Source organism: Aquarana catesbeiana, linkage group LG07, assembly GCF_042186555.1.
Source record: "Aquarana catesbeiana isolate 2022-GZ linkage group LG07, ASM4218655v1, whole genome shotgun sequence".
Classification (NCBI taxonomy): Eukaryota; Metazoa; Chordata; class Amphibia; order Anura; family Ranidae; genus Aquarana; species Aquarana catesbeiana.
In genome coordinates this window covers 320467695-320539783 of record NC_133330.1, presented here as the reverse complement: position 1 = coordinate 320539783, position 72089 = coordinate 320467695, and the positions used below count along the sequence as shown (strand labels likewise).

At 46.2% G+C, this 72089-nt stretch overlaps 1 protein-coding gene and 1 long non-coding RNA gene across 3 annotated transcripts in view; one reads left to right on the top strand and one right to left on the bottom strand.

The window, feature by feature from the left end:
• The window catches only part of PTGER3 (prostaglandin E receptor 3), a 64113-nt gene extending 46981 nt beyond the window's left edge, over positions 1-17132 (bottom strand). The window contains exons 1-2 of one of the 2 annotated variants that reach the window (XM_073593750.1): positions 16180-17132; positions 3911-4212 (exon numbers count right to left, since the gene is read on the bottom strand). In XM_073593750.1, the coding sequence (XP_073449851.1) occupies positions 4063-4212; positions 16180-17001 (972 nt within the window). In that variant the 5' untranslated portion in view covers positions 17002-17132 and the 3' untranslated portion in view covers positions 3911-4062. Of the gene's footprint in view, positions 1-3910; positions 4213-16179 lie in introns of those variants that run through there. The other variant, XM_073593749.1, reaches the window with a different exon arrangement.
• Positions 17133-45119: 27987 nt separating this feature from the next.
• Positions 45120-62223, top strand: LOC141103769 (uncharacterized). The gene is made up of 2 exons (XR_012235363.1): positions 45120-45570; positions 61801-62223. It is a non-coding gene; the product is annotated as an uncharacterized lncRNA (long non-coding RNA).
• The last annotated feature ends 9866 nt before the right edge of the window (positions 62224-72089 follow it).

The window sequence follows — 72089 nt, the reverse complement described above, 5'->3', positions numbered from 1 at the left end:
GCCTGACGAAGGGGCTCTGCGCGGCCCTGAAACATTGCACTTATTTCTGTGATCTCTCTCAATAAAAAGAAACCTGTGGATGGAAGTGTTGATCCATGGTGTGCTGGTGAATATGTTCACTTGTTTGGGGGTTTTTGACATGGCAATCACTGTAATGTAATGCTAAGTATCCATATGTTTGCACGACTGTATTCTGGTATATGTATTTTGCCTCAGGACCAAAAAGCTCATTTTTTAATGTGTTACATGTGATTCAATATTGTCTTTCCTAATAAAAACTTTTTATACATTGATTGACTACGATAATTTGCTGCTAAAAAACCCCTGGGGGAATTTTCCCATGTAAATTCCCTTTATGACCACCAAATGTTTTTACAAATGTGGAAATTACCTTGTAAAGGTAGCAGTGACATCACCAATTGGATGTACATAGCCTGTGCAGAGAGCAGAGCTGTGGGAGGGACCCAGCAGGCTCCACCCACTACAGGATGCCTGCAGAAAACTACATGAGGGGGCGGAGACAAGACCAGTCATATATATATATATATATATATATATATATATATATATATATATATAAAGACAATATATACAGTGGGTAAAGTATTGAATACTCTCAGTTGGTTTCAAAGAAAGAAAATAAAGCTGCTAGAATAGGCCAGCCAATCCCCTGACTTGAATCCAATAGAAATTCTATGGAAAAAAACTAGAGTTCATAGAAGAGGCCCAGAGAGCCTTCAATATTTATATTTAAAGTGATTGCATAGTGTGTTTTGTTTTTTCATAAATTTACAAACATGTTATGCTTATCTCCTCTGTGTAGTTGGTTTTGCACAGAGCAGCCCAGATCCTCCTCTTCTCGGGTCCCTCTTTGCTGCTCCTGGCCCCTCCCTCCTATTGGGTGCCCCCTCAGCAAGCAGCTTTCCATGGGAGCACCCGAGTCAAGTCAGAGCTCCGTGTATCCATTCAGACACAGAGCTCCCACCTGGCCCTGCCCTCTTTCTCCCTTGATTGGCTGACTGACTTTTTGACTGATTGACAGCCACGGGAGCCAATGGTGCCGCTGCTGTGTCTCAGCCAATCAAGAGGAGTGTCCCGGGTGGCTAAGCTGGAGAGAGAAGGGGCTCGGGTAAGTAATTAGGGGGGTGTTGGGGAGGCTGCTACACACAGAAGGTTTTTTTTATCTCAATGGTTAGGATGCATTAAGATGAAAAACCTTCTGCCTTTACAACTCCTTTAACCACTTGAAGACCAGCCATATACTACGGCAGGTAGGCTCTCCTGCGCAAACCGAGGTACGCGAACATCGGTCCGTACATGTTAAACTGAGGGCGCATGCGCGCCTGCTGCACGCCACGAGAGCGTGCCCGTGGGTCCCACAGACTTGATGTCCGCTGGCCACCCGCGATCGCGGTACACAGAGGCAGAAGGGGGATCTGACTGTGTAAACAAGGCGGATCCCCGTTCTGTTAGGGGACAACTCTGAGATCTGCTGTTCTTAGTGATCAGGAACAGCGATCTATTTGTTGTCCCAGGCAGCCCAGCCCCCACACAAGTAAAAACACACCCAGGGAACACAGTTAACACCCTTGATCGCCCCCTAGTGTTAACCCCTTCCCTGCCAGTGTCATTTATCCATTGATCAGTGCATTTTGTGAGGAGGAGCACTGTTGAGTGCCCTGTCAGCAACGACCCCATCCTCTGCCCTGCTGACTCCATCCTATACCCTGCCAATCCCATGCTCTACCCTGTTGACCTCCATCCTCTGCTCTGCCAAACCTGTCCTTTACCCTGTTGACCCCCCTCTTCTGTCCTGCTAACCCCAACCTCCACCCTGCTGACCCCTGTTCTATGTTCTGCTGACCCCATCCTATGCCCTGTTGACTCCTTCTCTGTCATGCTGACCCCATCCTCTGTCCTGCTGACCTTGGTTCTATTCCCTGATGACCCCTGTTCCATGCCCTGCTGACCCGTTTTATGTTCTGCTGACCCCCATGCTATGCCTTGTTGACCTAACCCCCTTTCCTACTGACCCCATCTTCTACCCTGCTGACCCTTGTGTAATTGCTGACCCCTGTACAATGCCCTGCTGACCCCCTGTACAATGCCCTGCTGACCCCCTGTACAATGCCCTGCTGACCCCCTGTACAATGCCCTGCTGACCCCCTGTACAATGCCCTGCTGACCCCCTGTCCTCTGCCCTGCTGACCTCCCGTCCTCTGCCCTGCTGACCTCCCGTCCTCTGCCCCCTTACATTTTTTACTGCACCCCTTCATCAGATAGGCTAGATTCAGTCCTGGTGTTGAGGTGGTTGCCCCAAGCTGTGTGCTTACATTTTGAGCCAGTAATTACCAGCTATTGGGAATTAATCATTTAGAGGTGCAGGAATTGGGACTGATCTGAGGTATGAATGTGAAGGATTTGGGGTGATCTGAGGTGTGAATGTGAAGGATTTGGGGTGATCTGAGGTGGGAATGTGCAGGAATTGTGGTGATCTGAGGCGTGAAGGTACAGGAGTTGGGGTAATCTGAGGTCGATAGTGCAAGAACTGGGGCGATCGGTGTGAAGTTATGTATTAGAAGTGGACCTGCTCCATGGAGAAAGAACAAAAGCTGCTACTGCCTCCGCTCAACTACCACCTGTGGATAGAGTTAATATTGAATGAGATAAAAGTGAATTTGGCGCTGCTGTAATGGCTACAAGATACCTCCGAACTCCTACCAAGTTATGGTAACTCTGGAGGAGGTGTGCAAATCATATATGAATATATCCTTAGGGTGATTTTCGGCACACTATGCTTAAGAAGGTTGCCTACTCCTGCTCTAGAAGCGGCAGCTGTCAAAAAAAAAAAACTCACTATTTATCAACATTATTCAGACAGAGAGATACAAAGTAACACTGTTGCTTTTGCACCCTCTGTTTTATTCAACTGATAGATCAAAGGGATGTGTTTGGATCTCCAAATGATATTAGCCAAAGCAGCCTGAGAAATGAAGAAAATTAGATTTTTTTTTTTTTTAAATAAAATGTGTCCATTTAATCCCTAATAACTATTGGTTGTAAAGGCAAAAGGTTTTTTAACTTAATGCATTCTATGCATTAAAATGGTGTTCCGGCCTGCCCCTCCGAGAATTAAAAGTCAACAGCTACACATACTGCAGCTGCTGACTTAAATATTAGGACACTCACCTGCCCTGGAATCCAGCGATGTCGGCACCCCAGCTGATGTTTCTATCGGCTGTCGGGTGCTGCCGCTGCCATTAATGGTGGGGGAACCCGGCAAAGAAGCCTTCACAGCCGGGTCCCTGCTGCGCATGCACGAAGCGCGCTGCGCTCTTTTACTGACCCAACAGCAGGGGGAGGAGGAGAAGGGGGCTGGGATTCTGACGTACCTCGCCGCGACGAGGTCCGATGGTAGAGGGGACAGGGTACCTGTCAAAAACAGGTCTGTCTGTTTACATTGACAGATCTCCATTCTGTCTCAGTGTGGAGCGGTCGCGGGTGCCTGGTGGTCATCGCGACCGTCGGACATGTGCATCGGCACTGGCGTCGCAGGTCCGCGCACTCCCCTCCCAGTGGTCAAAAGGCAAGCCGAAGTATAGCGACGATGGTTCGCCCAGGGGAGCCAACCTGCTGCAGTAAAACTGCGGCGGCTGGTCGGGAAGGGGTTAAACTGACACACATGAATAGGTTTTTTTTCATTATAAGAAAAAAAAGCTGCGTTAAATATAAGTGATCAAATTAGTGACCTAAAGAGTATTCATCTAGCATGGACAACTCCCTGTGTCACACTAACAATTAAATACAATCACAAATGAAATGTGCTAAATTATAACAAAAAAATATACTGAATAAAACAAAAAGATTGTTATATACATATAAAGTATAAAAAAAATAGAGTCTCGTCCAATGGGCTATTGAATAAAGATCCCACTGTATATGCAGATCATAGTAATTTTCCAAGTGGTGATATCTTAGCCCTCCAAACGTTAGTGACATGCGTCCACAACAACCATGGGAGATGTAATAAAGTGCGACAGGAAAGTTCCTCCACCAATGATATCAATGCAGCTTACCAGCTTTTTTGATCTCTTGTTTAAGGAGATCGTGAATGCCTGTTGCTCTTATCCCCAGCCATGGGTCTTTAAAACTTGGAAAGCTGGATGTCACCGGTCTCTCTATATGGGATATCCTCTGTGCAGTAGATACATGCTCATTCCCCATGAAAGAATAGGAAGGTATCCATAGCGTAATTCGTTTTAAAATTACATTTATTAAAAGTTAAATGTTGCACTTACAATTTTGTCGTGTATAAGAAGCGTTTAAAAAAGACACGAGCCGGCCGGCTCTCGTTAGCTGCCCGTTCCTTCCGGGTTCAGCGCGGTATGTGGTGACACTCAGGCTGGGTTCGCACTAAAGCCTCGTACACACGGTACGATTGTTGGCCAACCGAGCGTCTGATTTTTGTCAAAAGGACGTGTGCCGGGAACTTGTCTTGCATACTAACGTTACACAAATTGTCGTGCCACAAACACGAACGTAGTCATGTACTACGAGGAATTTCAGCTCTTGAGCGCCACTCTTTGGGCCCCTTCTGCTAATTTCGTGTTTGGTGATCATTGATTCCGACCATGCGGGTTTGTACTTTGGACTTTTGTGTGACGGATTTGTGTACTGACCATCCGAAAATCTGATGTCAAATCGTTGTCCACCGAAAATTTACCAGCCTACCATCCAACATTTGTTGGCAAAAAGTTGGACAACAATTGTTAAAAGGAGCGTACTAGTGGTCAGATTTTAGGAAAACAGTCTGTCATCAACGAATCCCCTGCCAACAATCGGACTGTGTACACAAGGCTTAAAGCCCCGTACACACTATAATGCCGCGTACACACGGTCGGACTTTTCGTCTACAAAAGTCCAACGGACGCCGACGGACTAAAGCTGGCTGGTAATCCGATCGTGTGTGGGCTTCTCCGGACTTTCAGCAGACTTTTTCAGCCTCAAATCCGACGGACTTTAGATTTGAAACATGCTTCAAATCTTTACGTCGTAACTACGACGGACCCCGAAATCCGCTCGTCTGTGTGCTAGTCCGACGGACAAAAACCCACGCTAGGGCAGCTATTGGCTACTGGCTATCAACTTCCTTATTTTAGTCCGGTGTACGTCATCACGTACGAATCCGTCGGACTTTTGTGTGGTCGTGTGTAGGCAAGTCCGTTCGTTAGAAAGTCTGCTGCAAGTCCGCCGAAAGTCCGCCGGAAGTCCGCCAGAAGTCTGTCGGACAGGCTGTCGGACTTTTGTAGACGAAAAGTCTGACCGTGTGTACGCGGCATTAGATTTTCTGCAGATTTTTGTCTTCAGATTTACCAAACCCATGTAGTACAAGGGCCTGCCTGATTGCATACAAATAGAAACTCTTAAGGTTTGACCTCATATTATATGGTTTTGATAAACTTGAAGACAAAAATCTGCAGAAAATCTAATAGTGTGTATGGGGTCTTACGCAAATTGGATACAGGTTTCCCCACATCCAGTTCGCATGTCAGGAGTTTGTGACTGGCTCTCTATGGAGGCGGTTCACACATCTCCTGGAAGGCTGCGGAGCAAATTGCACAGGAGTCCTGTGCGTCTTCTGGTCCATTTCAGGTCCGAATTCAGCCCAAAATTTGTACCGAACTTGGACCTGAAAAGGTGAACAGGGACACACTGGACCCCCTGCAGTGAGCCACTCTGCACAGCGGTGTGAGCCCAGCCTAACAGATTCAGGCTGGGTTCACACTAGTGTGATGCCAGACATTGCATACGATTCGCACCGCATTGCTGTGCAGATCACATGCCATGTCTGTGCGATGCGATGCGATTTCAGCCATACAAACTGTACGGTTGAAATTGCATAGCATTCACACCAAAATGGTGCATGACCCTTTTTTTGGTCCACACTGGGATTGGATTGAATGGGTGTTCACACCTATGCGATCCGATTCCTGCACCATTTCACAGTTCGCACTGCAAACCAATCTGGGGCTGTCGTTAACTTTATATTGACACCCGCAGAGGTTCGCAGATCTCAGTGTTAACCACTGTGCGAATCAGGTGCGATGCGGGAACCTGCACTGGATTTGCAGGGTTCTCGCATCACACCAGTGTGAACCCAGCCTCATCCATCCATACAAGAGAGGTGGATGCATAAATCCCCTCCCCCCCACCCAAGACATATTCTGACAGTGGGAACTCTTGTCTGTCAGAATACACTAATCAGTGCTGCAGCTGATTGGATGCAAGCTGCTGATCGAACACGTTTTTCCAGCAGTTCCATTATACAGAAGCTGATCTGACAGGGCGGCTTCTATAGGCCCGTACACACGATGTGAAAATCAGAATTAACATTTCGTCCGACGAACGATTTGCCGATTTTCGGATCGTTAGTGCGGTGCTTTCAGCAGCCGATTCCGGTTTTTCATCAGACAAAAGCTGGATGTGCAGACTATAACATTTTTGTCGGATGTGAACTCAACGTCCGATTTTCGTTTAATTAGTACGGTGTTTGTATGAAAAAAATCGTAAGAGCAAGACTACACATGCTCAGAAATGAAAGAATACATACAAAACTATTCAATACATTACATCACTTCTGACGTTGTATTCTGTTGTATGAAAATTTTGGTACGTTGAGTAACCTCTTCACTTTCTACATGAGACTATAACAAAAAAATATAAGTGTAGCGCTATGAAAGAAAGTCCAATATAGAGTCTTTAAACTGACAGTTCAAAATGTGTGTGCCAAAAGGGGAGACATCCTTGGGAAAAAGATGAGGGATCCTCAGGAACTAGACACATCAAGCATATAAATCATCTGGAGTAGAAGCACGCACAACACCACCAAAAGTGAAGAGGCTTACCAGAAACGGTGGACCCAACGGGGCATACGCCAAGTGGGGTCAGACAAGCTTAGGTGGTGGTGGACTGCAGGTGGCCCGGGAGAGGAAAATGTTGATAGGGTGGCTTCCACGTGGCTGTATTCATATACATGAGACTAGCAAGCCACAAAAAAACGAACGAACGGTCGTCCGAAAATATGATCGTGTGTACGAGGCTTAACAGGCAAGGTTACACACAGATCAAAATTCAGCTGATCCCTGCTGAAACTAACACGTTTTGATCCGTGTGTGGCCAGCTTTACCTTATTCCTTGCTCCAGTGCTGTGACTGGTCCTCTGGAGCTCCTGGGTAAGACCCCTTTCACACTGGAGGCGTTTTCAGGCACTAAAAATAGCGCCTGTAAAGCGCCTGGAAAAATGCCTCACCTGCAATCCCAGTATGAAAGCCGGAGTGCTTTCACACTGGGGCGCTGCGGTGGCAGGACATCAATAAAAGTCCTACAAGCAGCATCTTTGAGGTGCTTTAGGAGTGTAAACACCGCTCCTGCCCACTGAAATCAATGGGCAGTGCCGCCGAAGTGCCTGCAAAGCGCAGCGGTAGCGACGCTTTTAACCCTTTATTTGGCCGCTAGCGGGGGTTAAAAGTGCCAAGCTAGCGGCCGAAAAGCACCTCTAAAACGTCGGTAAAGTGCCGCTAAACCTAGCGGCACTTCACCGCCGATGCCCACGCACTTTCAGTGTGAAAGGGCTCTAAATTGTGAGTGGCTCTAGTCACACTCCAGCCTCATCATACCATACAGGGTTGATGTTCCTGTATGGTATGTGATGATGCTGAGGCTTTGGGTGGAGGGAGGAGAGCACTGCAGCTGGCTGGAGCAAGTACAGGTTTTCCCCCAGCACTGGAAGGGTGGACGCAGGGCCAGCCCTACCATGGGTCCAGTGAGTCCAGAGGGGCAGCAAAGTGAACCAGGACCGCCTTTCTTTCTCTTCTATTTACCCAACAAATTGACGACCAGGATTTTTTTCCAGCAGTTTTCTCATGATGACAATTGCCCCCCCCCTCCACCTCGGGCCGTACCGCCTGCCCCTATACTACCCTAGCCTGCTCCCATACTGCCCTAGCCTATCTATATACTACCCTAGCCTGTCCCTATACTACCCTAGCCTGTCCCTATACTACCCTAGCCTGTCCCTATACTACCCTAGCCTGTCCCTATACTACCCTAGCCTGTCCATATACTACCCTAGCCTGTCCATATACTACCCTAGCCTGTCCATATACTACCCTAGCCTGTCCATATACTACCCTAGCCTGTCCATATACTACCCTAGCCTGTCCATATACTACCCTAGCCTCTCCATATACTACCCTAGCCTCTCCATATACTACCCTAGCCTCTCCATATACTACCCTAGCCTCTCCATATACTACCCTAGCCTGTCCATATACTACCCTAGCCTGCCCATATACTACCCTAGCCTGCCCCAATACTGCCCTAGCCCACCCCTTGGAATTGAACATAATGGTATGTCATATAATTTTGCATTTAGACAAGGTGCTGTTGCATATAAATCTGACCTGATAAATTTTATTTTAGTTTTAAGTATTATGATATAAAATAATGGATGTGGGGGCCTTTTGGTGGGCGTGATTTTTTTTTTTTGGGGGGGGGGGGCGGGATTTCATTCATGGACTCAGGCAGCACAATGTCTTGGGCCGGCCCTGGGTGGACGTTTACACTTTGCTGGAGTTGGGCTGCATCACATCCCTTGCTGTGTATGGTCAAATCTTTCCATAGGTTAGTAATATACTGGGGCTTTTCAGACCCTACAGAGATGTATTTCACACACACTATATTTTATAAAAAAAAGCCATGATTTTCATTAAGATATAGTGTGTGTGTAGATATAGACAGATATACAGATATCTATATCTATGTAGAGCCTGAAAAGTACCAGTATATTCCTAACCTATCCAAAACCATTTTACTTCCACTTTAGTAAACCTGCACTGCAGGGGTCAGTACAGGATTACAGCATTGCACAGCACAGTATAGCACAGTCTGGATAGCAGAACAGGTTGGGACTCACAGGAGGAGATAAAGCAGTCTGTTATCTGTCTTCTGTTATCTTCAGAGGCCCAAGGAGAGAGGAGAGAGGCAAGAGGAAAGAGGAGAGAGGAGAGAGGCAAGAGGAAAGAGGCGAGAGGAAAGAGGAGAGAGGAAAGAGGAGAGAGGAAAGAGGAGAGAGGAAAGAGGAGAGAGGAAAGAGGAGAGAGGAAAGAGGAGAGAGGAAAGAGGAGAGAGGAAAGAGGAGAGAGGAAAGAGGAAAGAGAAAAGAGGAGAGAGGAGAAAGGAGAGAGGAAAGAGGAGAGAGGAGAGAGAGGAGAGAGGAAAGAGGAGAGAGGAAAGAGGAAAGAGGAGAGAGGAAAGAGGAAAGAGGAGAGAGGAAAGAGGAAAGAGGAGAGAGGAAAGAGGAAAGAGGAGAGAGGAAAGAGGAAAGAGGAAAGAGGAAAGAGGAAAGAGGAAAGAGGAGAGAGAGGAGAGAGGAAAGAGGAGAGAGGAAACAGGAGAGAGGAAAGATGAGAGGAGAGGAGAGAGGAAAGAGGAGAGAGGAGAGAGGAAAAAGGAAAGAGGAGAGTTCCATGTCTTCTGGGCAGGAATCAGTGATCAGGGCTGTAATGTACTGCCGTCTGCCTGCTCTGCCCCCTGTAGAGGAGCTCTCACTGTCCGATCCAGCCGCCCAGCCTGTCAGTGATCTGTGCCCGGGAGAGTGTTTGTGTCTTTCCGGCAAAGAGCGGGGAAGCCTGCATATCCTCGCCTCTGCTTTTTGACAGAATTTAGCAAGACAAAGGGTGGTGCCCCAGTGTTTTAGCACCCCCTCCCACACTCCACCCAGGGCAGTGGCTGACTGTTATTAATTTTATTGTTCCTAGATTTCCCTGTGAACTACAGAAAGTTAGAAACATTTAAAAGTTTTTTTTTATCTGTGCTGACTGAGCACTTTAAAGTTCTTCCTGCAGTGTACCGGTGCTCAGCTTGCGATTGGGACTCCGTCTCCTACAGATACTACTACAGATACTACCTACCGTCACACCCCCTGTACTCTTCTCTTGTACATAATGCCCAATATCATACCCTTCTCACTTCTGTTCTGCAGATACTTTGTTCATTCTTGTTAGCTTCTCAATCTTATCTTGTGCATACTGCCTATATCATGTTGTTCACACTCCCTTCCTGTGCATACTGCCTGCTGTCATAGGCTACACACTTCTCTCCTGTGCCTGCTGCCTATTGTCAGACCCTACAAACTCTTCTCCTGCACATACTGCCCATTGTGATACTCCTGCACTCGTCTTCTGTCATTCTCTACACACTCCTCTCTTGCACAGATTGCCTGTTGTCCTATGCTTTTTGCACTCTTCTGCTACACATACTGCCCACTATAATGTCCTTTGCACTCTTCGCCTACACATATTGTCCACTGTTATACCTGCCACACTCCTCTACTGCACACACTGCTTGCAGTCATACCCTCTGCAACCCTCTGCTGAATGTACTCTCTACAATCTTCTGTGCATACTACGCATTGTCATACCCTCCACACTGCTCTACTGCACATACTGCCTGCTCTCCCAACCTCTGCACTCCTCTCCTGCACATAATGACTGCTCTTCCAGCCTCCACACTCCTCTCCTGCACATAATGCCTGCTCTTCCAGACTCCACACTCCTCTCCTGCACATAATGCCTGCTCTTCCAGCCTCCACACTCCTCTCCTGCACATAATGCCTGCTCTCCCAACCTCCTCACTCCTCTCCTGCACATAATGCCTGCTCTTCCAGCCTCCATACTCCTCTCCTGTACATAATGCCTGCTGTCTTACCCTCCATGCTCCTCTCCTGCACATAATGTCTGCTCTCTCAACCTCTGCACTGCTCTCCTGCACTTATGGCCCTCTGTCATATCCTCCACTTTCCTTCTCATGCACACACTGCCTGCTGCCATACCCTCCACAATCCTCTCCTGCACACACTGCCTGCTGCCATACCCTCCACAATCCTCTCCTGCACACACTGCCTGCTGCCATACCCTCCACAATCCTCTCCTGCACACACTGCCTGCTGCCATACCCTCCACATTCCTCTCCTGCACACACTGCCTGCTGCCATACCCTCCACACTCCTCTCCTGCACACACTGCCTGCTGTCATACCCTCCACGCTTCTCTCCTGCACACACTGCCTGCTGTCATACCCTCCACACTTCTCTCCTGCACACACTGCCTGCTGTCATACCCTCCACGCTTCTCTCCTGCACACACTGCCTGCTGTCATACCTTCTGCCCTCCTGTACTGCACATGCTGGTCACTATCACCTCTCTCCTGTGCAAACTCACTGCTGTCATACCTTTAGCACTCCGCTTTGTCACAGACTGCCCCTTGCCATACCCTTTGCTCTTCTCTCCTGCGCATACTACCCACTGTCATACCCTCCACACTCTTCTGCACATACTGCCCACTGTCATACCCTCCACACTCTTCTGCACATACTGCCCACTGTCACACACTCCCTTACTGCACAGAAGGCAATAGTTAAATTGAGTTCTGTTAAACAGACACACTGGAAAACTTTAATCGATCAGCTTCTGTAGCCGCTGATCAGTGTGTTCTGATAGTAGAGCGTCCCGCTGTCAGAATCCACCTAGCTTGTGTGGATGGGGGATTCCAGACATTTTTGTTTTTCATTCTCCCTAACTTTGTAAGTCTATAGCCAGCCTTATACCATCCACATTAATCCCCTGCACACACAGCCAGTAGCCATACCCTCTACACTCCTCTCCTGTACCTACTGCCCTGCCATTATCTCTGTACCTTTCCAAGCATACACTGCCCTGTTATACCCTCCGCGTTCCTCCCGTACACACAGCCAGCAGTCACACCCCACACTCCTCTCCTGTACATACTGCCTGCCCTCATACCCTCTGCACTCCTCTCCTGTACACACTGCCTGCTCTCATACCCTCTGCACTCCTCTCCTGTACATATTGCCTGCTCTCATACCCTCTGCACTCCTCTCCTGTACATACTGCCTGCTCTCATCTCATACCCTCTGCACTCCTCTCCTGTACATATTGCCTGCCATAACCTCTGCACTCCTCTCCAGTACACATGCCCACTAAAACTCTTCTCCAGCTTTGTTTCCGAAACCCCCAACTTTCCTGCCCTGGAACGGCACACTTTTTCTGCCTGACATAAAATACAACCCAGATACAGACAGAGAAGGTTTTCCTCTTATTCTCCTGGCTTGTAGAATGACAAGAAACAGCAAATCTTGGCTGGAACATTTGCCTAGAAATGTCCACACACTAAGATCTGTATTATAGGCAGTAGTAGAGTAGAACAAAGTTGATCTATATATACAAAATTGAATAGATGATCGTAACAGTCCATGCTGAGGGTTGTAGCCCTGCAAAGTCGTAACAATTGTGTAGGCACTGAGCTGCTCAGATGACAGGTACGTTTATGGTGTTGGAGGGGATCCACAAGTTTAGATAAACTCTTAATAGGAGCACAAGGTTGGTCTACACCAAAAAATGCCCCTAAAGTCTCAGGTGCTAGCCCAGCTCCTCACTGCAGAGTAGATAAAAAAGTTGAATGGATGGCTGCACTTGACTGCAACAAATTCTTTTACATGACCCACAATCATGCAGCAGGAGGAATGAGATTGCAGTTTGATTGTGGGTCATGTATAGGAATTTGTTGCAATAAGGAAGTTGGCTTTTATTAAAGAGCAGGCATCCATTCAACGTTGTATCTACTCTGCAGTGAGGAGCTGGGCTCGCACCTGAAACTTTAGGGCAATTTTTGGTGTGGACCAACCTGTAGCTCCTATTAAAAGTTGATCTACACTTGAGGATCCCCTCCAACATCATAAACTTATCTGACGTCTGAACAGTTCAGTGCCTACACACTTGGGAGGACTTTGCAGAGCTACAACCCTCAGTATGAACTGTCTATCCCTATAAATGTTGTAATTTTGTAATAGAAGGAAAGTAACACGTTATTAAAGGCAAGGAGCCCTATGATACACCTACAAGGAGCAGTGGTTTTCTAAAGATGATCTATTTTTTTGGATCCTAACCGACATCTTTAGCTTATCCTACATCTGAAAAGTTCAGTGCCTACACACTGGGGAGGACTTTAAGGAACTACAACCCTCAACATGGACTTTTTCAGCCCTATAGATGTTGCCATTTTTTAATAGGACGGAAGTAGCAAATTATGAAACTGCGAAGCCCTATGATGCATTTTTTGGGAGCGGTGGGATCCCAACCAACACCATAAATGTATCTGACATAGCTTGGAAGGACTTTGCAGAGCTACAACCCTCAGCATGGACTGCTCAACCCTATAAATGTTGCCATTTTGTAATAGAACTAAATTATCAGATTATGAAAGGTACGGAGCCCTATGATCCACCTACCAGGAGCAGTGGTTTGCTTCTATTCCAAGGTTTTCTATTCTTGAGGATACCAATCAACACCTTCAACTTATCTGACATCTGAACAGTTCAGTGCCTACACACTGGGGAGGACTTTGCAGAGCTACAATCCTCAACATGGACTATTCAGCCCTATAGATGTTGCAATTTTGTAATAGGAGGAAAATAGCAAATTACAAAAGTTGATCTAATTTTGAGGATCCCAACCAACGTATTATAAACTTATCTGGCATAACTTGGGAGGACTTTGAAGAACTACAACCTTTACCATGAACTGCTCAGCCCGTAATGTTGCCATTTTGTATTAGGAAGAATGTAACAATTTATGAAAGGTGCGGAGCCCCAGGATCCATCTACCAGGAGCAGTTTTGTTACTATTATAAGTTGATCTATTAAAGGATCCCAACCAACACCTTAAACTTATCTGACATTTAAACAGTTTGGTGCCTACACACTTTTGCAGAAATTTGCAGAACTACAGCCCTTAGCATGGACTGCTCAGCCCTATAAATGTTGCCACTTTGTAATAGGAGGAAAGTAACACATTATGAAAGTTGCAGAGCCCCAGGATCTACCTACCAGAAGTGGTGTTTTGCTACTATTAAAAGCTGATCTATTCTTGAGGATCCCAACCAACACCATACTTGGGAGGACTTTGCAGAGCTACAACTCTCAGCATGAGCCGCTCAGCCTTACTGCTGTTGCCATTTTATAACAAGAAGTAAAAAGTTTTGAAAGGAGCGTAGCCCCAAGTTCCACCTACCAGGAGCAGTGCTTTGCTACTATTGATCTATTAAAGCAGAGTTCCACCCAAAAATAGAACTTCCGCTTTAAGTGATGGTGACCCCCTGACATGCCACATTTGGCATTTCATTTTTTTTGGGGGGGGTACCCAGTTTTTATGGGCACCCTGCTCCCACTTCCTCCTCTGGCTCCGCGGCGCCGGAAGTTCACATCTCCCTCCTCCCTCTTCTGGGACACATCACAGGTCCCAGAAGATCGCCCGGCCATTCACATTGTGCAGCGCGGCTCATGCATGCGCAGTGCTCGCCCGGCTGTGAAACCATAGCTGGGCACCCACAGTTAGAATGCCGGCACCGTGGAGAGAAGCGGGGCTTCGTATGCCCGCATCGCTGGACCGTTGGGCAGGTGAGTGTCTGATTAATAAAAGTCAGCAGCTACACCTTTTGAAGCTGCTGACTTTTAAATGGGTGGAACTCCGCTTTAAGAATTCCAACCAACACCATAAACATGTCTAACTTCTGAACAGTTTTGTGCCTACATGCACTGGGGATGACTTTTGCAGAGCTACAACCCTCAGCATGGACTGCTCAGCCCTCTAGAAGTTGTAATTTTGTAGCAAGAAGAAAGTATAAAGATATGAAAGGTGCAGAGCCCTCCAAAGAGCCACCTATCAGAAGTGGTGTTTTGCTACTATTAAAAGTTGACCTATTCTTGAGGCTCTTAACCAACACCATAAACCTATCTGACATAACTTAGAAGGACTTTGCAGAGCTATAACCCTCAGCATGAACTGCTCAGCTCAGCCTTATAGATGCTGCTATTTTGTAATAGGAATAAAGTAAAAAGTTATGAAAGGCATAGAGCCCCATGATCCACCTACAAGGAGCACTGTTTTGCTAAAAGTTGATCTACTCTTGAGGATCCCAACCACCACACTTGGGAGGACTTTGCAGAGCTACAACCCTCAGCATAGACTTCTCAGCCCTATAGATGTTGCCATTTTATAACAAGAAGTAAAAAGTTATGAAAGGAGCATAGCCCCAAGTTCCACCTACCAGGAGCAGTGCTTTGCTACTATTGATCATGCACTGGGGAGGACTTTTGCAGAGCTACAACCCTCAGCATGGACTGCTCAGCTCTATAGAGGTTGTAATTTTGTAACAAGAAGAAAGTATAAAGTTATGAAAGGGCAGAGCCCTCCAAAGATCCACCTATCTGAAAATGGTGTTTTGCTACTATTAAAAGTTGACCAATTCTTGAGGATCTCAACCAACACCATAAACATATCTGACATAACTTGGAAGGACTTTGCAGAGATACAACCCTCAGCATGGACTACTCAGCTCAGCCCTATAGATGTTGCTATTTTGTAATAGGAAGAAAGTAAAAATTTATGAAAGGCGCGGAGCCCCATGATCCACCTACAAGGAGCACAGTTTTGCTAAATGTTTATCTTCTCTTGAGGATCCCAACCACCACCATACTTGGGAGGACTTTGCAGAGCTACAACCCTCAGCATGAACTGCTCAGCCCTATAGACGTTGTCATATTGTAACAGGAAGAAAGTATAAAGTTATAAAACGTGCAGAGCCCTCCAAAGATCCACCTATCAGAAGTGGTGTTTTTCTACTAAAAGTTGACCTATTCTTGAGGATCTCAACCAACACCATAAACATATCTGACATAACTTGGAAGGACTTTGCAGAGATACAACCCTCGGCATGGACTGCTCAGCTCAATAGCTGTTGCTATTTTGTAATAGAAAGAAAGTAAAATGTTATGAAAGGCGCAGAGCCCCATGATCCACCTACAAGGAGCACTGTTTTGCTAAAAATTGATCTACTCTTGAGGATCCCAACCACCTACAAGGACCGCTGTTTTGCTAAAAGTTGATCTATTCTTGAGGATCCCAACCAACACCATACTTGGGAGGACTTTGCAGAGCTACAACCCTCAGCATGGACTGCTCAGCCCTATACACATTGTCATAATGTAACAAGAAGAAAGTATAAAGTTATGAAAGGCGCGGAGCCCCCCAAAGATCCACCTACCAGGAGCGGCGACCAGCAGGCGAAGAGCACACACATGATCCCCATCAGCTGGAACATGGTTTCCATCGTGATCCTCTCCCACTGCTTGCTTGTCTTGGACGCGGAGTTCCGGCTCTTGCAGCGCCTCACCAGGGCTTTGATGGTCGCCAGGTTGCAGGTGAAGGTGGTCGCCAGCGACAGGAGCCCCAAGGAGGCGAAGGTGGCGGCGAAGACCACACTGCCGGGGTTCCGCCGGTCCGTACTGATAAAGCACCAGGTGCCCGGCCACTGCACCGTGTAGTGCCCCAGCCCGATCAGCGGCAGTAGGGCGAAGCCCAGCCCGGCGCCCCAGATGGAGATGAGCACGGTGACGGTGGCCCGGCTCCGCATGTGGCTGGAGTACCAGTGCGGGGAGCGGATGGCCAGGGTCCTCTCTATGGCCATGGCGCTGGCGATGAAGAGCGGGCACAGCCCGAACATGGCCATGCACAGCCCGAAGAAGTGACACAGGTGACCCGACGGGTCCACCCGGCTCCACTGGCGGCCGGCCAGGTAGACGGAGATGACGATCGGGCTGGTGAGGAGCTGTCCGGTGAAGTCGGTGAGCGCCAGGCTGCCGATACACAGCAGGAACGAATGCTTCCTCTTACTCTCCTTCTGCCGGTACGATCGGTAGATGAGGGACATGGCCAACGCATTGCCCACCAGACCGGTGATCATCATAGACAGCGGGAACGCCACCGACACCGAACCCCCGCACTCCTGGCTCCGCTCCCGCACCACGCTGGACGTGTTCGCCTCCCACATGGTGGAGTTCTCACAACCCGCGGAGCTGCTGCCCATCCTGCCCGGCTCTGCTACCCTGCTCCGCACCCCTCCGCCGGATCATGTCTGATGGCGGGACACCCGCTCTACTGCCGGCGGAGCCGGAGAACGGGGCTATAAGAGGCGGAGGGGGCGGGGACAGACACGTGCTGGGAGAGTGACAACCGACACTCCGATCCGATCCCTGAGGACAGGCATGACTACCGATAGATCCTTCCAAGAGGAGGGCAGGCATGACTACCGATAGATACATCCAAGAGGAGGACAGGCATGACTACAGATAGATCCTTCCAAGAGGAGGACAGGCATGACTACCGATAGATCCTTCCAAGAGGAGGACAGGCATGACTACCGATAGATACATCCAAGAGGAGGACAGGCATGACTACAGATAGATCCTTCCAAGAGGAGGACAGGCATGAATACCGATAGATCCATCCAAGAGGAGGACAGGCATGACTACAGATAGATCCTTCCAAGAGGAGGACAGGCATGACTACCGATAGATCCTTCTAAGAGGAGGACAGGCATGAATACCGATAGATCCATCCAAGAGGAGGACAGGCATGACTACCGATAGATCCTTCCAAGAGGAGGACAGGCATGACTACCGATAGATCCTTCTAAGAGGAGGACAGGCATGACTACCGATAGATCCTTCCAAGAGGAGGACAGGCTTGACTACCGATAGATCCTTCCAAGAGGAGGACAGGCATGACTACCGATAGATCCTTCCAAGAGGGGGACAGGCATGACTAGTACCGATAGATCCATCCAAGAGGGGGACAGGCATGACTACCGATAGATCCATCCAAGAGGGGGACAGGCATGACTACCGATAGATACATCCAAGAGGGGGACAGGCATGACTACCGATAGATCCATCCAAGAGGAGGACAGGCATGACTACCGATAGACTACAAGCAAGTAAAGGCGCAAAAACTGGAAGCCTTATATTACCATCATGTTAGTGGCAAACTAGAATTAAAGCTGATATAGTCCATAAAAGTCTATATAGAAAAAAGCGAACTGATATTAGAGGATCCACACAGAGGGCTGCCTTCCAGGAAGAGCTGAAACCAAGCTCCAAAATCTGCAGGAAAAAACACAAGGGGGGGAGGCGCCTCTAAGTGTAGTATGTAAGCCAATTTATTAAAAACACTGTACAAGCAACTCACATTTAGAAGAATAAAATACAGCATGTAGTGCGGTTATGATCCAAAGAGGGAGTCCATCAGATCGATCACAGGTATCACTGCTGCCTGCCGTGCGTGGGGCTTTGCTGAACACCGCTCGAGCCGGCCGCAGTGGTGATGTACTTCAAAGCGAGGCCTGGAACGCTGGTGGAAGGCAGGCGCGGAGCTGTGACGTCACTGGAATGCGACGCGTTTCCTGAGCTTACGGGCTACGATGTCACGGTAGCTGCGCTCCTTCATCAAGCTTTGAAGTACATCACCACCGCGGCCGGCTCGAGCGGTGTTCAGCAAAGCCCCACGCACGGCAGGCAGCAGTGATACCTGTGATCGATCTGATGGACTCCCTCTTTGGATCAAAACCGCACTACATGCTGTATTTTATTCTTCTAAATGTGAGTTGCTTGTACAGTGTTTTTAATAAATTGGCTTACATATTATGACTACCGATAGATCCTTCCAAGAGGAGGACAGGCATGACTAGTACCGATAGATCCATCCAAGAGGAGGACAGGCATGACTTCCAATAGATCCTTCCAAGAGGAGGACAGACATGAATACCGATAGATACTGTACATCCAAGAGGGGGACAGGCATGACTACCGATAGATCCTTCCAAGAGGAGGACAGGCATGACTACCGATAGATCCTTCCAAGAGGAGGACAGGCATGACTACAGATAGATCCATCCAAGAGGGGGACAGGCATGACTACCGATAGATCCATCCAAGAGGGGGACAGGCATGACTACAGATAGATCCTTCCAAGAGGAGGGCAGGCATGACTACCGATAGATCCATCCAAGAGGGGGACAGGCATGACTACCGATAGATACATCCAAGAGGGGGACAGGCATGACTACTGATAGATCCATCCAAGAGGAGGACAGGCATGACTACCGATAGATCCTTCTAAGAGGAGGACAGGCATGACTACCGATAGATCCATCCAAGAGGAGGACAGGCATGACTACCGAATGATCCTTCCAAGAGGAGGACAGGCATGACTACCAATAGATCCTTCCAAGAGGAGGACAGGCATGACTACAGATAGATCCATCCAAGAGGAGGACAGGCATGACTACCGAATGATCCTTCCAAGAGGAGGACAGGCATGACTACCGATAGATCCTTCCAGGAGGAGGACAGGCATGACTACAGATAGATCCATCCAAGAGGAGACTCTGATTCCAGAAAGGATAGGCATAACTACAGATAGATTCATCCAAGAGGACACTACGATCCCTGAGGACAGGTATGACAACTGATAGATCCATCCAAGTGGAGACTACGATCCCTGAGGACAGGCATGACAACTGATAGATCCAAGTGGAGACTCTGATCCCTGAGGACAGGCATGACTACCAATAGATCCTTCCAAGAGGAGACTCCAATCCCAGAAAGGATAGACATAACTACAGATAGATTCATCCGAGAGGAGACTACGATCCCTGAGGACAGGCATGACCACCGATAGATCCTTCCAAGAGGAGACTCTGATCCCAGAAAGGATAGGCATAACTACAGATAGATCCATCCAAGAGGAGACTCTGATCCCTGAGGACAGGCATGACCATCGATATATCCATCCAAGAGGAGACTCTGATCCCAGAAAGGATAGACATAACTATAGATAGATCCTATCTCTGAAGGAAGACAGGAGTGACTGCAACCAGATCCTTTCAAGAAGAAACTTAAGTCCCAAAAAGGACAGGCATAACTAGAATAATCCAAGAGACTTTGACCCCATGGAGAAGACAGGTGTGACTATAACTAGATCCACCTAAGAGGAGACTCAGATCCCAGAAAGGATAGGCAAAACTATGGATAGATCCATCCAAGAGGAGACTCCGATCCCTGAGGACAGGCATGACTACCGATAGATCCTTCCAAAGAGGAGACTCTTCCACCTAAGAGGAGACTCAGATCCCAGAAAGGATAGGCAAAACTATGGATAGATCCATCCAAGAGAAGACTCCGATCCCAGGAAGGATAGGCATAACTATAGATAGATCCTTATCAATATCCATCCAAGAGACTCTGACCCCCTGGAGAAGACAGGTGTGACTATAACTAGATCCACCCAGTAGGAGACTCTGATCACAAAAAAGGATAGGCATGACCACAACCAGATCTATCCAAGAGAAGACTCAAATCCCTGGGGGAGGACAGGGATAACTGCAGCAGGATCCATCGGAGACTGATCCCTGAGGGAGGACAAGCATGACTGCAACCAGATCCACCCAAGAAGAAACTTCAATCCCAGAAAGGGTAGGCATGACTAGAACAATATCCATCCAAGTGGAGACTCTGATCCCAGAGAGGACAGACATGACTGCAACTGGATTCATCCAAAAGGAGACTCTGATCGCCTGGAGAAGACAGGTGTGACTATACCTAGATCCACTCAAGAGGAGACTCTGATCCCAGAGAGGCATGACTACAGATAGCTCCATCCAAGAGGAGACTCTGATTCCTGAGGGAGGACAGGAGTGACTGCAAACAGATCCTTCCAAGAAGAAACTTCAATTCCAGAAAGTATAGACGTGACTACAACCAGATCCATCCAAGAGGAGACTCCAATCCTCTGGAAAGGACAGACATGACTACAACCAGATCTATCTAAGAGGAAACTCTGATTCCTGGGAGAGGACAGGCATGACCATTGACCACAACCAGATCCATCTGAAAGGAGACTCCGATCCCAGAATGGATAGGCATGACTACAGATAGATCCATTCAAGAGGAGACTCCAATCCCTAAAGGAGGACAGGAGTTACTGCAACCAGATCCATCCAAAGGGAGATTTTGATCCCAGAGAGGACAGGTATAATTGTAACCAGATTAATCCAAGAGGAGACTCTGATCCCCCAGAAAGATAGGTGTAACTATAACTAAGTACACCCAAGTGGAGACTCCGATCCCTGGGAGAGGATAGGCGTAACTACAACCAGAACCTTCCAAGAGGAGACTCAAACTCCTCAGAGAGGGCAGGCATGACTACAACCAGATCCATCCAAGAGGATCTCTCCAAAAATGTTGACAAATGCATAGAGTGGATCTGATGAATCCCCTTTCATGCAAACCCCATCACTAAGGATGAGACAAACTGCCTTGGGTTCAGTTTGAGGGTTTTTTGACAAACTTCTTATGCCCCGTACACACAGTCGGATTTTCCGACGGAAAATGTGTGATAGGACCTTGTTGTCGGAAATTCCGACCATGTGTAGGCTCCATCACACATTTTCCATCGGATTTTCCGACACACAAAGTTTGAGAGCAGGATATAAAATGTTCCGACAACAAAATCCGTTGTCGGAATTTCCGATCGTGTGTACACAAATCCGACACACGAAGTGCCACATGCTCAGAATAAATAAAGAGATGAAAGTTATTGGCTACTGCCCCGTTTATAGTCCCGACGTACGTGTTTTACGTCACCGCGTTTAGAATGATCGGATTTTCCGACAACTTTGACCGTGTGTATGCAAGACAAGTTTGAGCCAACATCTGTCGGAAAAAATCCTAGGATTTTGTTGTCGGAATGTCCGATCAATGTCCGACCGTGTGTACGGGGCATTAGAAGTTTGGATTCTAAACCCAAACTCCATTGCAATCAATGGGAGCTGAATCTGTCAAATTATAAATGCCAGTTTTCTGGACTAATAGGCAAGAGGGTGTAAAAAAAAATAGCATGGGGTGGGGCACTGCCCTGGGGAACATAAACCAATGCAAAAAATGAATGCCAGGAGCAGTGATTTTTTTTTTTAAATACCTAATGCAGAATATTAAAAGGTCAAAATTGTTTAAATAACATGACTCTTGGGGCGTTGTATCGTAATCCTGCCTATGAATGGAAAATTTCCTGCGAATTACGGAAAGTACTGCAACCGCACTGACATTCCACCCCGCAACATGGGGGGTTAAAGCAGGTGGTGAGGAGATCTCCCTGCCTGTTAACTGCTCTCTGAAAAGCGATCTGAATGCAGATTGGTCTTCAGAGACTAAAACCTCTGTGAACAAGCCCTAACGTGGAACTGACCCTCAAAAAAGTGCGAGCGGACTGTGTACTCGCTGGCTGTTTTTTGCATGCATTTTAATGATTAGTTTGCATTTTCCGTGAACCAAGAGGGCATGTGTCAGTGTTGCTAAATCACATGATTATCCTGATTAGAACGTATCTTCTTCTTGACATGTGTAGAAAAAAAAAAAATCAAAGGCGGATTCCGGAGTCCCTTGTGTACTTAAAGTGTTACTAAAATCAGTTTAAAAAAAAATTAAAATAACAAACATGTTATACCTACCTGCTCTGTGCAGCGGTATTGCACAGAGTGGCCCCAGATCCTCCTCTTCTGGGGTCCCCGGTGGCGATCTTGGCTCCTCCTCTTTTTTTTATGTCCACCATAGCCAGCCGTTTGCTATGGGGAGAAACGTGATCTGTGCATGATGACATAAGCCTGGGCTAACACAGCAAGTGGGCTGTATTTGGTATTTACTGGCAGAAAAAAAGTGTTTTACTATCCAAAGTTAAAACAACAAGGGCAGAAGATTTAATAGATGGAAAGTTGAAAAAATGACTGAAGGTCCGCTTAAAGCCTAGGCAAAGATCACATGATCTCTGGCTACTAGGATAGTTTGTGGGTGTGTCCTGCCGGCAGACTTATGTTCCCAAACAAATAAACCCTAAGTGCCGGTTCATACAGGGGTGGCTTCAAAGTCGTCTGACTCTGAAGCCGCCCCGTACAGCACGACTTCAGCGCGGCTTGCAAAACGGCTTCTGTATAGAAGTCAATGTAAGCCGCTCCAAAGTCGCCCCAAAGTAGTACAGGAACCTTTTTCTAAGTTGGAGCGACTCGAATCGCTCCTATTAGAACAGTTCTATTGCAATGCATGGAGCGCAACTTATCAGGCAGTCAAGTCGCCTGACAGGTCGCCCCGGTGTGAGCCAGCACTAATTGTGAGAATTTCAAGATTAGAGGATCAGCTGGAAACAAGCAGGATGCAGAACCTGCATACCTACAGACAAACATGACCAAAAACATACATAAATACAGACTATAATTAGAAACAAGTTTTTTTTTTAAAAGAAACATTAATGTTTATTTACATTAATTAGGTATATCAAAACTAAATAAATAGGAAGCCTGCAATTCCAATTTAACCAAAAACAAAATATTTAAATGTATTTTGACAGTTTGTAAATGTTCTTACAATTAATATAAGTGCAGCGCATACACCAAAATACATAAATGTCCAAATAAAAAACACATATAGTCCAAATAATTCTGTAGTGACAATAAGTTCTGAACAGAAAAAGTGTTCATCAATGGTAGATGCCTCAATGAATGCTTGTTGATTTGTAGATGCCCAAATGGAGTGTAAAACCAAAGAATTCCACCGGTTAACACTTTATTTGTGTGTGCTTTATCTTAACTCTGGTGAGTGCATAGTGGAAAAGAGCCCAAGCATTCATTATGGCATCTACACATGGTGGACACTCTTTCTCCAGATCTTTTCATCACTGCAGTATTATTTAGACTACAGTAAAACCTTGGATTGCGAGCATAATTCGTTCCAGAAACATGCTTGTAATCCAAAGAACTCTTATATCAAAGCGAATTTCCCCTTGGGAAAAAATGGAAACTCAAATGATTCGTTCCACAACCATTTATTCAAGTCCTTCAGTTTATAGTCCATATAAAAAGATTTTAGCAATGTGACCAGGTTGTGTAACCATAAAATGTCCATCCACAAATGGAAGCCTCCACAAGGGGATTAGAAGCAAAATCCAGCAGGAGCTACAGAGTATAAAAGAGAAGAGAGGCGCCTCTAAGTGTAGCAATATGTTGCTAAATGTTGTACCTTCATTAAATGTAACCATATTGCTACACTTAGAGGTGCCTTCTCTTCTCTTTTATACTAAGTTGTGACATAATGCTATTTGTATATCAAGACATCGCTTGTATATGAAGTCAAAATGTATTTAAAAATTTTGCCAAGTTACTCTCAAACCAAGGTTTAACTTTCCTTTATTTTTTTTTTGTGGATAAAATATACTTTTTTGAATTAAAAAATAAGACAACACTAAAGTTAGCCCAATTTTTTTTATATTGTGAAAGATAATGTTACGCTGAGTAAATTGATACCCAACATGTCACGCTTCAAAATTGCGCCCACTCGTGGAATGGCAACAAACATTTAGCCTTAAAAATCTCCATAGGCGACGATAAAAAAATTCTACAGGTTGCATGTTTTGAGTTACAGGGGAGGAATTATTGCTCTCACTCTAACGATCGCGGCGATACCTGAACACCGTTTTCATATGCGGGCGCTACTCACGTATGCGTTCGATTCTGCACGCGAGCTCGGCAGGACGGGGCGCGTTTACATTTTTTTTTCTTATTTATTTTGCCTTTTATTTTTTATTTTTACACTGTTCTTTTTTTTAAAAAAAATTATCACTTTTATTCCTATTACAAGGAATGTAAACATCCCTTGTAATAGAAAACAAAAGCATGACAGGACCTCTTAAATATGAGATCTGGGGTCAAAAAGACCTCAGATCTCATATTTACACTAAAATGCAATAATAAAAAAAAAATTGTCATTTAAAAAAAATGTAAAAAAAAAAATGGCCCTTTAAGAGCTATGGGTGGAAGTGACGTTTTGACGTCGCTTCCGCCCTGCAATGGTATGGAGATCTTCCCCTCACTCGTCTCCATGCCACTGACGTGAGAGTATCCGATCGCCTCCGCCGCTGCCGACAACTCCGGTAAACGGTGGAGGGCACCGGAGCGCGGCGGGAGGAGCCTCTCCCGCCACCGATAAAAGTGATCTCACGGCGAATCCGCTGCAGAGACCACTATTATCGGAAAGCGGACCGCCGGCCAAAGAAGAGGATACCAGGGTTGCCAGGCTGCCATAACAATGATATTCCTCTTCAGAGTTAGGACGTATATCGGCGTGAGCCGGTCCGTAAGTGGTTAAAGCGGGATTCTAGCCGTGAAAAAAAAAAAATTTAAGTCAGCAGCTACAAACACTGTAGCTGCTGACTTTAAATAAGTACTTAACTGTCCTGGGTGCCCGCGATGTCGGCCGCCCGAGGCCCGATCCGTCCCGGCACCACCATCCTAAATAAGGGAACCAGGCAGTGGAGCCTTACGGCTTCACTGCCCGCTTCCTCCTGCGCATGCGCGAGTCGCGCAGCGCTTTGTGAATGGGACGCAATGTGTTGTGGGACACACACAGTTCCCATAACACACCGCGCCCCATTCCCCAGAAGACAACGCGGGGAGGAGGAGACTGAAGATCACCGTGGCGTAGGATGAGGCAGATTAGGAAGACTGCCTAGCAACAGCCATTTCACGTAAGTTAAAACATTTTTTTTTTTTCCTCCATTTTTTTTTAGGTATTTTTTATGCAACTTTTTTTTTCAGGGTGGACCTCCACTTTAAATCCTTGCATTGTCTATATTACAAAAAAACAAAACAAAAAAGAAAACTATACTTGTTGGAAATTGGTCACCTGTAATAAGCTGCTGGAGCCCGGCTACTGAGCTTCATATACATTCATGTCATTGAGTGAACAAGTGATTTTGTTGGCAGAGGAGGAGAGCAGACCTTTCTTTCCTGTATTAGATAAGCGTTAGTAGATTAGTGCAAATGGAACTCCCTCCTCAGGTATATGATGTAAAAAGAAAAACCCTTTACTTTTTTTCTGGTCTTGTAGTCAGTTTGGTGACATCAACTCAGCTTTTTTTTTTTTCTTGTATATAAAAATCCAAACAGAATCTTGCAAGCGATCCCTTTACCAAATATATTAGCACTACATATATGAGATATCAGCTGCAGGCACTCCTCACATCCCCGTACAGTGTGTCAAGATTAACCACTTCAGCCTCCCGGAAGATTTACCCCCCTTAATGACCAGGCCATTTTTTTGCGATACGGCACTGCATCGCTTTAGCTGACAATTGTGCGGTCGTGCGACGCTGTACCCAAACAAAATTGACGTCCTTTATTTTCTCACAAATAGAGCTTTTTTTTTGGTGGTATTTGATCACCTCTGCGGTTTTTACTTTTTGCACTATAAACAAAAAAAAAAGAGCAACAATTTTGAAAAAAAAACTATATTTTTTAATTTGTGCTATAATAAATATCCCAAATGAAAAAAAAAAAATTCTTCATTAGTTTAGGCCGATATGTATTCTTCTACATATTTTTGGTAAAAAAAAAAAAAATCGCGATAAGCGTATATTGATTGGTTTGCACAAAAGTTATAGCGTCTACAAAATAGGGGATATATTTATGGCATTTTTATTATAATTTTTTTTTTTTTATACTAGGAATGGTGGCGATCAGCGATTTTTAGTGGGACTGCGACATTGTGGCGGACAGATCAGACACTTTTTTGGGACCAGTGACGTTTATACAGCGATCAGTGCTATAAAAATGCACTGATTACTGTGTAAATGTCACGGGCAGGGAAGGGGTTAACACTAGGGGGCGATCAAGGGGTTAAGTGTTCCCTAGGGAGGTGTTTCTAACTGTGGGGGGAGGGGACTAACTGGGAGTACAGAGAGATCACTGTTCCTAATCAGTAGGCACAGACGATCTCTCTCTACTCCCCAGTCAGAATGAGGATCTGTTTGTTTATATTGACAGATCCCTGTTCTGGCTCTCTGTAGAGCGATCGATGGCGGCCGCCGGCCACACACATCAGCTCCCCCGCCGTGCAGCCTGCTATAGCTGTTAAAGAGACTGACGTACAGCTACGGCGATTCGCAGAATAGAGCCGACCCGCCGCAGTATAATGATGGCGGCTGGTCGGCAAACAGTTAAATAAACAACCAATGTTAGTAGCGCGGTAGACATTCCTACAGGACAGAGCGGTGCTCATGTAGTAATGTGTTAACACTGCTCAATCCTGGAGGACTATGAGCCCAGCCTGCGTGATGACGTGCCCGCTAGATGGTTGTGAAATGATAGGCTGGGCTTACATCAAATGGGCAAAAAGGGTGTTGTTCTACCCAAATAGGATGGTGAATTCGGGAGCAAGGGAGTAGATGGTACCAACTGGTAAATTTGTTTTATACAGGAGGGGTGCACGGGGGACTAAATTTAAAAATAAATGGACTTTCATTTTGAAGTATACAAAGTGTGAAAATTTAAAGTGGTTCTAAAGGCAGCAGGTTTTTTTTTTTTTTTTATCTTAAAGCATGCTATGTATTAAGATAAAAAACTTTCTGTGTGCAGCAGCCCCCCTAATGCTTACCTGAGCCACATCTCGATCCAGCGATGTTGAATAGGAGACTCGGCGGTCCGGAACTCTCCCTCCTGATTGGCTGAGGCACGGCTCCTGCTGCTGTCAATCAAAGTCAGTGAGCCAAAGAGGAGAGAGAGGGGGCGGGGCCGAGGCCGAGGCCGTGGCTTTGTGTCTGAATGAACACACAGAGCAGCAGCTCGGCACAGGTGCCCCAATAGCAAGCTGATTGCTGTGAGGGCAGGAGGGAGGGGCCAGGAGTGTCGGCGGGGGACCTGAGCAGAGGCCGGGGCTGCTCTGTGCAAAAACATTACACAGAGCAGGTAAGTATAACATGTTTGTTATTTTTAAACAAAAAAATAAAATCAAGGCTTTAGTATCACTTTAATTAGCACTATGGTGGTGAGTCACACAGCCATTCACACTCGAGCGTGTTCTGACATGTTCTAACTTGCACTCTTCTGGGTCTCCGACCAGTTGACGCAGTCTTTACAGAGTAGTAGAAGTACCGTATATACTCGAGTATAAGTCAATCCAAATATAAGGCGAGGCACCTACTTTTACCATAAAAAACTGGGAAAACGTAGTATAAGCTAAGGGTGGGAAATGCAGCAGCTACTGGTAAATTTCAAAAGTGCCCATTATGTACAGCCTATCAGTGCCCATGAAATGCAGCCTGCCAGTGCCCATCATGTACAGCCTATCAGTGCCCATGACATGCAGCATGCCAGTGCCCATCATGTACAGCCTATCAGTGCCCATGACATGCAGCCTGCCAGTGCCCATCATGTACAGCCTATCAGTGGCTCATGACATGCAGCCTGCCAGTGCCCAGTATATACGGTATTAACACCAGTGGCCACCCGCCCATAGAGGGCGCACAGGCGCTACCTCTCCCATCCATGCGTCTGGCCCCCTGATCTACATATCAGTGGTGCTGAACAATGGATTCCAATGTGGTGGGGTGTTTTTTTTTAAGCACCCGATTGGAGCCAGAGGCTCTAATAGGCTTCAAAAAAGGGTGAGCTCGGAGCGCAGAGCATTGCGCTCCGATCCCACCCTGTTGTGTGACCATAGCGAATGAATTTTCATTATTATCACACTAAAGTTCCTCCCCGTCAATCAAGAGGCAGGTCTGTGAGACCTGTTTCCTGATTAGCCAAAGCGTCAGGCGATCCTAGTGGATGCTTTGGCGGAAGAAACGCAGTGGAGGAAGCTGGAGGAGCGGACACCGAAGCCACCGCGGCCCGCACTGCAGCACAGGGCACCACGGTCCTGCCACACGAGCGGGTAAGTGCCGGACCGCCCGCGTGTGTGCACACGGGGGGGGTGTGCCACGCCACTGCCGAGGGGCGTTGTTTACCGCCCCCCAAAGAAGAACCCCCCAGCCACCACTGATTAACACGTGTGTGCATTGTGCTGTTGGCAGAAAATGAATGGCACGATTCTGGAGCAGCAGATTCACATCAAATTTTGCATGAATATTGGCAAAAGTGCGAGTGAAACTTTAGCTCTGTTACAACAAGCTTATGGGGAACATTCCATGAAGAAATCAAAGGATTTTAAATGGCATTGGTGTTTTAAGGAGGGGCAGGAAGATGTCCACGATGACGCAAGAACATGGGACAAAGGTCAACCAACATTGTTACTTGGAAATTGTGAAAAGGTTACGGGAATCTGGAGGAAAATACCGGAACTCTGGCCTGACAAGTGGATTCTGCACCACGACAATGCTCCTGCGCATGACGCAATAAGTGCTCGCGAGTTCCTGGCCTAGAAATCTATTCCAAAACTTCACCAACCACCTTATTCCCCTGACTCGGCACCCTGCGACTTTTGGCTATTTCTTAAAATTAAAAAATGCCTTAACCACTTAAGGACCGAGCCTTTCTTTGAGATTTGTTGTTTACAAGTTAAAAACATTTTTTTTTGCTAGAAAATTACTTAGAACCCCCAAACATTATACATTTTTTTTTCTAACACCATAGAGAATAAAATGGCGGTCGTTGCAATACTTTCTGTCACACCATATTTGCGCAGCACTCTTACAAGCACACTTTTTTTGGAAAAAATACACTTTTCGAAATTAAAAAACAAGAAAACAGTAAAGTTAGCCCAAATTTTTTTATATTGTGAAAGCTAATGTTACGCCAAGTAAAGTGATACCCAACATGTCACGCTTCAAAATTGCGCCCGCTCGTGGAATGGCGACAAACTATTACCCTTAAAAATTTGCATAGGCAACGTTTAAAAAATTATACAGGTTGCATGTTTTGAGTTACAGAGGAGGACTAGGGCTAGAATTATTGCTCTCGCTCTACCGATCGCAGCGATACCTCACATGTGTGGTTTGAACACCGTTTTCATATGCGGGCGCTACTCACATATGCGTTCGATTCTGCACGCGAGCTCGGTGGGACGGAGCACGTTTAAAATTTTTTTTTTCTTATTTATTTTTACTTTTATTTTTTATTTTTACACTGTTCTTTTAAAAACAAAAATAATTGTGTCACTTTTATTCCTATTGCAACGAATGTAAACATCCCTTGTAATAGAAAAAAAGCATGACAGGTCCTCTTAAATATGAGATCTGGGGTCAAAAAGGCCTCACATCTCATATTTACACTAAAATGCAATTAAAAAAAAAAATTGTCATTTAAAAAAAAAAAAAAATTGGCCCTTTAAGAGCTATGGGTGGAAGTGACGTTTTGACATCGCTTCCGCCTTGCAATGTCATGGAGACAGGTGGGGGCCATCTTCCCCTCACTCGTCTCCATACCTAGCAAGGCTGAAGATCCGATCGCCCTCGCCGCTGCTGACGGCTCCGGTGAGCGGCGGAGGGCACTGAAACGCGCTGGGAGGGGGATCCCCTCTCCCGCCACCGATAAAAGTGATCTCGCAGTGAATCCGCCGCAGAGACCACTATTATCAGAAAATGGACCGCTGGCCGAAGAAGAGGATACCAGGGTTATGACAGCAGCTATTCCTCTTCAAAGTTAGGACGTATATATCGGCGTGTGTGTCGGTCTGTAAGTGGTTAAAAGGACACAGAATAGATGACATTTCAGACATTTAGAGCACAATGACAAATATACCGCGCAGAGTTCCAGAAAATGAATTCCAGGAATGTTCCCGGCAGTGGTACAGTCGTCTAGAAAAGTGTGTTGCTTCATACGGGGACTGGTACGAAGGTGACAACAGCCACTAGTGTAAGCAAACTTTTTTTTTTTTCTTCAGTCCATCCCGGGAATATTTTTTAGTTTAGGATAGAGTATGGAAGGATTAAAACTCCTGTAAGTTTTATTTTAAGTTTTCATTTAAGTTTTTATTTAAGTTTTCTATATCCTAGATTTCTTTCTCTTCACTTCCTGTCCTGGGGATATATAGCAGAAAGTTGGGGGACTTCTCTACAAAATGAAAAGAATTCCCTTCTTAGACAGTTGGCACAGGGACATGCATCCCCCATTGGAAAGTTTCTCCCCACCTCTTGGTCTGATGACAACTGTAAATTCTGGATTTCCCGTCACTCTGTATTGCTAGTCACCAAGACAAACAGGGTGGTGAATCTACCCAGTGGGGGCAATCACCACAATAAAAACTTAACAGACGTTCTAACCCTTGTCTACTGCATGGATAACTAGCAAAAAGGTTTTTGGCTATACATACACATTATAACTCTCTGTTACCAGCTCCTAGCATAAATATTAGCACACGGCTCAATTTAAATAGTCATTTTCACGGCAACCAATCACAGATACAATTTTATGGTTCTTGCCCACACTAAACTATCAAAGCGGTATTAAACCCAAAAACAACCCTCGGACTGTGAGTAAAGCAGTTAACAAGCGTTTCGCAATACGAGCGCTGTATTTTTAAAAATCGTAACTCGGTACTCAACCTCTCTGCTTGTCTCTTGACGCCAACTTACAGTTGGTCTTGTCCGCCAGGAATGGGCGTGACCGGATGCTGAAGTGAGAGACCATTGCGAGCCCGGACCTCACCACCACTCCCATGCCTGAAGCAGCAAAGCAGTGTGGGGAAGGAAAAGCTGTGACGCCAGCAAAATGAACAACCAATCGGTGTGACGAACTCTGGGTCGGTCTGCGTGCTCTCCTGCGGCTCTCCCGGTGTTGGTTCCAGCGGCGCATCCCAGTGAGAGTGGAGGTTGCACATACCCGGGATAGAGCGATCGTTCGTGACATCCGTGAGACTCGAGGGGGAGTTCGTTCGTTCCAGCATGACCAGGAAAAGGGGAGCGGAGGAGGCAGTCGTGCAGGATGGAGCCGGCACTCTAACACAGCGTGGGCCTAAAGAAAAGGCAAGCCAAGCCGCTGCAAAGCTGGAGCGATTTGCTCACACTCCAAACCAGACACCCAAGAAAGGTGGCCAGGCAGGGGGAGTACAACATCAGGCCCCCCAGATCGGCCACCATGGGGTGAGGAGAGGTCAAGGCCCAGCAGAAGTAGGTACGTCAGTAACATCGGCAGACCCAGCAACACATTCAATCCTGGAGGGGGAGCATGGATTAGGCAAGGAGTCAATGGAAGGAATTTGTGCACCAGTGTCAGTGACAGAGAAGGAGCCATCCTTGAAGGATATTATTCTTCTAGCAATAAACAACTGTAAGTCTTCTTTATTTTAACTATCTGACCAGCTTAAATGTATTAGAGAAGATTTATTATCCCTAAGACATGATGTGCAAGAAGTACTGGTATGTGCCCGGACAACTGCCCTTGAGGGGAGACTCAGTCAGGTAGAGGATGATGTGAATCCGATGAGACAACAGGTAATGCTAATGAGGGATCAATTAAATATGTGCATGCATAAAATGGACAACATGGAGAATAGGTTACGTAGGAAGAATGTGAGGGTTCTGGGCCTCCCCGAGAGAAGCAAAGGCAATAACCCCATAGAATTTATGGAAGGCTGGCTTAAGGAAAAGTTTGGCAAGGACTCTTTATCAAGCTTTTTTGCAGTCGAGCGTGCGCATAGAGTTGCCTCCAGGGCACCATCCTCAGGGGGTCAGCCAAGGCCCCTTATTATCAAGCTCCTGCACTTTAAGGATAAGGTTACTATTCTCCAGAAAGCAAGAGAGATGAAAAATATACAGCACAATGGCGTAAGGATCTCATTATATCCAGACTTTTCTCCTAAACTACAGAAACAAAGAGCAAAATTAATAGAGGGCAAACGTAGATTGCAACAGCTTAACCCCTTCCCACCGAGTGTACATAAATGTACGTACTCGGCTTTCCGGGGTTATACCGGGATAATGCCCGCAGCTGCAGGCATTATCCCGGTACTGTTTTTTAGAGGCGGCGATCGGCTATCCAGTTATAACAACCTCGGCTGTTATACCGGAGGAGCAGGAGGGGACGCCCCCCCCCTCCCACTGCCTCCCGCTGCTCTTACTGGGCCTCCCGTTCAATCGGGAGGCCCGATAACCAATCCACCGCCTCCGGCGGCTAGGGGACAGACTGGAACGAAGCCATGAGTGGCTTTGTTCCAGCCTCCTAATCGTAAACACGGAAGCGACGTCATGACGTCACTTCCCGTTTACTCGGCTGCCAAGGGCGCCGGTTTTAAAAAAATACACAGTATTCAGAATCGCCGAACACGGCAATCTGAATACTTTGAAATGCAAAGGAGGGATCGGGGGTCTTTTAGACCCCCGATCTCTCCATAAAGAGTGACAGCAATGTATTGATAAACTCAGGATTGGTTTTCTCCTGCAGACAGAGTAAGATGGATGAGAATGGACAGTATATTTTTCTTTTTTGTACAATTGAAAGCAGAGAATGTGTATTAGCCAAAGTTTTATATCCCTCCTCCATTTAGCACGGAAATTATGTGCGATTTAATAAGATTCATAGCAGATAAACCTGGGGTGCCGGTCATTGTGGCAGGCGACTTCAACATGACCATGAATAATAGCATAGATAGGTTTCCACCGAGGAGTACTATCAGTAGGGCACCAAGTGGCCCGCTCCTCCAATATTGTGATGAGATAGGGTTGGTGGACGTCTGGAGAAGGTGGCATCCGGGAGTGAAACGATATTCGTGCCACTCTAGGACACATGCCACATTGTCCAGAATTGACCTTGTGCTGTGTAATGAGGAAGCTTTGAATCTATTGAAGGAGGTGGATTATGAGCCAAGAAGGATCTCGGACCACTCACCAGTAGTTTTTTCAATAAACACAGGGACGAGTCATAGTAGAGGTGATTGGAAAGTAAATCCCTTTTGGCTCAAAATAATTGAAGCTGCCAGGGTAATTGCAGCCAGCTTGGTGGAATTTATAAACTTAAACTCAGGATCAGCCCCATTGGGCATAATCTGGGACTCCCTGAAGGCTTTCCTGCGGGGCGTGCTGATACAGAAAATCTCATATGTTAAGAAACAATCACAGGCTAAGGAAGTTAAAGCAAGAGAGAGGGTGAGAGGGGCCAAAGTGCGGTATGTGGAGGAACCGACCCTAGCTAGATATGAAAAGTGGGTAGAGAGCCAAGTAGTATATAAGAAATTCGTTTTGCATAAAGCGGAAAAAAAAAATGTTTCAGAGACTGAGTCTTTTTGGGGAAGGAGAGCAAGTTGGAAGAACCCTGGCCTTGATAGCCAAGGCAAATAGCCCCCCAACTACTATTCCAGCAATTTGGGACAAGGAGGAGAAAATTAAAAGAGCTACCCCGGAAATAGTAAAGGAATTTAAAAATTACTATGAAAACCTGTACAGTACCTCACAAATAAATGTAGAGGGGGAAATGTGGGATTTTTTTGAAAAACTGAAAATAACCCCTTTATCAAGAGAAGATAGGGAACAATTGGAAGCCCTATTGACATTGGAAGAGTTAAGAGTAACAGCAGATATGGCAAATCAGAAGGCAACGGGTCCTGATGGCTTGCCTATAGAAATATTTAAGAGGTATGGGGACGTATTGCTACCTAAACTCTTGGAGGTGTTTAATGGGGCCGTGGAGGTAGGGAAATTGCCCATATCTATGACAGAAGCCACAATTATTATACTATTGAAAGAGGGGAAAAACCTGCTTGATGTGCCTTCATACAGGCCTATTTCACTTTTGTGTTCAGACGTGATCTTGGCAAAAGCCCTGGCAACAAGGCTGAATAGAATAATTTGTGATACATCCAGACCAAACCGGTTTTATACCAGATAGATCTACAAGGGTGAATATAAGGCGTGTGTATTTAAACGTGCAACTTCCAATAGAGAACGGAGGGAATAGAGCCGTCCTTTCACTAGATGCGGCTAAGGCTGTCGATAGCCTGGAGTGGCACTATATATGGAAGGTACTGGCTGAATTCCAATTTGGCCCTAACTTTGTCCAATGGTCAAGAATATTAAATGATAGACCAAGGGCCAAGGTTAGGGTTAATGGTGAGTGCTTTGAATGGTTCCAGTTGGGGAGGGGGAAGAGGCAGGGGTGTCCGTTGTCCCCCCTGCTCTTCGCCCTAGCAGTGGAGCCACTGGCTATCACTTTAAGAGGCTCCCAAGAGGTACAGGGATTCAAAAGAAGGAGGGGGGAGGAAAAAGTCAATATGTACGCAGACGATATCTTGCTATTTCTGGGGGATATGCAGGCTTCTTTGAATGTAGCCATGGAGATAGTCAAAGAATTTGGACATTTCTCTGGGCTGGCAAATAACTGGGAAAAATCTGTACTTATACCAATAGACCACCTTATAGAACCCCTTTCGCAACAGGTATCCCAAATTAGAGTAGTAAGTCAAATGAGATATTTGGGTATTAATGTTACAAGAGATACGGGGCAGTATATAACGGGAAATGTAGTCCCACTTGTGATAAAACGAAAACATAAAAGCCGGGTGTGGGGCCGTCTCCCTCTCTCGGTTGCTGGACGGTGCAACTTAATCAAGATTGTATGGATGCCACAAATCTTATACGTACTACGCAACTCTCCAGTGTGGATTCCAAAACACTGGTTTAAAAAAATGGACAGTGTGTTCAGAGAGTTAATTTGGAAAAATGGAGTGGCAAGGATTCGCTTGCAGGCGATGCGACGGCTGAGAAAGGCGGGGGGCTTGGCATTGCCAGATCCAAGGTGCTATTTCCTTGCGGCACAAATGCAGTATGTGAGTGGAAGTAACATGCTAGAAGAGAGGGGATTAGGAAGTAATTTACTGCTAAATGATACTAGCCATGGCACGATAGTGGAGGTGGTTGAAGCGGACTCTTTCGGCTCCACGTGTCATACAGTTCAGTTAATGGTTAAAAGTTGGGAATCCGTCAAGACCGTGTTAGGTTATGCCGGATTATCTGAGTTTTCCCCACTTTGGGACAATAAAAATCTAAAAGAGCTTAAAGAAATGGGGAAAATAGTGGAATGGGACCAGAGGGGCATTCATTGCCTGACACAGTTGTACAGGGCAGGTAGATTGAAATCATTCCAGGAGATAGCGGAAGAGTTTGCGGTTCCTAACCGATTATTCTAGAGGTATCTGCAGGTCAGGCATGCCCTAGATGCACAATTTAGTGGGAAGGTGCCGGTGTGGAGTGGAATGCCCTCTCTTAGGAGATTGGTTAATGCTAGAACATCTAAAGGAGTAATTTCCGATATGTATGGGTGTATAAGCATGGCAGGTCAGGAAGGAGTGGTAGAACCCAAAAATAGGATTAAATGGGAGGGGGACATTGGGCCAATAACAGAGGAACAATGGAAATACGTTTTGGCATTGGGGCCCAAGGTCTCCCTTTCTACTTCACAGATTATATCCCATTTGTACTTAATACATAGGTCATATTATACGCCGTTGAAATTGTATATGTTTGGAAAGAGGTCTGATGCCGAATGTCAAAGGTGCGGGGACAGGAGGGGTGACCTGGTACACATGTTTTGGCGATGTCCCAGATTGTATAGGTATTGGAAAGGTATAATCGATAAAATAAATTCTGTGTTCGGGACATCGCTGGGCATGGAGGCCAGGACTTGTCTTATGGGCCTGATGGAGGAGAATGATAAGTCAAGAGACACGCAGACTGCAATAATTAGATGCTTGTTCCAAGGTAAAAAACGAATTGCACGGAAGTGGCAGGCAAAAGATTCCCCGACGGTAGTAGAATGGTTGAAATAGGTAAAGGATGTGATTGGGAAGGAGAAATATATTTATGGGAAGAGGAGTAATAATAAGAAATTTGAGAAAATATGAAAGCTTTGGCTGGACTCGGAATACGATAGGTAAAAGAATGCTGGTGCGGGTGGAGTGGGAGGAGGGGTGTGAGTGGATGGAGGGGAGGGAGGGGAGGGAGGGGGGGAGGGGAGGGAGGGGGGGAGGGATAAAGAGGAAAAGCAGTTGTTTTCATTTATTCAGGTTTTTTGTTTGTCATTTTATAAATTATGTAAACATTGTTGTCTTAAGGACAAATGTATTTTATTTTTGAATTTTTCTAATAAAAAGTATTTGAGATAAAAAAAAAAAAAAATCGTAACTCGGTTTGCGAGTGTTGTCTCGTAAAGCGAGCAGGATTCAGGCCAAAGCGTGTGCAGTACCGAGTTTGGCCTGAGGTGTGGGGGGGCGCCAGAGCCAAGTGGTGCTGCTCGCAGCCAATCGGCGCTGTTTGGAAATGCACGGAAAGGCCCGAGGACAGATCGACTGACCGTGTCAAACCTCGGGAACGGAGTCTTTCCGAGGCTCTCTGGTGCCCCCCCTACCTCTGGCCGAATGCGGTATTGCATCCCATTGAAGTCAATGCGGAACAAATTATTTTCGTTTCCATTGACTTCTATGGGGAAACTCGCTTTAATATGCGAGTACTTTGGATTACGAGCATTCTCCTGGAACGGATTATGCTCGTAATCCGAGGTTCCACTCTACTGCGTCTTACTGATTCCTAAATGTGGTGCCTTCATTTGTTTTCTTTTTTTGGACTTATTATCCTTTATTTTCACCCAGTGATCCAGTCAGTAAAGCCTCGTACACACAATCTGATTGTTGGCAGGGAATTGAGTGATGACAGACTGTTGGCCTAAAATCCGACCGTTAGTACGCTCCATCAGACAATTGTTGTCCAACTTTCGACCAACAAATGTTGGATGGCAGGCTAGTAAATTTCCGGCGGACAATGGACTGTTGTCAGATTTTCCTATCGTCTGTACACAAGTCCATCACACAAAAGTCCAAAGTACAAACACGCATGCTCGGAATCAATGCTCACCAAACACGACATTAGCAGAAGGTGCCCAAAGGGTGGTGCTCAAGAACTGAAATTCCTTGTAGTACGTCACTACGTTCGTGTTTGTTGGCCGACAGTTGTGTACCGTTTGTATGCAAAACAAGATCCAGGCACACGCCCTTTTGACAAAAGTCTGACGCTCCGTTGGCCAACAATCTGATCGTGTGTATGAGGCTTAAGACTGGCCATACATGGTCGAATTTCAAAAGAATTTTCTTTTGAAAATCAGAAATTTTGTGCGTTTTGTGATCTGATGGCGCCACCATTGATTTCAAAATTCAACCAACCAAGCGTTCAATTTCACCTCCTGTTGCTATAAAAAAGAATTTCCGTGGCTGGGAATCTTTTCTTTCCGGGAATTTTCTTTTCTTGCTCATGCGCATTTCTTTTTTGATTACGATTCTCCCATCATTGATTAGAAAATCGTTCATTTTTCAAAAAATTTCCAACATGCTCAAATTTGATGGCCGCATGGAAATCGATTGTTGCTGCAGACCACTAATGATGCAAAATTCGAACGAAAATTCCTTCTCTCGAAATTCAACCCATGTAACGCCTGCCTTAGTCTGTTGTTTTTCAAGCTGTCTGGGAAAAGTAGCTGTTAGAGGGTTAAGATAAACCATCTACCACTGACAGGGGTGCTTACAATGGTTATCTTTTATTTATTTATTTATGTCTTTACCACAAAAGCAAGCTGTATCTGCTTGTAAAGTATAACAGCGTATCTAAATTTTCTAGTGGATCTAACACTCCCCTCTCTTCAGATTAACCACTTCAATACCGGGCACTTTCACCCCCTTGCCCAGGTCAAGTTTCAGATTTCAGCGCTGGCACAGTTTGAATTAAAATTGCGCGGTCATGGAACACTGTACCCAGATGACATTTTTATAATTTTTTTTTGAGAAAGATAGAGCTTTCTTTTGCTGGTATTTAATCACCACTGGGGTTTTATTTTTTGCTAAACAAATGAAAATAGGCTAAAAAAAAAAAAGTTTTTCTTAGTTTCTGTTATAAAATTTTGTAAATAAGTAATTTTTCTCCTTCACTGATGTGCGCTGATGAGGTGGCACTAATATGTGGCACTGATTGGCATCACTGATGGGCACTAGACATGTGCCCATCAGTGATGTAATCGAAAATTCGTACGAATTTCTGAAAATTCGTTCATTCGGGAGCATCCGAAATACGAATTTCTATGCTTCCGAATTGTATACGAAATACGAAATTTCGTTGACGAATTTCGGATCCAAATTCCGTTACAACGGAAACGTGACTGGTGTTTTGTTGACCAATCAGAGGTTTTCTTCTGCTGCTGAGTGAGGGTTGGGAAAATTACCCTTTTTAATATGGGAGTGGGAGACTGGTGGTACTGGTAGTCGATGGGAGATTCAGAATCAGACAAAATAAGAATGTTCGTTAATATTGTTTTATTATTGTCATAATAATTAAGATTATTCATTACGATGAAGTTAAAAACCCAGGAAGTCATTACAGCACAGGGATGGGGGGAGCCCCTTATAATGAGCACAGCAGGGGTACAACCCCAGGAGAAAGTCATTACAGCACAGGGATGGTGGGGGCCCCTCATAATGAGCACAGCACAGGGATGGTGGGAGCCCCTCATAATGAGCACAGCACAGGGATGGTGGGAGCCCCTCATAATGAGCACAGCACAGGGATGGTGGGAGCCCCTTATAATGAGCACAGCACAGGGATGGTGGGGGCCCCTCATAATGAGCACAGCACAGGGATGGTGGGGGCCCCTCATAATGAGCACAGCACAGGGATGGTGGGAGCCCCTCATAATGAGCACAGCACAGGGATGGTGGGAGCCCCTCATAATGAGCACAGCACAGGGATGGTGGGAGCCCCTCATAATGAGCACAGCACAGGGATGGTGGGAGCCCCTCATCATGAGCACAGCACAGGGATGGTGGGAGCCCCTCATAATGAGCACAGCACAGGGATGGTGGGAGCCCCTCATCATGAGCACAGCACAGGGATGGTGGGAGCCCCTCATAATGAGCACAGCACAGGGATGGTGGGAGCCCCTCATCATGAGCACAGCACAGGGATGGTGGGAGCCCCTCATAATGAGCACAGCACAGGGATGGTGGGAGCCCCTCATAATGAGCACAGCACAGGGATGGTGGGAGCCCCTCATAATGAGCACAGCAGGGGTACAGCCCCAGGAGGAAGCCAGCACAGCACAGGGATGGTGGGAGCCCCTCATAATGAGCACAGCACAGGGATGGTGGGAGCCCCTCATAATGAGCACAGCAGGGGTACAGCCCCAGGAGGAAGTCAGCACAGCACAGGGATGGTGGGAGCCCCTCATAATGAGCATAATGAGTCGACGACTGCCATATTGAGAAAGGTATTTTTTGCTTTTTAAATTCTTCATAACCAACGTTCGTAATTGTTACAAAAAGTTAACAAACGAAAATTCGTATTTCGTACGAATCCGAATTGAATTTCGGGCCCGAATTACGAAATACAAATTAACGGCTAAAACAGAACGGAATAAAAGGAAACTAAACAAATTTATTGACGGCGCACATATCTATTGGGCACTGATTGGCATCACTGGTGGGCATTACAGATGAGGAAGATCTTCCCCTGTGAGGAAAGCTGCTTATCGGCTCTCCTCTCCTCACGCGATGTTATTGTAAGGAGAGGAAAGCCGATAATCGGCATTTCCTATTTACACTGTGATCAGCTGTGACCGGACACAGCTGGTCACATGGTAAAGAGCCTACGTCATGGTCTCTTTACCAAGATCCGGCACCAAGGACCGCCGAGCTGTATGCCCTGGGGGCGCGCACAAGCGTCCCGATCTGAAGGACGTCATATGACGCTCAGTCAGGATGGTAAAGGCCCTGCTTGGCTGTCATTCTGCTATAGGCCAGCCGGGAAGGTGTTAATAATGCCTCTGTCCACAGGTGCCACCTGTGCTCCATCCTCCAGAGTGAGGGCATTTTAACCACTTCTGGACCGTCGCACGCCGATATACGTCCTATGTTTGAAGAGGAATATCGTTTTTATGGCAGCAGCTAGCTGCCATAACCCCGGTATCCTCTTCTTCAGTGAGCGGTCCGGTTTCCGATAATAGTGGTCTCTTTGGTGGATTCGCCGCAAGATCACTTTTATCAGCGGCAGGAGAGAGCCCGCCGCGCTCCGGTGCCCTCCGCCGCTTACCGGGGCCGTCGGCAGTGGCGGAGGCGATCGGATGCCTGTCCTTCCTGGGTATGGAGATGAGTGAGGGGAAGATGGCCCCCACCTGTCCGCATACCATTGCTGGGCGGAAGCGACGTCAAAACGTCACTTTCGCCCATAGCTCTTAAAGGGCCATTTTTTAAAAAAAAATTTTAAATGACATTTTTTTTTTTTTTATTGCATTTTAGTGTAAATATGAGATGTGAGGCCTTTTTGACCCCCAGATCTCATATTTAAGAGGTCCTGTCATGCTTTTTTTCTATTACAAGGGATGTTTACATTCCCTGTAATGGGAATAAATGTGGCACATTTTTTTTTTTTTTTTTTAAAGAACAGTGTAAAAATAAAAGGTAAAATAAATAAGAATTTTTTTTTTTTAAATGCTCCGAGCATGCGTGCAGAAGCAAACGCATACGTGAGTAGCGCCTGTATATGAAAACAGTGTTCAAACCACACATGTGAGGTATCCCTGCGATCGGTAGAGTGAGTACAATAATTCTAGCCCTAGACCTCCTCTGTACCTCAAAACATGCAACCTGTAGAATTTTTTAAACGTTGCCTATGGAGATTTTTAAGGGTAAAAGTTTGTCGCCATTCCACGAGCGGGCGTTATTTTGAAGTGTGACATGTTGGGTATCAATTTACTCGGCGTAACATTATCTTTCACATTATAAAAAAACAATTGGGCTAACTTTACTGTTGTCTTATTTTTTAATTCAAAATATGTATTTTTTCCAAAAAAAGTGCGCTTAAAATGTGCTGCTGTGCAAATACGATGTGACAGAAAGCATTGCAACGACCGCAATTTTATTCTCTGGGGTGTTAAAAAAAATGTATAATGTTTGGGGGTTCTAAGTAATTTTCTAGCAAAAAAACCTGTTTTTAACTTGTAAACAGCAAATCTCAAAAAGAGGCTCGGTCCTTAAGTGGTTAATACAGGAGGTGTGTTACTGGCAAGATCACCAGGTGAAAACAGAGGGGGGAGCCTAAAAAAAGAAAATGAATGCAGAAAATGAATGCAACCACCACATCTAAGGATTGGTAAGCTAAAATATATAAAAACATTTATTTTGGGTTAATACGCCGCTGATAAGGCAGTACAGCCAGCCCTCCTGTACTGGGCCCGGGCCGCATCCATTCAAAAGGGGGGCCCAAGAAGCTGCTGAGCAGGATGTCTGGCTGTACTGTCTTATGGCACACACCAATCCTCTTCTGCCTCCCCCTGCAGCGCTGACAGCTTCTCCTCCTCTTTCTCCCTCCGGCTGCATGGCAGGGGGAATGGTTCTAGCACATGCGCCCCTTCCATCTGCTCGCCGGGCCCCCCTGTGTGCCCCTTTTCTCTGCAGTGCTGCCGGCTTCCCTCCTCTCTTCTCTCACCAGCAGCTGCTGTGGGCACACAGGGGGATGTTTCAGGATGGAGAGTGCGGGCTCAGTCACTTTAGGCCTGGGGGGGAGAGGGGGCCCCGTCAGGTAGGCTGTATGGGGCCCCGTGATTTCTAGCAGCAGCAATGCTAATATAATATTAATAAAATAAGCTTCAACACTTTATCTGTGATCGTAATAGCAGCATATCATTACTATTTGCATTATTCTGTTAGGCTCCATTCACACTAGCGCGTTTTTTGATGCATTTTGCATTTTGCAGAAATGCATGGGAATTTTTTAACATGGGTTCCTATGGAACATGTTCACATCAATGCCTTTTTGTATCTCTGCATTTTTGGAAAGGGTCAGGGACTTTTTTTCATGCAAAATGCAGCGTTTTGCATGGGCTCGATTCACACCTATGCATGTTGCTTTTGAGCGTTTTTGGAGGTTTTTTTTTCATGCTTGCCGCGTTTTTGAGCCGCGTTTTTGCGGCGTTTTTGCGGCGTTTTTGCCGCGATTTGCGTTTTGCGTTTTTTTTTTTTTTTTTTTTTTTTCATTTTTTTTTACAGTCTTACAAAAAAATTACAAAAAAATAAAAAATAAAAAAACGGCAAAAACGCACCAAAAACGCACCAAAAACGCATCAAAAAAGCTGCAAAAAAGGTGCACTTGCGTTTTTGATGCTTGTCCATTGAAAACCATTACATGCAAAACGCTGCATTTTGCATGAGAAAAAGTCCCCGACCCTTTCCAAAAACGCGGAGATACAAAAAAGCATTGATGTGAACATGTTCCATAGGAACCCATGTTAAAAAATTCCCGTGCATTTCTGCAAAATGCAAAATGCATCAAAAAACGCGCTAGTGTGAATGGGGCCTAATGGAATTCAATGGACAAGCATCAAAAACGCAAGTGCACCGTTTTTACAGCGTTTTTGATGCGTTTTTGCCGTTTTTTTTATTTATTTAATTTTTTTTAAATTTTTTTTTTAGACTGTAAAAAAAAAAAAAAACCGCAAAAACGCTACAAAAACGCTGCTCAAAAACGTGGCAAGCATGAAAAAAAAACCTCCAAAAACGCTCAAAAGCAACATGCATAGGTGTGAATCGAGCCTTAAAGAGAACCTGTCAAGCTTTTATTAACCTGTGAAGTACAAGGTGTCCAGCATGCCGTGTATTATGTAGAAAACTGATCTGTTTAAAGAGCCGTACACACGATCAGAAAATCATACGAAAAATACCGCTTTTGAAGCGATCGTACGACAATCTGATCATTAGTACACAGCTTTCGAAAGCCGATCATGACAGGCTGTGCAAAATTATACGATGGGAGAAGCACAACATTTTTTTTTTTCTCTTACGATACCAGATCGTACGATTTTAGTTTAATCAGCACCGTTTTCAATACAAACACAACACAAAACATCACTTCCAAATTTTTTTGTTCGGTCATACGAGGATTTTCATAACTTTAGTAACCTCTTCATTTTCGATATGAAGTCTAGCATGCAAAAACAAAACAAAACGAAATGGATAATCGTTCGTCCGATAATCTCATTGGGCTTATGCCTCACCAGGCTTATGCCTTCCTCCTCCAGTCACACCCAGGAGGGGGCTGTAATGTCTCCCAGCCTTATGTCTGCAAATGAGACAGACTTTGGGAAATTACTTAATTGCAAGCCTTGGATGTACAGGATGCGCTCTAAAAAATGTAATCCAAGCACCTTGGCTATACGGGGTATGCCCCGGTCTTCTTCCCCCACCACAGCTGGTGTAGCCAGTAAACATGTGCAATTCGTTTCGTTACGAATTCGTCTTTTAACGAATTTCAACAAATTAGCCTGTTTAGACGGAGTAAGCAAAGGCTTACTCCGTCCAACTACTCCAACACTTCCATGGGCTGTATTCCCAGACCGACGCGTTTCCCTGTAACAAGCATCGACTGGGAATGGAGATCTCCATTCCCAGTTGATGCTTGTTACAGGGAAACGCGTCGGTAGGAGAGAGGTCTGTGACGTCACCATGCACCAGCAGGCAATCTGATACATTTGCAGCTGTGTGTTTTCATATGTTTCTTTTTTATGTGCTTGGAAATGCTTTTTTTGAGAATAAAGCACCAAAATTTTACCGCACATAAAGTTCTCCTCTTTTTCTTTTTAATTACACTCTACTAAATGGAAAACTCTGAGCTGACTACTTGTGAACCGTCTTGTACAGTCTGGGAATACATCCCATGGAAGTGTTGGAGTAGTTGGATGGAGTAAGCTTTTGCAGCCGTATGTCCGTGAAATCAGGGGCGGACTGACCATTCGCGCACTCGGGCACTGCACGAGGGCCCCATGCCATTAAGGGGCCCCATCAGGGTTGCCAGCCTCAGTAAAACCAGGGACAGTATATAAAAATTTGTGTTTCTTTAAATATCCCAAGATTATAGCTGCCCCGCCTCTCCAGTACCTTTTCAGTGTGTGTATGTAAATTCTGTGTGTGTATACTGTGTGTGTATATTGTGTCTGTGTGTGTGTATACTGTATGTGTGTGTATACTGTGTGTGTGTGTATACTGTGTGTGTGTATACTGTGTGGCCCCATAATCTATTGCCTGGGGGCCCCATAATCTCCTATTGCCTGGGGGGCCCCATAATCTTCTCCTATTGCCCGGGGGCCCCATAATCTCCTATTGCTCGGGGCCCCATGAGTTGTCAGTCCACCCCTGCGTGAAATAGCCCATTGACCTAGGGAGAAACACACAGAGGTGTGTGTGCAGCGTGGAGAGTGGAAATCTACAGCCGATTCCTTGTGATAAGCATGCAAGACTGACTCCTGTAATTAGGAGTCCATCGTGTCTGGTAAGAGGCCATCTGGCTGCTTTTTCTCCCATCGTATGGATTATTGGGTCACATTTGATCTGCTATCATTTGTGCAAGTCTGTCTTGCCTCATTCTGTGGGACCCCTCTGCTTTTCTGATTGCCGTTTTCCATACATATCTATTTGTTTGGACTACATGGTTCATTTTATGCTTCCATGCCATCTTATAAATTTTGAGTGTATTTACGTTTTTTTTCACGTATTATTAATTGTGTCTTTGATACATTATTTATATACAATGTTGTATCACATTTAGTTTCATATCACATATATTAACCTTTTCAATTTGTTGTCACCCATTTGTTTCACATTTTTTTTCAATTTTTTTTCTTTTTTCATGAGTTGTTATACATGGTGTTAAATCATTGGTCACCCTATTGGATGCCTGGTGCTTAGGAAGAGGAGCGGAGGAGACACATGCTGGAGCGAAGGTCGCTACCGCTCTGGTGCACTTGGAGAGGAGCTGCTGCCTGGCAGTAAGTGCCTGACCACAGGGGGTCTATCAGAGCCATGCGCGGGGGGGTTGGGGGTGCTGCCAGAGCTGCAAGCTCCAAAGGGGGGTGTCGCTGTCAGAGCCCAGAGACGGGAGGGGGCAAGTGTGCTGTCAGAGCCGTGAGTCCCGCGAGTGGGGGGGGGTCGGTGTGCACAGTGGCTGCATATGATGGGCTCAGTGACTGTATTTGGTGGGCAGAGTGGCTGCACATGATGGGCACAGTGACTGTATTTGGTGGCCACAGTGGTTGCATATGCTAGGCACAGTGGATGCGTATGATGGGCACAGTGACTGTATTTGGTGGGCACAGTGGCTGCACATGATGGGCACAGTGACTGTATTTGGTGAGCACAGTGGCTGCACATGATGGGCACAGTGGCTGCATATGATGGGCACAGGGGCTGCATTTGATGGCAAAGTGGCTGTATTTGATGGGCACAGTAGCTGCATTTGATAGGCACACTGGCTGCATATGATGGGCACAGTGTCTGCATGTGATGGGCACAGGGGCTGCATTTGATGGCAAAGTGGTTGCATATGATGGGCACGGTGGCTGCATTTGATGGGCACAGTGGCTGTATATGATGGGCACACTGGCTGCATATGATGGGCACAGTGGCTGCATTTGATGGGCACAGTGGCTGCATATGATGGGCACAGTGGCTGCATTTGATGGGCACAGTGGCCACATTTGCAGCACTGAAGCATCAAGAAGGTAAGTATAAGTTGGCAATACTTATTTTGTTTTAATACAGGAAAGGGGAGGGGTTGAACAAAAACATCTAAAATGTCCTTCTAAGACCCCTTTCATGCTGGGGATGTGGCCGCCTTCCCGGTAAAGTGCCGCTTGTTTTAGCTGTGCTTTACCGCTGTTTAAGTGGCGCTTTTCGGCCGCTAGCGGGGTGCTTTTAACACCAAACAATGGGTTAAAAACTCCCGTGATGCGGCGTTTCCGATGTGCTTTTCAGGCACTTTTGGAAGCGCTGCCCATTCATTCCAATGGGCAGGGTGTTTTGAGAGTGCTAAATACAGTGCTCCCAAACCGCCCCCAAGGATGCTGCTTGCAGGACTTTTCAAAACATCCCGCAAGCTCACCACCCCAGTATGAAAAGTCACACTTGAATGAATGGGAGGTGGTTTTCAGGTGCTTAGCAGAGGCCATTTCCAGAGCTAAAGTGGCTGAAAAACACCCCAGTGTGAAAGGGGTCTTAAAGGGGTTGTAAACCATCGCCGTTTTTCACCTTAATGCATTCTGTGAAAATCATTTTTAATGCAGCAGTGCCCCCGAGCCCCCCTTATACTTACCTGAGCCCCAAAATTTGCGCAAACAGGAACGAGCACACCAGCTCCGGCTGGTGTCTCGTGTCCTGATTGGATAGATTGATATCAGCGCAGCCATTGGCTCCCGGTGCTGTCAATCAAATCCAATGACCCGGGGGCGGGGCCAAGTCATACATTCGGCGGCTACGGACGCCGAATGATGGACCCGGACGCCACAAAGGTAACCCCCCCCAGGGGGTTATCTGATGTGGGGAGGAGCCGCGGGAGCCGCCGGGGGACCCCAGAAGACAAAGTTCGGGGCCACTCTGTGCAAAACGAGCTGCACAGTGCAGGTAAGTATAGCATGTTTGTTATTTAAAAAAAAAAAAAATGAAGCCTTACAATCACTGCTGTGTCTTTAGATTGCATAGGAAATAATAGAAATTTTTGCTAAATGAAAGCTTTGTCTACAGCCCCATAGATGGAGTGTAAAGGTGCACAGGGTGCCCTGGGGCAGGGGCTGAAGTAGTTAAAAGGTGCAGAGTAGTTGTCAGTCATAGCATATGCCATCTGGTCTCACAGCGGCTTATAGTGGGCAGCCTAATGGAAAACAATTTGAAGCCGCTGACTGTGGATTACAATACCCAACCCGCTAAAAACTGTTATTACATAAATCCGTAAATGCCAGATGTGAAAACAAATTGAACCTCATAGAATGTAAGATATAATCTGTGTTTCAAAATCATACAACAAGACCCCACAAAGCAAAAGGAAATTTCCAGTAAGAGAAATAGGTAGAGTGTCTTCTCTAACCTCTCGATTTTAATACGCTGATCCCTTGACTCCAATGACTTTACCTTCATCTGCTGCTTGCTCAAAGCCCAACTCTGGGTAACATTTTTAAAATGAAGAGACTTCCAGCAGATGATAAACCCTTCTCGCCACCGCCTCCTGGTCCTTTAAGTGAATGTAAATGCTGGGAAGAGGAGGGGAACATTACGATCAGGTGACCTCTGTGATTGGCAGTCACAGTGGTCACATGATCAGAAAGCTCCTGATCATAAGTATGCATTGGGAATTTTCCGGTACCCGTTTTTTTTACTGTGCTGGGAGCGCTCTCTCAGCACAGTAAAGTGTATACCTAGGGCTGCATATATGCAGGGCCCTCTTTAAGGCAAGGCAAAGGGGGCAGCTGCCCTGGGCCCTGCATGTTGTGGGGCCCAAAGCAGCTGCCTCATACTTACCAAATATCCTGGTTTAAATTCCCTTGTCCCTTGAAGTTTTAGTCCTGTGCTGTGTCCTGATATCCCAGTGTGAAGTGCTGCTACTAATGCTGCCCTGCTCTGCCCTATTGTGTACGGATGACTCACCTGCAGACCCTGTGTTTACATGTAAATAACCGGCATTGTTATGTAAATAGCGGCAGCATTTATATGTAAATAGCATTGTCCGGCCACATTGATATGTACATAAAGGTAGCATTCTTATGAATATTATGCCCCCCTGAGGTCCTATCCACCATCACCTATACTGAATTCTGGCCACTGGGGAGGGGCATGCTTGAAAGTCCTGCCTGCAACTGTGGTCATTAAGCCTACCATCAGCCTGTTCTGCAAAGGTAATCAAATTGGTAGGGGGGGGGGTAGTGTGGGGTGGTCGGAGGTAGGCAGAGAAGGAATTACAGTTTGGGGTGCACAGGTGAGCAAGGAGGTAAGGAAGGTGGGTGCAAAGATGAGCAGATCAGGAAGAGTTAAAGGGGGGGAGGATTGGAGTGGAGAGAATGGGGGAGGTTTGGGGGTGCAGAGGCACTGCTGTGTGTCTGCTAAAGGGCAGCACAATTCTGTGATGTCAGGAAAGCGATTTTGCATGTGTTCCCAACACACACAAATGTGAACGCAGGCTACATGTCTCAGTTACATTGGTGGTCAGTGTAAATATTCTCATTACATTGGGGCTTGGTGTAGAATCCTTTCATTCACACTAGTGGCCAGTGTGAATGTTCCCCTTACATTAGTAGTCAGTGTAAATCCCTCCTTACATTGGTGGTTACTGTGAATGCTTCTATTACATTAGTGGCCAGTGTAAACCCCTATTACATTGTTGGCCAGTGTTGAAACTCCTCTTTATATTGGTAGTCAGTAAAAAAAATCAGCATTGCCATTGATCATACCCTCCCCTCCCCCCAGCACTGCCACTGATCCCCGGAGTTCTAGAACCCCTTGGAGTTTTCTGTCTATTGATGGGTCCGCTCACCACCCCAGTCCATGGTGTGCAGGCAGTGAGGAGATGGTGTGTAACCTGGTGGTGTGTAGCAACCAATCAGTGAGCAGTATTACTGTACATTAATCTCTAACAACCAATCAACAAGCAGAAACCATGTGCTTTAATCTCTAGCAACTAATCAGTGAGCCATAATGTGTGCTGTAACCTCTAGCAACCACACCGGAAAGCAGTAATGATATACTGTAATCTCTAGGAACCAATCGCAATCGCTGCCTGATCTTATACAGTAAACTGATTTTGAGTCCAGTTGCTTTTTATTGTATGTCTCAGAGCAGGTGGAGATGAGGGGGCCCAAGAAAATTTTTGCCCAGGGTCCAATCAATATTAAAGACGGCCCTGCTTATATGCAGCTGCTCTGCGTTAATGCTCACCCACCGAGAGTTCACAAATACAGTATCTCACAAAAGTGAGTACACCCCTCACATTTTTGTAAATATTTTATTATACCTTTTCATGTGACAACACTGAAGAAATGACACTTTGCTACAATGTAAAGTAGTGAGTGTACAGCTTGTATAACAGTGTAAATTTGCTGTCCCCTCAAAATAACTCAACACACAGCCATTAATGTCTAAACCGCTGGCAACAAAAGTGAGCACACCCCTAAGTGAAAATGTCCAAATTGAGCCCAATTAGCCATGTTCCCTCCCCGGTGTCATGTGACTCATTAGTGTTACAAGGTCTCATGTGTGAATGGGGAGCAGGTGTGTTAAATTTGGTGTTATCGCTCTCACTCTCATACTGGTCACTGGAAGTTCAACATGGCACCTCGTGGCAAAGAACTCAAGAAAAAAAGAATTGTTGCTCTACATAAAGATGGCCTAGGCTATAAGAAGATTGCCAAGGCCCTGAAACTGAGCTGCAGCATGGTGGCCACGACCATACAGCGGTTTAACAGGACAGGTTCCACTCAGAACAGGCCTCGCCATGGTCGACCAAAGAAGTTGAGTTCATGTGCTCAGCGTCATATCCAGAGGTTGTCTTTGTGAAATAGACGTATGAGTGCTGCCAGCATTGTTGCAGAGGTTGAAGGGGTGGGGGGTCAGCCTGTCAGTGCTTAGACCATACGCCGCAAACTGCATCAAACTGGTCTGCATGGCTGTCATCCCAGAAGGAAGCCTCTTCTAAAGATGATGCACAAGGAAGCCCGCAAACAGTTTGCTGAAGACAAGCAGACTAAGGACATGGATTACTGGAACCATGTCCTGTAGTCTGATGAGACCAAGATAAACTTATTTGGTTCAGATTGTGTCAAGCATGTGTGGCGGCAACCAGGTGAGGAGTACAAAGACAAGTGACACACTTGTCTTTGTACTCCTCACCTGGTTGCTGCCAAACATGCTTGACACAATCTGAACCAAATAAGTTTATCTTGGTCTCATCAGACTACAGTCAAGCATGGTGGTGGGATTGTCATGATCTGGGGCTGCATGAGTGCTGCCGGAACTAGGGAGCGACAGTTCATTGAGGGAACCATGAATGCCAACATGTACTGTGACATACTGAAGCAGAGCAAGATCTCCTCCCTTCAGAGACTGGGCCGCAGGGCAGTATTCCAACATGATAACGACCCCAAACACACCTCCAAGATGACCACTGCTTTGCTAAAGAAGCTGAGGGTAAAGGTGATTGACTGGCCAAGCATGTCAACTGACCTAAAACCCTATGGAGCATCTGTGGGGCATCCTCAAACGGAAGGTGGAGGAGCGCAAGGTCTCTAACATCCACCAGCTCCGTGATGTCATCATGGAGGAGTGGAGGAGGACTCCAGTGGCAACCTGTGAAGCTCTGGTGAGCTCCATGTCCAAGAGGGTTAAGGCAGTGCTGGAAAATAATGGTGGCCACACAAAATATTGACACTTTGGGCCCAGTTTGGACATTTTCACTTAGGGGCGTACTCACTTTTGTTGCCAGCGGTTTAGTCATTAATGGCTGTGTGTTGAGTTATTTTGAGGGGACAGCAAATTTACACTGTTATACAAGCTGTACACTCACTACTTTACATTGTAGCAAAGAGTCATTTCTTCAGTGTTGTCACATGAAAAGATATAATAAAATATTTACAAAAATGTCAGGGGTATACTCACTTTTGTGACATACCGTATGCGCCAGGTTGGCAGGCAGTGGTTAAAAATAAGAAATCAACTTTAGCTGGATACACACTATACAACTTTTGTTGTTAGATTTCTTTTAGATTGACCTTCAACTATGTAGTGTGAGGGCCTGCCGGATTGCATACAAGTTGAAAGTGTTTAGGTTTCACCTCATATTATATGGTTTTGGTAAATCTAATGGACAAAAATCTAAAGAAAGTTGTATAGTGTGTATCCAGCTTAAGGCTATAATACTCACTTTCAATCTTGATCTCTCCCTTGCAGTACTATGTATGTCCTCAGTTGTTCCATGTTGAATGATACCTGGGGGGGGTCACTCAACCTGGAAGACTGTGGAGATACTGTGGGAGCCAATTAAATTAAAGGATGAAGTGAACATCATCATGTCACAGCATCATGCAAGACTACCCACCACCAGAAGAAGAGGATGACCCTGCACATCTTATAACAAGCCTGAAGACTTTGGGAAAGTAAAAAAAAAAAAGGGGGGGGGGTTATATGGGGGTTGGGGAGCATTGGAAGGCAGGGGGCTGAGCCTAGAGTTGGCTATTGACTTAGAAATAATTGAAGCCATTGGATAAGCATGACGGCCAAGCATTTTCCCTGTGGGGTCAGCCATGGTGACCGCCATATATTTATATCAGTACCGGTTCGGGTTCCCCTTATTGTTATCCCATCCACCGTTAATAAATAAACAGCGGAAAATTCACGACGTGCAATGTTAACATAAACATCGCTTTGTCCCGCTGGGAGTGTTGCCGTTCAGTTGGCATACGTCGTATACACAACATTCTGCACTTGGCTAAGTGGAATAAACAAACACACTGTAATTGAAATCTGGGACTACACACAGTGCCAGGCTTGGTACATGAAATTATTATTTCATTTATATAGTTTTATACAAGATTGCCATCTAGTGGCACTATGTGATCACAACGTGATTTCTACAGGAATGGAATAAAAAGGAAAATTTATTATCAAATACTTACCGTAATTTTCCTTTCCTGATGGACTCCATGGCAGCCTACGTGTGGGTTAACCCCGCCTCCTCTCCAATGCTATAGGACCCCATTCCCATAAATGAGTACTCACCACTAGCTACTGCGTTCCGTAACTAGCCTACTCGTTGACCAATGGGTGGGAACTCCGTCTGCCATGGAGTCCATCAGGAAAGGAAAATTACGGTAAGTATTTGATAATAAATTTTCCTTTTTCCTGACAGACTCCATGGCAGCCTACGTGTGGGAAATAACTAGCCAACCACACGGGTGGGTATGCTGAACAAACATAAATTTTACTTTGTCCTATCGGTCGATAGGATTTGTAACCCAAAGTTTACAGAGGATAGTGAGGCAGGCTCTATACAATAATGCAACATGAAGGTATTAATAGAAGCCCATGAGGCTGCCTTGCAGATGGTATCTGGAGCCACGTGTCGAGCCGCTGCCCATGAGGCTGCCATTCCCCTGGTGGAATGGGCTGTCACCGCCTTTGGAGGAGCCAAGCCCTTAGCCCTGTATGCTTGTTGTATGGTCTGTACGATCCAGGTCGTGATAGTCCTGGTTGAGGCTTTCTTCCCTATATTGCTGCCTGAGTGAAGCACAAAGAGATGACTAGAACGTCTAAAGGGAGAAGTAACTTTGAGATATTCTTTAATAGCTTCGCCTACATCTAGAGGGTGATTTTCAGTGGACCCTGGGGTCCTAAATGTAGGTAAAACGATCTCTTGATTGACGTGGAATACCGAAGACACTTTCGGGTTGGAACCCAGCATAGGGATGAGGACTACCCGGTCCGGAAAAAACGTTAGGAAGGGTTCTTCATGACCAAGTGATGCAATCTCAGAGACCCTTTTGGCTGAGGTAATGGCCACTAAGAAGGCCACCTTTGCTGAAAAGACCTTGATAGAGAGCGGGGAGGGCCCCGTAGTACTGAGTCCAGAGATCCAGTCGAGGACTAATGGAAGGTCCCATTTGGGGAACCTAGGCTTTCTTTGGGGCTTGAGCCTTGATGCACCTCGAAAAAATTGTCTAACCAAACAATGAACTGCCCACGAAGTGCCGGAGAAGGCCGAAAGTGCCGAAACTTGGACCCTCAGAGAGCTGACAGATAGATGTAAACCTAGGCCCGTTTGGAGGAAACTGAGAACGTCCTGGACTTTTGGATGTCTAAAAGACCTGCCCTGGGGAGAGCAGAACTCCACGAATTTGGACCAGATTCTTCCATAGACTTTATTTGTACTAGATCTTCTCGAGCTCATGAGAGTGGATATTACTTCTGAGGCACAACCTAGGGATTCCAGCCTCTCCCTCTCAAGAACCAGACCATCAGTCTCAGCACTGCAGGACAAGGGTGCAGGACTGACCCTTGAAAAAGAAGGTCCGGTCTGAGAGGGAGAGGCACTGGGTCCCGACAACTGAGCTGGACCAGGAGAGGGAACCAAGGCCTGTTCGGCCAGTAGGGAGCTATTGTCACCACCTCCACTGGCTCTGCTCGGAGCCTCTGCAGGAATCTCAGCATGACTGGCAGTGGTGGAAAGGCGTATGCACGCTTGAACCTCCATTGATCCGTCAGGGCATCTGTCCCGATGGCTTGACTGCAGAGACCCCTGGTGTAGAATTTCTTCAGCTTGCAATTGCAGGGGGAAGCAAACAGATCCACCTCTGGATCGGTCTTGAGCGACAAGATCCACCTGAACGTCTCAATGTGAAGAGACCATTCGTTGTTGTCCAACTCGGTCCGTGATAAGAAGTCCGCTTGAGTGTTTTGGACCCCTGGGACAAAGACTGCCGAAATCTTGGAAAGGTTTTTCTGCGCCCATGATAGGATGGGCTCGACTTCCCACAGGAGAGTGGGACTCCGAGTGCCCCCTTGCCTCTTCACATATGACACCGCTGTGGTGTTGTCCATCCTTAACAGTACTGACTCTCCTATGAGGAGATGAGAGAAGGACTGAAGGGCACACCAGGCCGCTCGAAGTTCCAGGATGTTCGACCCTGGGTTGGGAAGACATGCACCCATCTTGCCCTGAGCCAGGTTTGACCCGCAGAGGGCTCCCCAACCGGTACCGCTGGCATCGGTCGTGACCGTCACCCAAGAGATGGGAGCAATGGAATGGCAGGTCAGAAGGTTCTTGCGCTGAAGCCACCAGAAGAGGCTGTTCCTCATTGTAGAAGTTATGCGGATGACCTGATTCTTGTCTCCAGACTTCCATTGTCGAAGGAGACCTGACTGGAAGGGTCGCAGTCTCCATAAGGCCCATTTTACCATGGGAGTCGGGGAAACCATCATGCCGACGACTTTCAGGCACTGAGAGGCTTTCATTTGCCGGACATGTAGGGCCCGAGAGACTCTGTCTCGAACCGTAGGAATTTTCTGTAATGGAAGGGAGATAGTGTTTGCTACTGTATCGAACTGAGCTCCCAGATATATTAGACGCTGAGTTGGGGTCAGTTGACTCTTTTCTAAGTTTAGGAACACCCGAAGTTGGACAGCGTGGAAATCACTTGTTCCCGATGGACCAGCAACTGCTCCCTGTTCTGAGATAGCACCAGCAGGTCGTCGAGGTAGTGGTAAAGACGTACCCCTCTTGATCTTATGAGTGCCACCGTAGCCAGAAGGACCTTCGAAAAAACTCGGGGGGATGTCGTCAGGCCGAAGGGGAGGCAGATAAATTGTAGATAATCCGACCCTATTTGGAAACGGAGGTATTTGTGTAAATCTTTTTCCACTGGGACGTGGAAGTACGCATCCTTCAGGTCGATCGATAACATCCAGTCGCCTGACTGTATAGCTTTCTGAATGGTCATCAAGGTTTCCATCTTGAACCTTCCGTTCTCTATGAATTTGTTGAGATATGTGAGGTCTATGACTGGGCGCCAAGAGCCCCCCTTTTTTTGCACTAGGAAGAGAGGGGAGTATATCCCCTGGAACCATTCGTCCTGTGGGACATGTACCACTGCTCCTTGAGTTTTCAGGAGGTCCACATAGGACAGCAAAATTTGTTTCTGATCCTCTGCCCGAGGGAGAAGAGTGGAGACGAACCTTGGGTGAGGAGTACTGGAAAAGGCCCATCTGTGGCCTGACGAGACCGTCCTTATGACCCAGAAGTCTGAGATCGAGGCCACCCAGACGTGCCGGAAGAGGAGCAGACGAGCCCCCACCCGGCCCGCCTGGGCGGGCGTAATCTCAAAAAGATTTAGCCTGATCACGAGCACTGGACGTTTGATTTTTAACAGGTTTGCGGAAGGATGTCTGCCCTCTGCTCCAATTCTTCCTAAAGTCCCGGCCAGGCTTGTAGGAGCGTGCTTCCCTGGAGCGCTCCGGGCTTCGTCTTCTGAACTGGGGCTTCTTTCGACCCAGCATGCGCCTGTCCTGGGGGAGAAAACCCGTTTTACCACCTGTGGCTCGCGTAATGGCATCGTCAAGCTTATTGCCAAACAGTGAGGACCCCTCAAACGGGATTTTACAACATGCTTGCTTAGAACCTGGGTCAGCAAGCCAGGGACGCAACCAGAGGGCTCTCTTGGCCGTAACTGAGGACAGCATAATACGAGCCAGAAGACGGATCAAGTCAATGGACGCCTCCCCCAGGAAGACCGCTGCAAGCTTCAGCTCTGCGGCTGCTGAACTTCCGGCCAGCTCTTCTGATACGCCCTTAAGGAAGGACTCCACGTTCTCCGTCCAGGCCTCCATGGCCTTGGACATGGCCGCTAGTGCCAGGGCTGGTTTACAGGCCATACCAGCGAGCCCATAGATTCTTTTTAGATCTAGATCTATCTTCCTCTCAAGCCCATCTTTGAAAGATACTGTGTCTTCTAGAGGAAGAGTCACGTTTGGCCAGACGCATAAGAGCTGCGTCCACAAGGGGAGTATTCTCCAAACTCTTTACTTCTTCCGACTTGAAGGGGTACAATCTGGAGGTTTTATTAGACATGGAAGACTTTTTTTCTGTTTTACTCCATTCTTCCTCAATGATTTCCTTTAGCTCCGGAAGGAGCGGAAAGTTTGCACGTTCTTTCCCCAGGTGCTTGAAGAATTTTTTCTGCTTGGCTGGGGGAGTGGAAGGGTCTTCCCACTTCAAGGCTTCCTTGATCGCTTTGATTAAAGGGGAAACCATCGCGAAGTCGAACCCTCCAATGACCTCCTCATTAATAGACTTGTCCTCTGAGGAGTCAGGAGAGGCAACATAGGGCTGGGAAGTACCCGGATCATCACGGGCCTCTTCAGCCGGCGGGCCAGACACAGTGGTAGACTGACTCAATGTGCGAGGTGCCTCCCTCTCCATTAGGGATTGCTGCACCACTCGTTTCACAAGAGACTCTAAACGCTGGTTTTCCGTCTCTTTTTCCCCAACCGCACGAGCAAAGCAACGGTCACATAAGGACTTGCCCTCCGGGACTCGTGGGCAGGCTCTGTGGTCTGAGCGGCTGTCATGGCGTTGGGAGCGGTGTCTTGAGGAGGAACAAGAGCGTCTCCTCTGGTGGGATCCGGACTGGGAGTCTCGTCTGGATGAAGATGAGTTATATTGTGGCTTGGCAAGGTCATTGGTATTCTGGACCGCGTTTAGCGGGTCCGACCTAGAAGGGCTGGAGAAAAAAGAAGAGGGGAAGGGGAGAGAAGAAAAAGCAGAACATGGTATCAGCACGACAACATTTCTGCAAAAATCTCATCCCCTCCCCTCACAAGCACATACCTTGTGCGTGAGGGCTGGCCACTTAAAGGCGGTGAATTGTCCATAACCTAGGATGTGAATGTCACTTTAAATAGTCTGCAGGGATAATGATCTAAGAAAACCTAGGCACCAAACATGAGAAGGTTTTTAGGAAAAAACTCTGCTTTTTTTTTTTTTTTAAAAGATGCACAAAGCATTGATCAACACATATTCAAGGCAAAAAGAAACAACTTCCTGCCGCATATATATATATATATATATATATATATATATATATATATATATATATATATATATATATATATAATGATATTTATGAAAGAATACTTTTCCATTATTTTCTACAAAAAAAAAAATTTTTTTTTTTTTTTTTTTTAAGAATATTATTTCCAAAAAAAAAATCAATCATTAGTCTATTCATATATATATATATATATATGTATATATATATATATATATATATATATATATATATATATATATATATATATATATATATATATATCCTTTTATATATATTTCTTTTTTTTTTTTTTAAGACAAGCAGAGGTTTCAGCCACTCACCTGGAGACCAGCAGGGATCCGCTCCTCCTTTCCCTAACAAGGGAGATCCCAACACAGCAGGACAGGAGGGCGGAATTTAAATTCCCCGCTCGTGACGTCATTATCTCCTACTGCGCACGCGCAATGGGAGACCACCGTACGGCGCCTGCGTGGACGACGAACGAACCGCCGTACTGCGCATGCACGAGCCAAGCCTCGCTCTCAAGGTGGCTACAGCGCAGGTGCCAGCGGCGGAGACTGCCGCAACCCGGAAGTGCCGTGGCGGGCTGGAACGCACGCGAACCAGCCGCCATGAGGGGGATAGGACACACTGGACCACCAGGGAAACACAGACTACATATAAAAACACTGCCATGGAGTATGAAATGCAGCCACAGACCTTGCCAGCCGTTGATGAAAACTGTCCGCCGGGCATACAGAGGCGACCACCCATCCACCAAGGGGAAACATTCAAGCCTCTTTAAGCTACTCGCCCGCCCATGGCTGGGCTTTTGAGCTGCACCGCACAGGTATGCCAATCCTGGATCCATTCAATCCTGATGCGAACAGCATGTGTAGGTCCATAGAGGAGGACAAAAAAGGAACGCAGTAGCTAGTGGTGAGTACTCATTTATGGGAATGGGGTCCTATAGCATTGGAGAGGAGGCGGGGTTAACCCACACGTAGGCTGCCATGGAGTCTGTCAGGAAAACTTGTTTTTTTTTTTGTTTTTTTTTTTAAACGTTACCTTTTTGCCAAAGGCAGGCACTTTCCTGGTATTTTTTTGCATTTTGCAATTGCCTTAAAATCCATTTTTCTTAAAGCGATATTAAACCCTCAGTTTTTAAGCACTTTCAGCAGCTGATTTAACAATTTACTGAGTATGCAGATTATTGATCTTTTTATCGTTGTCTATGTTCCAGTTAAGCTTGTGCCATGACCTCTGCCCCAGGTTTACCCTACTTGGGTTGAGTTCAGCCAACTTGGCTGACTCCTTGGCCACGGCCACAGAGGTCCACAGATATTGATGGAAGTATTGTAACCAGACTATAAAGAGTGCCCCATCTAAAGATTGCCAACACATAACCCAGCCCCACGTATCCCGATACAAATATGTGGCACACATTAATCTTTGATAGTTTGGTCACCGGCTGCAGCTGTGGAACCTTAAAGTGATATTAATATTATTGTACAGTGGAACCTTGGAGTAACGCGTTTAACGAGTGTTTTGAAAGACGAGCAACTTTTTTTTTTTTTTAAATCCTGACTCGGTTTGCGAGTGTTGTCTCGCAAAACAAGCAGGAGTCAAGGTAATGGGGTGTGCAGTACCGTATTTAGCCTGAGGTGCGGGGGGCCCAGGTGACACTCGGAACGGTTCAGAGACGTTCGGAAATACTCAGAATCACTCGTAAACACTTGCAAATACTCAGTTCCCGAGTGTTTCCGAGCAATCAAGGGTTTCCGAGTTCAGCCGAGATGTCCCTGAGTATTTCCAAGGCTCTCCGGCGCCCCCCCCACCTCTGGCCACATGCAGTATTGCATGCAATAGAAGTCAATGCGGAAAAAATGATCTTTGTTTCCATTTACTTCTATAGGGAAACTCACTTTGATATGCGAGTGCTTTGGATTACAAGCATTCTCCTGGAACGGATTGTGCTCGTAATCCAAGGTTCCACTGTACTGTACATTGAAATAACAAACATGTTATACTTACAGTACCTTGAAAAAGTATTTATACCCCTTGAAAGTTTCCACATTTTGTCATGTTACAACTAAAAACGTAAATGGATTTTATTGGGATTTTATGTGATAGACCAACACAAAGCGGCACATAACTGTGAAGTGGAAGGAAAACGATAAATGGTTTTCACATTTTTTTACAAATAAATATGTGAAAACTGTGGTGTGCATTTGTATTCAGCCCCTTTACTCTGATATCCCTAACTAAAATCTAGTGGAACTAATTGGCTTCAGAAGTCACCTAATTAGTATATAGAGTCGACCTGTGTGTAATTTAATCTCAGTATAAATACAGCCATTCTTTGAAGCCCTCAGAGGTTTATCAGAGAACCTTAGTGAACCAATAGCATCATGAAGGCCAAGGAACACACCAGACAGGTCAGGGATAAAGTTGTGGAGAAGTTTAAAGCAGGGTTAGGTTATAAAAAAATATCCCAAGCTTTGAACATCTCACGGAGAACTGTTCAATCCATCATCCGAAAATGGAAAGATTATGGCACAAACTGCAAACCTACCAAGACATGGCCGTCCACCTAAACTGACAGGCCGGGCAAGGAGAGCATTAATCAGAGAAGCAGCCAAGAGGTCCATGGTAACTCTGGAGGAGCTGCAGAGATCCACAGCTCAGATGGGAGAATCTGTCCACAGGACAACTATTAGTCGTGCTCTCCACAAATCTGGTCTTTATGGAAGAGTGGCAAGAAGGAAGCCATTGTTGAAAGAAAGCCATAAGAAGTCCCGTTTGCAGTTTGCGAGAAGCCATGTGGGGACACAGCAAACATGTGGAAGAAGGTGCTCTGGTCAGATGAGACCAAAATTGAACTTTTTCGCCTAAAAGAAAAACACTATGTGTGGCGGAAAACTAACACTGCACATCATCCTGAACACACCATCCCCACTGTGAAACATGGTGGTGTCAGCATCATGTTGTGGGGATGCTTTTCTTCAGCAGGGACAGGGAAGCTGGTCAGAGTTGATGGGAAGATGGATGGAGCCAAATACAGGGCAATCTTAGAAGAAAACCTGTTAGAGTCTGCAAAAGACTTGAGACTGGGGTGGAGGTTCACCTTCCAGCAGGACAACGACCCAAAACATACAGCCAGAGCTACAATGGAATGGTTTAGATCAAAGCAAATTCATGTGTTAGAATGGCCCAGTCACAGTCCAGACCTAAATCCAATTGTGGCAAGACATGAAAATTGCTGTTCACAGAAGCTCTCCATCCAATCTGAGAGAGCTTGAGCTATTTTGCAAAGAAGAATGGGCAAAAATATCCCTCTCTAGATGTGCAAAGCTGATAGAGACATCCCCAAAAAGACTTGTAGCTGTAATTGCAGTGAAAGGAGGTTCTACAAAGTATTGACTCAGGGGGGCTGAATACAAATGTACCCCCCACACTTTTCACATATTTATTTGTAAAAAATTTTGAAAACCATTTATCATTTTCCTTCCACTTCACAATTATGTGCCACTTTGTGTTGGTCTATCACATAAAATCCCAAATAAAATACATTTACCTTTTTGGTTGTAACATGACAAAATGTGGAAAATTTCAAGGGATGTGAATACTTTTTCAAGGCAATGTACCTGTTCTGTGCGGTGGTTTTGCACAAAGTAGCCCTGATCCTCCTCCTCTCGGGTCCCATGCCGGTGTCTTGCCGAGAAAGTTCCCTCGGCGGATAAGGACCCCCCTCTACTGCGCAAGCGCTGCGCTTGCGCAGTACGGATGACTAGGAGCCGCCGAAAATAGCCGAAGCTGAAAAACTCCAATCAGCTGTACACGGCGCCCGTGCCCTAGGTCCAGGTTCAAGCCCCACCATCCAAGTGGACCCAGAGGGGGAATAAAAAAGTGCCGAGCGCAGCGAGGCCGTTCCCGAAGCGTGGCGAGCGAAGCAAGCCCGCGAGGGGCCCTCTTACAGGCGCCGTGTACAGCTGATTTCTTCTCTATTTCGATTCGGCTATTTCAGCCGGCTCCTACTGCGCAGGGGGGTCCTTATGCGCTGAGAGGAACTTTCTCGGCAGAACACCGGCGCTCCTGGCCCCTCCCTCCCGCTGATTGTCCCCAGAGCAAGCAGCTTGCTCTGGGGGCACCCAGGCAGGCTCGCTCCTGAGTCGCTGCTCTGCAAGTCCATTCGCACACAGAGCTGTGGCTTGGACCCACCCCTCTCTTTCTTCATTGGCTCTCTGGCTGTGATTGACAGAGAGTTCTGGAGAGCCAAGACTCTAGTGCACAGTGCTGGAGGAAGATCAATCTCAGGTAAGTACTGGGGGTGGGGGCTGCTGCACGCATAGAATGTAAAAAAAAAACTTGAGTCTTTAGAACAGGGGTCTCAAACTGGCAGCCCTCAAGCTGTTGCGAAACTACAAGTCCCATCATGCCCTTGCCTGAGGAAGTCATGCTTGTAACTGTCAGCCTTGCAATACTTCATGGGACTTGTAGTTTTGCAACAGCTGGAGGGCCGCCAGTTTGAGACCCCTGCTTTAGAACCACTTTAAAGTGTATCTAAACCCAAGAACAAAATAGTAAACAGCTTAACAATCTTTAGATGTGATGGTTGCATTTGTTTTCTCATTTTAGGCTTTTTTCCTTTATTTTCAGCCTTGATCTCAACATCATGGAGTCTGCCTGGGATTTCATGAAGAGACAGAAGGATTTGAGGCAGTGGACACCCACAGAAGATCTATGCTTAGTTCTCCAAGATGTTTGGAACAACCTACCTGCTGAGTTTCTTCAAAAACTGTGTGCAAGTCTACCTAGAAGAACTGATGCTGATTTGAAGGCAAAGGGTGGTCACACCAATTCTTGATTTTATTTAGATTTTTCTTCTAGTCACTTACTTTGCATTTTGTCCTTTACAGCCAAGGAAGCTGCCATCTTAGCCTCTGTTTGATCTGCAGTTGCCATGGTGTTGCACATGTGATCAGTTATGACACCAGTCATTTGATGGCTTGACAAACATTGATTTTGCATTTTGTAAATTGAAAAAAAAAAATAAACAATTAAATATAGTGTTCTTATGTACACATGCACTCCCCTTACCTGCAGTCTTCTAACCAGTCTGATGACGTCACAACAGCTTCCTCTTCTGCCTCTATCAGCAGTGTGTGGGGGGGGGGGCATTCTTCAAAGTCTGACCACCACTGAAGCCTGGTACACACTACCAGTATTTTTTAGCTCAACCCAGCGGGCTGAATGGAAAAAAAATCTGGCCCCCACTTCCCCCTGCCAGAACACACCGGTCAGAGCTCGCAGGTGCCGATCGGCAGATGTTTTTCTGGCATGCCCCTGCAACAGAAGCTGGACATGTGGCCGGCTTCTGTCAGGCAGGCTGCCATACACACCGGATGAATGTCAGGCGGTTTCTGTTGAACCAGCCGATATTCGGCCCATGCAGGGCCGACGCTCCCACTAGGCGAATTAGGCAGATGCCTAGGGCAAACTGCTGCCTAGGGGGTGCAGCCGCGGTCGCTGGCTTCCCTACTAGGCTTGTGAGGATAGGAAAAAGGAGCCCCCCAGTATCCAATCAGAAGTAAATAAAAGGTGAATGGTAGTTTTTATTGGAAATAGTAGAGCATGATAAAACCAACGCGTTTCAGGGGGAACAAAGACTCCCCCTTCTTCAGGACTGCTGCTCTATGCTATGATGGATGGAGATGTGCCCAAAATGCTGTGTCTGTGACACTGGGATCGGGACAATTGCCGTGTTCTCCGGCAAGCAGCATGGCAATGGCATAGAGCATCTCTGAAGAAGAGGGAGTCTTTATTCCCCTGAAACGTGTTGGTTTTATCATGCGCGACTATTTCCAATAAAAACGACCATTCACCTTTTATTTACTTCTGATTGGATACTGGGCACTCCTTTTTCCTATCCTCACAAGTTTATCTGGAAATGACCTTGAGGTAGCAGCCCAAGCCCTCAAAAGGGGTCCACTGCCACCTTTCTGCCAAATTGGGTCTGATTCACCGGGAGCAGCAACACGACCCCACCAACACTCACTCACAGACTCTCAACTGAGCAAGTCAGTCCAGCGCGGTCTTCCACCTCTAAGAGTTCCCTACTAGTCTGGCCGGGGAACACGAGAGGCTGAAGAATGCCACCCTACACAAGGCTGGGGCGCTGACTGACTCTCCAGAGAAAGCAGCCACCGTGGAGGACAACCGTCATGGCTGCTGAGAAGGAGGTCAGCAGCAGTTTAGCCTGTGAGGAGGGCGACAGCTGGGGAGCCAGACAAGATGGGCACAACTGGGGAGGTGGAGAAGGACAGTGGGGAGTCCAATTAAGCGGGCACAGGGAAAGCTGCCGAGGAGGCTCTGACCCTATTCCCTGTTGTAGTCACCCACGCCCTAGGCAAGACTGCCGGGTAGTTGGGTGTTAGTCTTGCCTAAGACACCTCCCAGGGAACCTAGGAGCTCACAGGAAACGAGTAGAAAAACATGGCTGTCCTTCTGCCTGATGAGGACCATTGGTGCAGGACAGAAGAGGATTCAGAGACAGTATGTAAAAACTAGGGTTTTTTTTGTCAGGCAGTGAGAACAGGGGACTAAAAATGAAGAAAATAAAAAAAACTGGTTCCTCTTTAAGAGTAAATAATTACCTAATATAAATGTGACCAATTATTATTGGACGCCTGTTTCCAATAATAATTCCCTTTATGTAATTTGTACTTCTGGTTTCTCCAACCTCCTCTGATGGTAAATATAAGCCGAGAGGGACAGATAGTCACCTTCTGTTCCAGTTTATGTAAACACAGACTCAGCCGTTGGCTCGTTTACCAAGTCCTACTCAGCACCAGGCACCACCTTGACCGTTGTTAGGAACACAACGAATGTCCTTCAAGCCAGCTCTACAACGCATGGGATACATACTGAGGTATAGCTAATAAGAGGCCACCTGACATTGTCCCATTAAATAACACAAACATAAAAACCTGCATAAGTAACCAGAGGCAGAACAGTATAAGCAGCAAAATAACAATAACATACCTCCCAACATTTTGAGATGGGAATGAGGGACACCTACTAGCAAAAGTATGTAGGCATAGGACACTCCCCCTGCCACACCCCCTTAAAGGAGAATTAACCCAAAAAAGGTTAATTAAATCCACAAGTGCTTTTTTTTTACCACTACTATTCCTTTATATTGGCTTTTAAAATGTACAAATGCAGCAATTTAGAATTTGGATGAAATGTTTAGCACTGGGAAACACTTGTTGAAAGATAAAAAGTGCATTTTATATACAACTATAGAGATGAGACCAAAATGAGGGACACATGAGGAGGAATGAGGGACAGAGGAACATTGCTCCAAATCAATGACAGTTCCTTGAAATCAGGGACAGTTGGGAGGTATGCTAAATCAATGGTTCTCAACCTCAGTCCTCAAGTACCCCCCCCCCCCCCCCCACCAGGCCATGTTTTGGGAATTTCTCTAAGATAAAATAGCTGTCCAAAATACCAAATGCCATTGACTCTGATTTAAGGCACCTGTGCAAGATAAAGGAAAACCTGCAAACATGGCCTGTTGGGGGTACTTGAGGACTGACTTTGAGAACACCTTCCCTAAATAACACATGAGGGAGTCCTCTGCTTTAGTTAGATGCCTGCGCAAATCAGGTTCCTAGTGTTTCTGGGCCCCGGTGTTGATTGTGTATCCTGTTCCTGCTTCCAGGTCCCTGTTCTTCTTTTGTGTGTCCAGTTGCTGCTTCCAGGTCCCTGTTCTTCTTTTGTGTGTCCAGTTCCTGCTTCCAGGTCCCTGTTCTTCTTTTGTGTGTCCAGTTCCTGCTTCCAGGTCCCTGTTCTTCTTTTGTGTGTCCAGTTCCTGCTTCCAGGTCCCTGTTCTTCTTTTGTGTGTCCAGTTCCTGCTTCCAGGTCCCTGTTCTTCTTTTGTGTGTCCAGTTCCTGCTTCCAGGTCCCTGTTTTCCACATCCAGTTCCCACTTCCAGGTCCCGGAGTTCCAGGGAGTGCTGTTGCTCCTGCCATGCCAGGTACTCCACTCCTTCTACCTTCCTCTTGGTCTTGGTCCCCACTCTGATGAACTGATCTCTTGGTTATGGTCCTGCTTTGTTTGCACCACCCAATTAAAGGAGTTGTAAAGGCAGAAGGTATTTTATCTTAATGCATTCTATGCATTAAGATAAAAAAACCTGTGTAGCAGCCGCCCGAGCACCCCCCCCCCCCCCCCTAATTACTTACCTGAGCCACTTCTCTCTCCAGTGATGTCCACTGATGTCTAAGCCATCAGGGACACTCCTCCTGATTGGCTGAGACACAGCAGCAGCGCCATTGGCTCCCACAGCTGTCATTCAAAGTCAGTCAGCCGATCAGGGTAGAAAGGGGGCGGGGGGCCAGGTCGGGGGCTCCGTGTCTGAATGGATACACAGAGCTCTGATTTGGCTTGGGTGCCCCCCCATAGAAAGCTGCTGGCTGAGGGGGGCACGCGATAGGAGGGAGGGGCCAGGAGCAGCAAAGAGGGACCCGAGAAGAGGAGGATCTGGGCTGCTCTGTGCAAAACCAACCGCACAGAGGAGGTAAGTACATGTTTGTTTTTTTTTGTTTTGTTTTTTTTAAAAACAAGACTTTACAATTACTTTAAATCTGTCTGCCCCCCAGTCCCAACCTCCTGCCTGTTCCCAACTGTGCAGCAGGACATCCACAAGGAGGACTGAGCTGCTCCATCTTCACACAGACCAGAGGATCCTTGCATCGTTTTTTTTTTTTTTATATGTGGCACAAAGGCTTTTCATTGCAAGTGCAATTGTTTTTTTCATGTTTTTTTTATTAAAGGCTTACTACTGCATTAGGGCAGTGCGCTCTCTTCTTTTTTGTGTTTTTTTTTTTTGTTTTTTTTTAATACCAAAGCCCCAGCAATCCATATTACATGGTCCAATAGACTAATAAAACATGTTAGATCTCCTAAGCAAGATATAAAAGATGTCTACATCACATTTGGTCTCTCTTAATATGTAATTGTGTGTGTATTCTGAATAATTGACATTAAAGGGGTTTTAAAGATTTGAATTTTTTTTTTTAGAAAAATAACAAATATGTCATACTTATCTGCTTCTGATCAGATTGCTGGAAGAAACGTTTTCTGCACCCTGCACAGGGAAAAGGCCTCTCCCCGGTGTGAACTCGGTCGTGCTTTAGAAGATGAGGAAAAGCATTTGCCGCACACAGAACAGGAATAGGACTTGTCCCCCGTGTGCATGATCTGCTGTCTGCTGAGAGACGTTTTGCGGTTAAACCGTTTCTGGCGCTGGGAACACGAGTATGGCTCCCCCCCCCCCCCGTGTGAATCATTTCGTGGATAATGAGAGCTGATTTGAATAAAAATACATTTCCCGCATGCCCAGCAGGAATACGGCCCTTTTCCCTCGTGTGAGCGCTCTTGTGTCTGAGAAGGTGTGATTTGTAAGGAAAACACTTTCCGCACTCGGGACAGGAATACAGCTTCTCCCCCGTTTTACTGTCCTGGGATAAAACAGATTTAGTTCTCTCCATAAGACACTCACTGTGCTCAGAACATGGGAGCGTCTCTCCTCCTGTACTAACTTTCTGATTGGCGGCAGGGAGGATGTCGGGATAAAATCTCTCATGGGTGGAAGGAGGAGATGACAGATCTTCACAGTGATGTTCTGGATGGAGATCTGAGTTGATAGATTGTTTCCCTGAAGAATTAGATGAGATGTCATCATCTTCTATATCAGGAAAGTCAATAGGAATTTCCATAATGTTATTGTTGTGTCGTCCATCTGCAGGGCAGAAGAAATGGGGGATTTAAGGTGTATGTAAATTATATTTTAAAGTGATTTCTTTAGAAAAGCCATCGTTAACTTGGGTTCCTCAATAGGTTCCTTGAGCTGTGGCTGATTGACCTCCCATTTCATGGTGGCTGTATAATTCCAGTGCCAACACTCCCTGGCAGAGCAATCAGCATGGCATCAATTATCTTTTTAGCCATCTGTATGAAGGACATTCTTCCCACTGATCACCGATGTAAGGAACATTCTTCCCACTGATCACCAATGTAAGGAACATTCTTCCCACTGACCACCAATGTAAGGAACATTCTTCTCACTGATCACCAATGTAAGGAACATTCTTCCCACTGACCACCAATGTAAGGAACATTCTTCTCACTGATCACCAATGTAAGGAACATTCTTCCCACTGATCACCAATGTAAGGAACATTCTTCCCACTGATCACCAATGTAAGGAACATTCTTCTCACTGATCACCAATGTAAGGAACATTCTTCTCACTGACCACCAATGTAAGGGACATTCTTCCCACTGATCACCAATGTAAGGAACATTCTTCCCACTGATCAACAATGTAAGGAACATTCTTCTCACTGATCACCAATGTAAGGAACATTCTTCTCACTGACCACCAATGTAAGGAACATTCTTCCCACTGATCACCAATGTAAGGAACATTCTTCTCACTGATCGCCAATGTAAGGAACATTCTTCTCACTGACCACCAATGTAAGGAACATTCTTCTCACTGATCACCAATGTAAGGAACATTCTTCTCACTGACCACCAATGTAAAGAACATTCTTCCCACTGATCACCAATGTAAGGAACATTCTTCTCACTGACCACCAATGTAAGGAACATTCTTTTCACTGATCACCAATGTAAGGAACATTCTTCCCACTGATCACCAATGTAAGGGACATTCTTCCCACTGACCACCAATGTAAGGAACATTCTTCTCACTGATCACCAATGTAAGGAACATTCTTCCCACTGATCACCATTGTGTATAGATGTCATAACAGTCCTTCTATTCCCCCAGTCACATAATGTATAGTGACTATAAACATGGCAGGTGATGTGGGCAGTCAGTCTGGATGGATATAGGTGAGTTTTGCATTCAGAGGGGTTATGTGTGGTGACTGCCAGTCTACATGAGTTAAGGTGGATAGCCAATGGTTCAGGTGGAAGGTCAATGGTTCAAGTGGATGGCTAGTGGTGAAGGTGGATAGCCAGTAGTTCTGGTGGAAGGTCAATGGCTCAGGTAGAGGGTCAACGGTTCAGGTAGAGGGTCAATGGTTCAGGTTGATGGCCAATGGTTCAGGTAGAGGGTCAATGATTCATGGGGAGGGTCAATGGTTCATGTGGAAGGTCAATGGTTCAAGTAGAGGGTCAATGGTTCAGGTAGAAGGTCAATGGTTCAGGTAGAAGGTCAATGGTTCAGGTGGATGGCTAGTGGTTCAGGTAGAGGGTCAATGGTTTAGGTGGATGGTCAATGGTTCAGGTAGAGGGTCAATGGTTCAGGGGGAAGGTCAATGGTTCAAGTGGAAGGTCATTGGTTCATGTAGAGAGTCAATGGTTTCGGTAGCGGCTCAGTGGTTCAGGTAGGAGGTCAATAGCTCAGGTGGATGACCAATGGTTCAAGTGTAATAATGTAAATGAAGTAAAATTACAGGATTTTACATAGTAGTACATGGACATGGTTAGCTACTTCAGAGTCTACTCCCTGGTATAGTATAACTTCATAAGATAAGCTGCTGCAACCCTGTAGATTGATGAAATACCTCAAGCAAACAGGTGCATGATCCACACCTGCACAACTGCAATAGTCAAATCCAAAAAGATGATCCACAGCTCCATATAATGATCTTTAAAAAAAAATGTTATGACTATTCCACAGAAAACATGGCCTTAACACATAGAAGTTGATGCGTTTCAGGCCTCAATCGGCCTTAGTCATACTGTTATGATTGAGGCTGAAACACGTCAACTTCTTTGTATTAAGGCCGTGTTTTCTGTGGAATAGTCAATAAAAAATGTTTTTAAAGAGCATGATAAGGTACTCCCTGGTACGTAAGGCACACATCTTGTTCTGATGTGAATTGCATTCACTTTGAAGGCACTGATCGCTGTGCTCCAACCCTCCCCTCCAGACAGACCAACAACCAGTCAAGACATTGGCTTCCCCAACATGGTGGCTGTAGCTCAAAACTGTAGACATTTGCGGATAACTGTATTCATTTATGTCTCTCTGAAGTGCCTCATGTGGATGGTGACTACATGGAATTGCTTCTAAAAACATGACCTCCTCTTACCTGGTGGAGTGACAGGCAGCTGGTTCTCCATCATGATGTTTTTGTGTCCCTCCATATACTCCCACTCCTCCGTGGAGAAATAGACTGTGACATCCTGAAACCTAATAGGAACCTGACAACACACAATGATACAGTCACCATCCAGACATAACGCTTCTGATCCCGGATGATGTCCCAGAATTCCCGACACCGCTCTCCTCTCCCATCAGAAGCTCTGTGATCTTGTTGATGACCTCCAGAATCTTCTTGTCGTTGTTTCTCTCTGGTATCAGGAATTGAGGTGGGGGATCCATGGCGGTTCTCTGGCTCCTGCTCCAATCTTCTGAGACATGGGAATGGCTGCTGAATGTCACATGATCACCAGATGTCTTCTTCACCATTGTGCATTCCTGTGTAATAAGAGCTACAGATAAGTCACTATAACAACTAGCACTGGACTTAATTTAAATTAGAGATGAGGACAATTTGGTAAAATTTCACACATTTTTTAAACACATTGGAGTCAATGGGAGAAGACAAAATAAAGGTGGACCTGGTGCTTTTAAAGCTCAAGTTTAACCTGCGTATATATTGTTTTCCCTGCCCCCCTCCCCCCCCAATGATAATGACATTTATAAATAAAACCTTTCTACTACATTGTGTACCTTATTTCAGATCCAGTGATGTCATCACAAGCGCTCTGAGATATTAGATTAGATCTAAGAAGAATTTATATCTAAGAGACACTTTTTCCGGTTGGTAGACAAATGATGTCCGTGTGAAATTCCCAGAATCCTCCTCACCTCTCCCGTCATCAGGTATATGAACTCCATAGCGAGGCTCCATATCCTCTCCACCATCTTCTTCCTCCCCTCCCCCATCCTCCGAGGACAGATCCCTGGAATATTCCGGGGGAACGTTTGTCCTGGAAAAGTAAATCAGTTGTAAGAAGAAGCCTTATATCCTTTATAACCAAAGTCTACAGCCGGGGGGGGGGGCCCAACCTTAGTGAGCCCCGGGGGGCCCCAACCTTAGTGAGCCCCGGGGGACCCCAACCTTAGTGAGCCCAGGACAATTCTTCCAGATCCTTCCGTGACCCAACAGAAAGAAAACATTTATGCTCATATAATAAATGTACCGGAATGTAAGATATGGAGGGAAAATGGGGGAATCCGCTGAGTTATTGTCACTCAAATAAACACAATGAGAAAATGTCTATAGAATAAATCATTGGTGTCAGTGTGATAGGGGCCCCCAGGAGTGAATAGCCCCCGAGTCAGCCCCCCCTTATATCAGGGTCCCCATAGTCCCCCCCATATATCAGAGTCTCCACAGTCCCCCTCCTTATATCAGGGCCCCTACAGTCCACTTCTATCAGGGTCTCCATAGTCCCCCCCCCTTATATCAGGGTCCCTACAGCCCCCCTTATATTAGGGTCTCCACAGTCCCCCTCCTCTTATATCAGAGTCCCCATAGTCCCCCCTTATATCAGGGTCCCTACAGCCCCCCTTATATTAGGGTCTCCACAGTCCCCCTCCCCTTATATCAGGGTCCCCGTAGTCCCTCCCCTTATATCAGGGTCCCCACAGTCCCCCTCATCTTATATCAGGGTTTCCACGGCCCCCCTTATATCGGGGTCCCCAACAGCCCCCCCCTATTAGGGTCCCCACAGTACCCCCTGATTTCAGGGTCCCCACAAACCCCCTCTTATATGAGGGTTCCCACAGCCCCCCCTCTTATATCAGGCCCCCCCTTATATCAGGGTCCCTACAGTCCCCCCCTTATATCAGGGTCTCTACAGTCCCCCCCTTATATCAGGGTCCCCACAGTCCCTCCCCTTATATCAGGGTTCCCATAGCCCCCCTTTTATATCAGGGTCCCCACAGTCCCTCCCCTTATATCAGGGTCCCCATAGCCCCCCCTTATATCAGGGTCCCTACTGTCCCCCCCTTGTATCAGGGTCCCTACAGTCCCCCCCCCCCCTTATATCAGGGTTCCACAACAGTCCCCCCTTATCAGGGTCCCCACATTCCCCCTCCTCTTAAATGAGGGTCCCCACAGTCCCCCCTTATATTAGGATCCCCACAGCCCCCCACGTATATCAGGGTCTGGGTATAGATAACTAACCAATAACAATGACAGTACTGGTGGGCGGAGCCTGGTGTTGCAGAGTGCACACCCCGGACATCCCCCACATTCTCTACAAACTGTCCACTGTCTCTATGATTGGAGAGGAATGGGCGGGCCTGACCTGCATGAAGTACACGCCTCTCCTTCCAGAAGTAAACACGTCCCATAGTACCATAGTAACTCCTGAAACAGCAGCGGCCATTTTCTTGTAGCCACTCCATGTTTATAAAGAGGCGGACATTTTCTTGTAGCCACTCCGTGTTTACTTTCTCTTCCATGAATTGTATGATGATAATCCATGGTGTGATAGTTGTCTCTCCTCCTCCTATACATCATTAGTACATACAGCCCCCTCCTGCTTGTCCCTTCCTGTGATCTCAGAGCCCCAGTGCAGGCACCAGACACATGGGGGGGGATTCATAAAAAATATGTCAAACATAAGTTCTATCCAACTTGGTGCCGTTGCCCATAGTAACCCATCCTCTCTGATTGGCTGAGACAAATTTAGTGTCAGACACTTTTCATTGGTCCCCTCCCCCTCATTGTCTGTACTGGGAAGTCTCTCTTCTCATCATCAGGCGTGTCATCTGTCAGTGAGATTGCCATCATCTGTACATCAATATTCTCCAATAAAATTACTAGTAAAGAAAAAAAAATGAAATAAAAAATGTTTCTCCGCTTGCAGCGATATGTTTTTC